We start from the raw sequence: 72,089 nt of genomic DNA on the forward strand, positions 1-72,089 counted from the left end.
TGCCCATGAGACACAGACAAAGAGAACAGACTTATGGACAGAGTAGAGGCGGGGAGGCAAGGAGCGTGGGACGGATGGAGAAAGTAACATGGACACTTACATTACCATATGTAAAATAGACAGCCGGTGGGAATTTGCTGTATGACTCAGGGAACTCACACCCAGGCTCTGTGACAACCTAGAGGCGGGGGATGGGAGGGAGGTGGGAGGGAGGTTTAAGAGGGAGGGGACATATATCTATGTGTCATGTGGCTGATGTGTGATTCTGTCTGATTCATGTTGATGTTTGACACAATATTAAAAAGCAATCATCCTTCAATTAAAAATAAGTTTTTTTTTTTTAAAAAAAGAAACTCTGACCATGAAAACCATGGAGAAGGCACAGGTTGCTGATGATCCTGTACCACCTTCCATGTGTGGGGCTCCACTAGTAAAGGAGATTTTGAGGGAAAACAGCTCTTAGAGCAACGCATGTGCAGCGACTTCAGGAGAAGGGAGCAGAGGACCAGGAGATGAGGTGACCTGGTTCCATCCAGGCCACACCTCTCCTCTCCTTTCAATGAATATTCCAACCACACCACACCTCTCCCCTCCTCTCAATGAATATTTCACCCCTAATCAAAAAAGCCCCACCCATTCAAAGGGCTAAAAATAAGATAAAAAAGATATGAAAAAACACTTGCTCACAAGGACCTCACCCTCACTTTTGCCTCAATAAACTGCTTCATTTTTCTCTTTGTGCTTCAGCCCCAGTGGGTTTTTTTTTTTTTTTCTTCTTTGCGTTCCTCATCCAAATTCTTCTTGGACAAGTTGAACAAGACCCTGGACTTCTGATAAAGCTTTTCCTCTATCACCCCTAGGAAGCTCATTCTGGGATGACTCTCACCAAGTGGGTGCAGAGTGGAACTGTTAGAACCATCTCACCTACTTGATTTCTTAATTTTCTTTCTTTTTGCTTTGTTTTGAGGGGTTTTGTTGTTGTTCTTTAAAACTGTAGAGGCCGCAGATGCTATCTTTTTTTTTAATATTTATTTATTTGGCTGCTCCAGGTCTTAGCTACAGCCTCTTTAGTTGTGGCCTGTGGGATTTGGTTCCCTGACGGAGGCCTGAACCTGTGCCCCCAGTATTGGGAGCTCTGAGTCTTAGCCACTGAACCACCAGGGAAGTCCCAGTTGGTTGGTTTTAAAAGGGGTGTTTCTGTGGTCTGTATATTTAGAGTCAGGCGTAAGTTGTGCATAAGTTGTAGCTATGTGCATGTCACAAGCTCATGAGGAAAACGCGCCTGGGGAAGTTTAAAGCAGGTTTTGCCGACGCTGGTCCCACGGACTCTTTGGCTCAGGTAATTCTTTGCTGCGTGGAGCTGCTCTGTGCATTGTAGCTACTTTAGGCAGCATCCTCAGCCTCTGCCCTCCCAACGCGGGAGGCATTCATCTCCTAGTTGTGACAATCAAAAACATCTCCAGACAATGTCAAATGTCCCTTGGGGGTGAGGTTCTGGTGGGGGCTGCCAAATGACACCATTTGAGAACCACCGCTCTAAACTTGAAGGTATTCACATGTGCAGTCAAGACTAGAACCCAGATGGTCTAGAAGCCCTTGTCCTTCCCATGATGCCCTGGGGGAAGGGCAAAGGCAGGGCTCAGCCTCCAGGCACTCTCCCCCCACCCCACTCCCCTGCCGTCATCATCCCAGCCTCCACCACCCTGATGCCACTCAGAGCCCATAACGCCACCCCCACCACAGAAAGTGGGTTTTCCTCTGAAGAAAGCTAGCCTTCCAACAAGCAGTGAAGGAATGAGACAAAGGCGTTGATAACCCATCTGCTGTCTTTAAAGCTGGGTCGCACAGTTTCACAGCAGCATGCCAGGATGACATGGCTTAGGTGGTAATGACTTCAGGATGCAATGTCATTCTACTGCTGCTGTGGATTCCTGCTCCCCATCCACAAGGTGGTGAAGGCACCTTTTGCCACACAGCCCAGTCATCAGGCCAGGAGGGGGAACTCATCAGAGTGGAGTCCATAGGACCCTCCTTGTGCTGCGTGGCCTGGGTCCCAGAGGGGCACCAGGAAGGTGGACCTGAGACTCACAGTACTCAGTCTAGAGCAGAGGGGAATTTCAGACTGATCTGTAAAAAAAAAATCCAAACCCTGGCCAAGACTTCAGCCCCAAATCTCTCACAAGGGTGTAGGAGCAGCACCCCCCCAACCCCACACCCTGACCAGCCAGGTGCCCAGGGTGGGCCAACTGCCCTGGTTCCCCCAGAGAACACTCTGCTCCCAGCCCAGAATGCCACTCATGGCTTTTCTCCCCATGCGGGGCTGTGAGATGGATTTTTATCTCAGTTATTCAGAGCATCCTCCTGGACTGTCTGCCAGGCTGAGCGCATGGCTTTGATCAGAAGGGTGAGCTCAGAACCAAATGTGCTGGTGGAGGGAGCAGCCCACTCAGGCCTCCCAGGGGGACACAGTTGGACAGAGACACTAAAAATAAAGACAAGGCAGCCAGCCACCTCCAGGCAGGGACATGAACAGGTACAAGGGCCCTGGGGCAGGACCGAGAGTGGTATGTTCAAAGTACAGAAGGACGATCCTATAGCTGGAATAGAGACAGTTGTCCATCACATGAGATCTTGCAGGGCATGGTCAAGGGGAGATGTTTTCTTTTAAATGAATCAAAAGTCACTGTAAGGGTTTGGGCAGGTAGGAAGGATGCTCTGTTGCCAAAAAGACCACCTAGGCCCCAATAAGCAAAGAGACTCTGAGTGGGAAAGAGTGGATGCAGGGTGACTGGTGCTTAGGAACCAGGGGAGGTGGACAGACATGGGCATGATAGGGATGAGCTTGGAGAGTAGGATGGCTGTATGGGGCAGGCAGTGAGGGCTTTGCAGAGGAGAGAAGAGTCAAGCATGGCACTGCAGTCTGCCACGGTGATGCTGTATGAAAACCCCCAAACTCAGGGGCTTCAGACAGTAAGCATTAAATTAGTTGACAAATCAGAACTGAGCAATTTAGGCTGAGCTTGGCGGGATGGTTCTTCTGGTCTTAACAATGCTCACTCTGACATCTGGAGGTTGGTTAGCTATTGGCTGGGCAAGCAGGCCAGCTGGCTCTCCTCCTCCGGCAGCCTAGCCCAGGCATGGCCTAATGAGGAAGGCCAAGGCAGAAGTGTGGACGAGTCCTGTCGAAAAACATCTTCCTGCCTCTGCTTCTATCTTATTTGTTAACACCCTTTGGTGGGAGCAGATAGAAACAGCAGCACCCTGAAGATAGACAGCAAAGGATGAGGACTAAGGCCACTTCTGCAGTTGATCTGCCAGGGTGGCCGTAGGCTGGCCTAACTGAGCAGCTGGAGCTACCTTTACTGCCTTGTGGCAGACTGAGAGAGGAATGCACTGGGAGTTTCAGGAATTCTGCTTGGGCTTAGGAGTTTGTATGGCAGCTGGTGGCTCAGATGATAAAGAATCTGCCTGCGGTGCAGGAGGCCCGGGTTCGATCCCTGGTCAGGAAGAGCCACCGGAAAAGGGAATGGCAACCCACTCTGGTATTCTTGCCTGGAGAATTCCATAGACAGAGGAGCTTGGCGGGCTACAGTTCATGAAGTCGCAAAGAGTCGGACACGACTGAGCAGCTAGACTAACACTAAGGGCCACTGTAAGTTCCCTAAAGCACTCTGTAAGGGCTCATGGGAGCTGCCCAATGCTGATGGGCGATTCTCTCATTTTTAAGCAAAAGCCACCAAGCTGGAATTCCAAAACTTCAAGACCACAAAACCTACTGATGAGCCGGCTTTGGAGACACAGGCATCCTCAGTCGACTATGTCCACCATTCTGTCTCCTCTGCGGAATGATGGAAAGTCTACCCTGAGAGACTCTGATTTTATGCTGATCGTTAACTAAGAATATTTCTCTCCAGAGATTTATTACATTAATGAGCTCTGAAATTACTCAGAGCAATTAAGTATATTGTTTTGAAACTCTTTAGAAATCATCAAAACACACTGGTTGTTTCTCAGGGAAACATAAATAAGGGATGCAGTTGGTACCCAGACAAACCCAGCCAGCTCGCCTCCCACTGGCTTTGGGAGTCCCTAGCTCCCGGCTCCCAAGGTAGACACATGCCTGCCCGGCTGAGAGAGACTCTGCTTCGCATACATAGTGGTACTTTCTTTCTGAAGAAAGGACTGGACTCTGAGTCCAACTGGCCAGACCTTGGATGGCTCTGCTCCCTGGGGCCAGTATGAGAGCCGGGGCTTGTCCTGCAAACTGCTCTGCACTCACACACAAGAAGCAGAAAGAGAGCTGAAAGCCACTCATGTGGCTTCAGAAGGCCTCTCGTTCCCAATAGCTGAGTGGTTTCTACATCCCTTGCTCAGCTAACACAGACCTATAGGAGCCACTGCCCCTCAACTGCCCGTGACACAAACGGGTGTTCAGATGGGGCCCCTGAATTGCACACACGGCTCACTCCTCCGTAACAAGTCACCATCATCACAATCACCTTCACAGCCGCTTCCCAGGCCAGATGGAGAAGGGCAGGAGCCAAGAGAAGCCCTCAGGTTTCGAGCTGCCTGACTCAAACACAGACCATGCCCCTCACTAGCTGTCTCACATAACAAGGACTCACATAGCAAGGACTCTATTAACGCAGCATATGTCACAGAACTTGGTCCTCCTAAACACCTCGTAACGGTAGTTCAGCAATTTGCCAACATTCTCTCATTTACTTTGTTGTTGCTGTTGGAGTATAATTGCTTTACAACAATTAGTTTCTGCTGTACCAGGAAGTGAATCAGCTACATGCGCTTCCTCTTGCACCTCCCTCTCACCTCCCCATCCCAGCCCTCTAGGTCATCACAGAGCACCAAGCTGAGCTCCCTGTGCCTTACAGCAGCTTCCCACTCGCTTTGCATTTTACACATGGTAGTGTATGTATGCCAATCCTAATCTCCCATTTCATCCCACCCTCCCCTTACCCCACCCCACTGCTTGTCTGAATGTCAGTTCTACACGTCTGCATCCCTATCCCCATCCTGAAAACTGGTTCATCTGTGGAATCTAGAAAAACGTTACAGATGAATCTCTCATTTACTTTTCACAACTATGAAATGGGAGCCACTATTTTTCCCTGTTTTACAAATAAGGAAGTTGAGACACATGGAAGGGAAGTGTTTTGCCCAAGTCAGCTGTAGGCTTGGAGTTTCTATAAATAACCTTGAGGGTCCTCTCCCCACACAGGGAGGCTGTCCTTATATGGACCATGTCATGGGCTTCTGGTCAAATTCAGCCAATGGAAGCCCCCAGAAGAGAGCAGGAGGGATAGGAAAAGTGGGACCACTCATTCTCCCAGCTCTGTCCTTACTGGTGACCTTCTCTCCGCTCCTCTCTGCAGGCTCCAGGATGCTCTGTCCCCCAACACTCAGGTCTGGACTTCCCCAGTCCCACACCCACAGACTCCTAAGTCCCACCCGCTCCTTTACAAATTGTCCTCTCATTAAACTCCTCTAATTTGCACCCTTTGAGTGTGCCATCTGTCTCCTGCTGGGGCCCAAACTCCCAAGTCTGTACTCTAGGGACTACTGGGTACTGCCTAGGTTCTGGGCCCTAGAAAACAAGAGTGTTGACAGGAGGAGGCTAAAATGAAGACCAGGAAGGTCCCAGCTCTCTCAGCCCTTTGGGCTTCCAGCTTCCTGTTGGATGATAGGGGCCAGAGGAGCCCTGTCACAACCACCAGCACAGACCCCGGGAGCCCACGGACACAGCCAGAGTCCTGGCTACTTAGATAACAGCCCAGGACAGTCCCAGCACCTCCTCTCAGCTCTGCTGTAAGCTCTGTGGTCCAGGAAGAAGGCCAATACTAAGTGCGGAGGATAAGGGGAGACCCAAAACCCCAGATCTGGGGAGCAAAGCTCCAGCAAGCTCTTCCTAGAAGCCTACCTGCCAGGAAACTAGCTGACCTTTCAGAACCTCCAAGTCCCAAGTTTAACTGAGTGTGGCCTGGTCATTCTGGGCCCAGGATGGCCAGAGGGCATTGCGTTTAGAAGGGAAGAGGCCTCTCTCTCTCTTACTCCCCTGCAGACAGAGCCCTCCCCACAACACAGAGGGGAAGGCTCTGTCCTGGAGCTTACAAAGATAGCAATGTCCTGAGAGACTGGGATCCCAGGACAGGGGCGGGAATGGGCTGTTTTCTTTGTGTCTTTGCTTCCCTCCCCATCACCCTCTGGTGCCAATCACATCCATCTTCAGGTAAACATAAAATACACGTCCATTAGATTCTAGCACCATGAAGGGCCCAGATCAAATCCCTTTGCCTGCACGGAGCTGGGCAAGGGAGTCCTCGCTGAGTCCATTCAGACTTGCTAAGATGCCTCGTGCCACCGTGTCCACCCCGTGGAAACTCCATGAAGAGAACAAAACCTTCATAGTCTCACACATATACCCACCTGCCTCCTAATGCCTGCAGGCCTGGACACAGCCCACTTTCCAGACATTCCAAATAACAGTCAAAACAAAGAAAATCGCCGGCTTCCCTGGTGGCTCAGTGGTCAAGAGTCCATCTGCCAATGCAGGAGACACGAGTTCGATCCCCGATCTGGGAAGATCCCATATACCACAGAGCAACTAAGCCCATGTGCCACAACTATTGAGCCTGTGTTCTAGAGCCCATGTGCTTCAACTCCTGAAGGCCAAGTGCCTAGAGCCCATGCTCCACAACAAGAGAAGTCACCACAATGAGAAGCCCTTGCACCGCCACTAGACTGTAGCCCCCACTCACACAACTAGAGAAAAGCACGAACAGCACACTCAAAAATAAAATAAAATAATAAAATTATATATATATATTTTTTAATTACAGACTAGTGGGACAATAACAGCCCTCAGAGACCATCTGCACCATTATACAGATGGTACATACTTTTCCCAATATTTTATTAAAATAGTATATTTAACCATGGTTAACCAAGAATATTAACTTCATCCCACCCACCCCACCCCCATATGCAGCATGACATAGTAGTGATTTCAAATATCCTTAATTGTGATAACCAACAAAAACATTTCAAAGTTTGCAACTAAAAACTAGACCTTGCAAACATTCTGCATTAGAAGAAACATCACAAAGCTCTCGAGCAGAATTCTTTTCTCTGCCTGAGAGTTAATGTGGTATGCCACCCACCTGACATTACTCCTGGTCTGCTCTTTCTCCTCTATGCACAGAAGAGCGTCTCATTTATAAGTACCCACTTCATAAATAAATCGGCATTTTCACATCATTTAATGTTTCTTTTCAGCTTCACAAAGAAACCAGTAAATAAAACTGCCGACGACAGTCACGACATAGGCTCTCACAGTAAGATAAAAAAACTTGAAAATGTGCAGAGATGCATCGGCACTCTTTTACATAAAAAGATTTTCAAAAGTGCAAGGCACAATCTGCAGTTTTTTTAGGGGAGATTTTAGGCACATCCATTTCTTAAAGCAAGCTTCAGTATGAATTCCAGTTTTGTCTTCATAACACCTGTTCTAGTTAGTCTTTCTTTAAAAAAAAAAAAAGAATTCCTGTCAAGTGTGAAATAGGGCATCTACGGTCCCGAAAGATGAGGTTTTCAGTTATGGCTTGCCTGTCCTGTTTTCATCCTTGCTGGCTTTGGTTTGGGGATGTACTGGTTATTTGCATGGGACTCGAGTTCTTTCCGGAAGTAGAAGATGGCTTTGTTTAACCCTTCCTCCCGCGGGACCACGGGCTCCAAACCCAGCATCAGCTTCGCTTTCTTGATGTCTGGTTTCCTTTTCCTTTTCGTCCTGGGCTTCAGAAAGAAACTGAATTTTACTCCCACTGCCAACAGGGTTTTGATGACCTGAGCAAATTCTAGGATGGTGTGTTCTTCCGAGTTCTCCAGGTTGACGGGGCTGCTGACGCTGCTGTTCGTGAGCGCCACGAGGCGGTTCACCAGGTCACTAACGTATCGGAAGGCCCTCGTCTGTGATCCGGATCTGTACACTGTGAGCGGTTCCCCCTGCAGCGCCTGCAGGATGAAGTTGCTGACCATCCGGCCATCATTCGTGTGCATTCGGGGCCCGAAGGTGTTGAAGATCCTGGCTAGTGCACCGCCACGCCCTCCTGCTTCATGCAAGCGTAGCACATCTCCGCGACTCGCTCCCTTTGTTGTAGTAGGCTCAGGGTTCTATCGGAGAAGGCGATGGCACCCCACTCCAGTACTTTTGCCTAGAAAATCCCATGGACGGAGGAGCCTGGTAGGCTGCAGTCCATGGGGTCGCGAAGAGTCGGACACGACTGAGCAACTTCACTTTCACTTTTCGCTTTCATGCATTGGAGAAGGAAATGGCAACCCACTCCAGTGTTCTTGCCTGGAGAATCCCAGGGACGGGGAAGCCTGGTGGGCTGCCGTCTATGGGGTCGCACAGAGTTGGACACGACTGAGGCAACTTAGCGGCAGCGGGGGCAGGGTCCTATGGGATTCACGCGGCCCCAGTAATCCTCGGTTTGTGGGTGGACTTCAGGGTCTCTGCACACCTCTGAGGTGGAGGCCAGGAATAGACGGGCCCCAACTCGCTTTGCCAGCCCCAGAATGTTCAGTGTCCGAACGGTGTTGGTCTTTAGTGTCTTGAAGGGGTTGTACATGTAATTGGGAGGGGAGGCAGGAGAGGCCAGGTGGTAGATCTGGTCCACTTCAACGTACAGCTGCTCCAACATGTCATGGTTGATCAGCTCAAAGTTCTCATGGCCGATCCAGTGCTCCATGTTCCTCTTCCTGCCCATGAAGAAGTTGTCCACCACGGTCACTTTGTGACCATCCATCATGAGCTTGTCCATGAGGTGGGAACCCACAAAGCCCATGCCCCCAGTTACCAAAATTCTTTTACAGTCCTTTTCTAATAAAAATTTTACTGGCGAGTATTTCTGGGTGAAGCTCTTTTCCAAATCTCTGATTTTCTCCCTCAGTGGTTCAATTATCTTGTCAAGCCTGCTCTCAATTCTGAGCTCCCCGTTTTCCTTAATGGGCCTCATGTTAACCAAGTTGTCCCAAACAGAGGCCACGAAGGTGAGCAGTGCGATGCACAGCAGCAGCTTCGTCCTCCTGCAGCTGACAGCGGACGCGAGGCAAAGCAGCGGCTGGCTCAGCATCCCAGGCCATGCGCTGTGGCCCCAGATGGTACAGATTTTACAGATGGAAAAAACTGACATAGCTGGGGGAAAGGGCTCAGACAAAAAGTCTGAATACAAAGACAAAAGGTCCAACCCCCAACCCAGGGCTCCCTGGGCTGTTACTACAGTCTGGCTATTTTCATTTCCATCTCTAAATTGCCCCAGAACCGTGCTTGGACCCAACCCAAGGAGGAACAATGCCATCTGGCCTCTGAGAGTTTGGGGAAAGCTCTCTTTAGCACTAGATGCCTAGTGGCACTGGGCTTTCTTTGAGTTGAGTAATAATCGATGTTTGCTGCCACGGTTGCCTCAAGGGTTATAAGCCAGGGCCAGCTGCAGGCCCAGGGCTGCACACCATTTGATGGCCTCGGAAGTGTGGTAAATGTAAACGGTGCTGTGCTGTGCTTAGTCACTCAGTCGTGTCTGACTCTTTGCAACTGTATGGACTGTAGCCCGCCAAGCGCCTCTGTCCATGGGATTCTCCAGGAAAGAATATTGGAGAGTGTTGTCATGCCCTTCTCCAGGGGATCTTCCTGACCCAGGGATCGAACCCGAGTCTCCTGCACTGCAGGCGGATTTTTTTACCATCTGAGCCACAAGGGAAGCCCAATGTAAATGGTGGTTCTCTTTAAAAAGTGTCTGGTAAAACTTAAAACAAGGACTTCCCTAGCAGTCCAGTGGTTAATAATTCACCTTGAAATGCAGGGGACACAGCTTTGATCCCTGGACGGGCAACTAAGATCCCACCTGCTGAGAGGCAACTAAACCAGTGCCCCAGAACTACTGAACCTGTGTGCCACAACTAGAGAGAAGCCCGGGCAACCCAACATAGAGCCTTCGAGCTGCAATGAAGACTCAGTGCAGCCAAAAATAAATATGTCTGTTCTTAAAAAAAAAAAAAAATGTTAAAACATCCTAAGAAGTTTAGAGCCTAATGTATAGATTTCGGCTTCTCCCACTTTCTACAAGCTCTGTACCAATTAATCGTAATGGTCTTAGTATCCCTACAGATTAACATAGAATAAAGCAATCCCTGTGAAGTCTCACTGAACCACCACAAAAGAAACCTACCAAAGGGAATGATCGCGGCTTGGCCAAGTGAATCCTGAGGGTAGGACCTCTGGTTATTAGAGACCGTTCCTGAGTCCCAGGCTCTGGAAGCACTATTTGGGAGGGAGTTGTTTTTCAGTTTTCAAAATGAGACTTTCATCTGTCAGGGGATTACAAAATACCAACTCCATTTAGAAGGTTTTCTAAATTCAGAGAGCTCCCATTGGAAGCACAGCACCAGTTATCACATCCCAAACTCAAGAGCTATGAACTTCATCTGTGAACAACAGCCAATGCAGCCAGGCCAGGAGGTGGCGCTACTGAGGAAAACAGGGTCTTGACCATCCTCCCACTCACTCCAGTCCTCTGTCCAGTTCCCTGGTGACCACAAAACCGAAGATTTTCAACAGCATCCATCCCCCTCCCCTATCACCTTCCCTCCCCTACCCCAGGCACACCTCCTGCTTCTAGAAGGTAAAACTTTATTGGGAAGGTCCTTTGATGGAGCCAAAGAGCTCAAACCAAACAGGGCCAAGGATCCAAGTGGGGGATGACTCAGACACACATGACCAGTATTGGCTCAAGTGATGTGTCCAGTGGAGCCTTTTACTAAAAGGAGCTCACTATGGCGCCACAGGCAGACCCTCAGCCGTGGCCAGGCTCATGGGCACCATGATATGACAGAAATAAAAGTAAATTATATCACTTGTCACCATTAAGAAAAATTTTCATCTCCGTTCTTCATTCGAAAAGCACTATATTTAATGAATGAGTACTGAGTCATGACATGTAAATGACTGAAATATTGGAATTATACTAAGGTCAACTAACGTATTTTTAAACCATGAAATTAAGGGATCTATTCATGCCTGTCGACAGTGCCACTCTCAGTGATTATGATCTCTGCAAGGCTGCCCCTGGACACTGGGGAATGGTGGACAGTTCTACAAGACGTGGACCAGCTTCTGTGGAAACTCTCCTGTGATCAAATTGAAGAAATCTCGCTGACCTGTTTGCCCAGGTTCTGCAAGCCTCAGAACACTATACATATCTAATGAAGGCATGGCTGGTCTTGTGCAAGGCAAGTCGCATTCCAAAGAGCATCTTGTAGATTTATCACTCGTGGGAGAGGGAACGCTGGCTCCTGCGGGTCTTCCAAAATGGTGGCCCCCACAAGCTGTGCATCAGGAAAGCAGCTCTTTGTCAGCTGCATTAATCTCCTCTAATTTTCTCTAAGAAAATTAAGATGCCAAACTCTGCAAAAATTTTGGTAAAAGATGGAAGAGAAAAGATAAAAGATGCTAAGGTCCACCAGGAAACCTGAGATGAGAAAAGTTATGGTGAGGAACTATCTTCCCAGGACCAGACACTTTCAGGCTAAAGTGGGCATGTTTTCATTTTTGCACCCTGCAGCCATTTTCAATTTTTTGGTAAAATAATACTCCAGACTTCTTTTGATGAAGGACTCCTTTCCATTCTCGGTCACGAAGCTTGGGTAGGATTTACCCTAGATAAAGCACCGAATTTGGACACTGAGTGTCCTAAGTCCATCAACATATGACTTTACCCTGACCACAGGAATTAATGACCTAGTTCTGGGTGTGTAGTTGATGATTATGCATAGATACAAAGCTTTTGATGTCAGAAACATTTGTATTCATCAAAGGAAGTGTTTAGAGCTATTGGGAAGGAGAGATATTATTGTACTGATGAGGAAGCCAATGCCAAGAGGCCCCTTGGTGCTATCCTATAACCTGCTGGATCAAACCTTACCTGAAGCAGAACTGACTTGGAATTTTTTGTTTACAAAAACCAAAACATTTTCCTTTTTGTTTAATCTAGCATAAAGTGGGTGGTTTTCTTGACAAGCCATATTCCCATAATGTGAAAGTTACTTTCTAGAATCCTGTGTCCTAGAGTGCAGAGACTTTCTGACCCCTCCCTTTAACACCTAAACATGACTGGACACCAAGCAAGCATTCCACAAGAGCTGATAACACCAAAGAAAGGCAGCTGTGTTAGTACCAAGGACAGGGAGCCCATGGTTTTCCCAAGAGCTGGTGGCAAGGATCAATAGCCATTCAGGACTAACCATTCACCCCTAACTGTTTGTGGTTGACCTCTATTCTTGTTCATCAAATCTCAGGCCATCCCAGGCTATAACATTTGGAAATGCTATTGCCTTGAACTGTCCAAATCCATTGCTGATTAAAGCCTCTACCAACCAAGTTTACTAGCTTCTCTGAAATTCTGCTGGAAGCATATGAGGAAGAAACATGTTTAAATGCCCCCACTCAAGTTTTTCATTAAGGGATTGCATAACTCTCTCTGAATGTGGTCACAGGCTATGAGGTCACTACAGTCCTGTGTGAAGCTAGACTTGCAAAAAGAGGGAGGAGAAAGATGTGTTCAAGGAGCCCATGTCTTCAGCTGAGACTGCAGCCTGGAGGCCGAAATGAGAGGCAGAGGCAGACTGCACTGCTGTTCTCTGATTCCAGCACTCAGATCAGGATACAAATATGGAATTTCAAGTTCTGCCTGCGTAGAAAGGAGCTTAAATGTCATTTACTCTGACCCCTAATTTAACGTTTCTTTCCTCCCCAAGCTTTCCTTCAAGTGGTCACATAGCCTGTGTTGAACCTCTGGTGATGAGAACTCACTTCCCAAGTCCTGTGGAAGCAATACCATTTGGGGTTGATGCACCCTGTCCTGGGTACATTGCCACCTGTCTAAAGTTCTCAGTCCTCTGAGCTGCTCAGCACTGGCGGCCTCCTCTTCCTCTGGAAGCTCTTCAAACACAGAAAGCCAGAAATGATGGTTCCCAGTGTGTGTATATTCTGAGCTGAATGGTTCCTATTCCCTCCTCACATAATCCTGGTCCTGTGTATCTAAACCTGTCCCAATCTTTGCTGCTGCTGCTGCTAAGTCGCTTCAGTCGTGTCCGACTCTGTGCGACCCCATAGACGGCAGCCCACCAGGCTCCCCCGTCCCTGGGATTCTCCAGGCAAGAACACTGGAGTGGGTTGCCATTATCTTCTCCAATGCATGAAAGTGAAAAGTGAATGTGAAGTCGCTCAGTCATGTCCGACTCTTCGCAACCCCATGGACTGCAGCTTACCAGGCTCCTCTGTCCATGGGATTTTCCAGGCAAGAGTACTGGAGTGGGGTGCCATTGCCTTCTCCGTGTCCCAGTCTTTACTGAACACAATAATTTTCAGTGTGATCTGATCAGCACAGTAGGACAGGGCTCCTTCTCATCACCTCCAGTGTTCTCTGTACTGTACTCCCGTTAATACAACTACAACTGCCATGTGCTTGGAAACACATACAGCAAGGTCAAGGTCAGACCAACAGAATTCCCTTCCTCATTTTTCAATGAAGGTAACATGTGTCCTGCTGCTATATTTCAAAGTGTTGCCAGTGACCATAAAAGCCCGTTCCTTGCTCTATTCTACTTTTATACCATCCACCGTCCCCAGCATCTTGGGCTGGTGAGGGAGTGCGTGGCAAGGTAAGGGCACGCCAGCATCCAGGCAGCGGGGGCAGGAGAGTCTTTTCTCAGCTTCTGAGATGAATGTGTAAGTAAAAGTGAAGGCTACCAAATTGGACCTGATCTATGTAGGCCACCCATTGTTAATTGTCACCCAGCTATTTTGCTGGCACTAGTCACATGGTGGGTGACAGCCACGGACATTGATGGATTCTGACCCGGACTAGAAATCTGGCTTCTAAAAAAGAGAGAGAGGATAGGCAGAGGAGACAACGAAGTTAGTGCCCAGCGTAAGGAGAAGGGAATGGGAACAGGGGGTGGCTCTGACAGCTCAAGCTGAGGAGGAAAATTAGAAAAGAAAGCCAGCTCCACCACCATATGTGGCAAAGCTGGCCGGGACAGCTGGAAGAAATATCGCCCGACCCGAGTCCCTGGCCAGGATTGTGATACATGCCTGCGTACGGCTATCAATAACCCTGCATGATTAATGCTAATGATTTATGTTAATTTTGCCATAAGCTTTTTTGTGTGCCAGTGTTGAACTTAAGGATGTCAAATCATTCCTTAGGAGGTTGTTAGAGATTTTTAAAAACAAAGTCTAAAATCCAGTGCCTGACATTCCATAGATCACGGCCCCAACCTCCTCAACGTACTCTGGGAGGCGAGGGTCATCATCCCCTGTGTAATTGCCTTTCGTTCAGCAATAAGTCCTTGGAAAAGGCTTCAGCATCCTAAGAAGGATGGCTCCTCAGGGCCTCCAGGTTGCCCCTTTTTTGAGGGGGAGTATGGGTTTCAGGGGCTTCCCAGGTGGCGCCATGGGTAAAGAACCCGCCTGCCAATGCAGGAGACGTAAGAGACACGGGTTTGATCCCTGGGTGGGGAAGGTCCCCATGGCAACGCACTCCAGTGTTCTTGCCTGGAGAATCCCACGGACAGAGGAGCCTGGAGGGCTACAGTCCATAGTGTAGCAGAGTTGGACGCCACTGAAGCAACTTAGTACATGCGCATGGATTTCAGAGCTAAGCAGGCAAAGTCCATCCCTGGCTCCCCAGCTGCTGTCCACACGCCACCGTTCACCTGGGAGGCCGAGCAGGCAGACAGGTTCAGGGGACCTCTTCGCAGGTGGCAGCCACTGAGCAGTCTGTCAGCGGGGCAGGGGGAGTGCCCAGCCCATGTTGCAGGAATGCTGGGAGTGCAAACACGGCAACACCATGGAAGCACTTTGCTCTCTGTGACCCCCCCCCCCCCGACCACAACACACCATGTCCTGCTGTCTCCAAGGATGCTCTGAGTTCCAGTTGCTTCCCTGGGACCCAGGAGTGGGGGCTGGAGGTGCGGGCAGATGTGGCCCTGCAGGTTTCACCTGCCCGCCTCCCTCTGTCTATCCATCAGTCATTGATCCACGTCCCTTTGGTACCTCCACTTGTCACTCCCAGACACTGGGAACACTCTAGGAGTGTGGCCGGCCCTGGACAAAATGAACAAGAAAGGTGGGGGCAACTCAAACCGCTCAGGCCTGGAAACTTAGCCCTTGAGACTGAACTGCAGAGCATAACACCCAGGAGTGAGAAAGCTGCAAAAGGAATTGACAAGAGAGTGCCCAGTACAGAGCCACTGGACATGACAACCGTCCAGCAGCACAGTTTCCTTGGTCCAGGAGCTCTGACATTACACAGTGCCCTGTCTGCCCGAACTCATCTGTGAAATCTTAGCCCCCTGCCCAGCCCCTGCCCCACCAAGACTGGCACCACTCACTCTCTGTAGCCCCACCTCCAGCCATCAGTGTTCCCCCAAGGGCCCATCCACAGCTCAGGGGACAGTAGCTTCTTCCACCTGGAAACCAGTTACTCCATCAGTGGCTGCCCTGCCTTCAAAATAAAACCCTTCATGTTCTCCCCTATTAGAGCCACAATCCAAGCCAGGACCCAGCTAAACCCCATGCTGTGGGGGAAATAATTCTTTGGTGGAGAGGGGAGTAAAGTCCAGATCCTTTCTGTCCCCTCTCCCACCCTCTCTTGCTAGAAATTCATTATCTATAGCTTAAAAGCAACAATTTCTACGTGGATTTGTACCAAAAAAGGGAATACTCTCTCTGCTTTCCTGGCTTCCCGTGAAGGGGCTCCACTAAACCAGCTTGGTCTGGGCTCTACGGCGAACACCTGTCAAAATGTATGGACCACGCCATTTATCAAATAATCTGCTCCAAGAACAGATAGGCACTATCAGCAATCTGGTATTGATCTGAACAGGCCCCTGCTATTGTTCATCCCTGCATCCCGAATGGCAGCAGGAATTAATGAAAGAAACAAAACAATGCATACCAATCACTCAGCCCCACAACTTTGTCTGCTGCGCTCATTAAGTTGGGCCAAGCTTCCCAAAAGCTTGCTTGGGGAACGGTGGTCCCAGGAGGCCAACCCTTTGATCTGCCCATGGACTCCCCAGCTGACTTCTCCCTCTTTCCATCAGCCATGGAGCCGTTGGGTGTTGATGCTCCCGACTCTTTGACATCTATGGAAGTGGTCATGCTAATGGCAGGAGAATCCCACGTGGGTGCAGAAGCAGCTCTCCAAGGTCTGGGAAGAGATGGCCTTTCTCTGCCTTTCCTGTGTGGTTGTGTTTAAGCTGCCCTTGTCCAACATGGAGAACGTTTGCCTTCCAGGAGCAAAGACTGAAACTGGGGACAACACCCACAGGGCACCAATGGCAGGCTGGACACCAAGGTGGGAAAAGAGGTCAAAATTCAGCCCCTCCCCTAAGGGAAGACCCTTAAGAGAGATGCCCATCAAGCCTCATCTCTGTCCCCTCAACACACAGAGGCTCTCCTACCTCACCATCACTGCATCCACACTGGAGCAGCCTTCAAGGCTCAGCTTAAATGGCACCTCCTGAAGCCTCTCCCAATCCCTCCAGTTAGACCTGATCTCTCCTTCTGCTCAGCATTCATCATGCTTTCCTTGAGCTGTAACAAACAGTAAACTTTGTGTCTCATCCATCCGACAAATTTAGAAGGAGTAGGGAGCCAGGCGAAACAAGCACGTCATTGTGAGTCCTGCCTTCTGAAGGCTGGGACACTGATGCGGGGTCATCTTTGCCTCCCTGTGTAGTGCCTAACATTATCAACAATTGGATGGAAAGATGGATGGATGGATGAATCGACTGATGGATGAAATGACTAATGGATGGATGAATGGGTGGACAGACTGATGGATGGTTAGGTTGATGGGTGGATGGATGGACGGACAGGTGGGTGGATGGATGAGTGATGGGTAGATGGATGGATGCATTTGAGCCAAGTATGATAAGAACTCCAGTGTACCAGTCCCTTGGCAAGAGCCCACAGTGATGGCATCCTGGTGATGACCAGCACTGTGAATTTCACTATTTTTCTCCAAGTAGCTGCTCACACTCTACCCATAGAGCCTGGGAGCTTTCTTGCCCTGATGGAGCAAAGAGACTGAAGCTCAGAGAGGATGAGTAATTTGCCTTGGATCACACAGAGTCAGGCTTCAGACAGCAAATCTCCTGAAAGGAAAGAAACTTGCTCACTGGTCAATAGCATACTCCTAATCCTCTCTGACTCCCCAATCAGGAAGTCTCCAAGGCCAAGGTGGGACCCAACCACCACCCCAGACAAGCTAAGCCAGCAACTGCTACACCTGAGAACACCACATTCCTGTTCCCCTCGAAGGGCTCCTACAGGGCTGGCTTGACTTCCAGGGTGGTGGGCTTTGGGGGGCTGCTTGTGTGTCCTTCAGGCAGCAGACACAGCGGCCTTCCCTCTTCAGAGGCCTCATACTTGGCTTAAAGAAGCCTCACCATAAAAACTACCAAGAAGCGAGGTTTCTGCTCAGCTCCAGGCTTATCAGGAACAGCAGTTCACCCCGGATTCAGAAGATGAAGCTGAAACACTACGTGCTGCTGACCAAGGCCTCGCTCAGCTGAACAGAGCCTCTGGGGGTGACAAGAGACAGTTTCAGTCTGGAAAACCTCCAACCAAGTGGTCCGGCCAGGCCAGCCAGGCATGCGACACGCAAGTCTCCGAGGACAGACAGCAAGTCTGTCCCAGGCAGGGCACGGGAAGGTCGATGCAGGTGTGGGGGCCCTTCCCCCTTCACCCCTGACCTGAGACTCCCTACGGCATCACCTGGACATGGGACCCTCCTCAAGGGCCACGTCACGTGTCTGCAGAGCAGGGAGGGAAGGGCAGCGACAGCTCCTCTTTCCAGCTAAGGAAGACAAGTGTGGATGATGAGGCTGGCTGGGCAGTTGGAGCGGAAGAGATCAGAAAGGGGAGGGAATCAGAGAGTGACAGGAAAACAAAGCAAGCCCTGGTTCCTGTCCTTAGGGACCCCAGAATAGAGCAAGGAAGGAGAGCCGTGAGATGGCACAGTCAAGCAAGCCAGAAGCCGAACCGCAGGTCCACGCTCAGAAGCATCTTTTCTTCTGGAATTCCAGGGATGTCACAATGCTAGGTAAGATTCCCCAAACCCCTCCTTCCTAAACTTCCAAATATCTCGTGAAGGATCAGAAGGCAGAGCAGGGGCCTCACAAGAGAGGATGCCACACACGGACAGAAACCGAGAAAAGTGTTTGGGGAAAAGATGATGACCGTTTCCAAGGAGTCCCACAACATTCCAAGGATGTATGAGTGGGAAGGGCCGTGGCGTGAGGTCCAGACTCTGGGGACATATCATCCCGTGTCTCGGGCATCAGGGCTCTCGCTGCCAGGACCCTCTCTGAGTCCACCTCTGATGCACTGGGAGGTGGCAAGGGGAAAGCCTGCACCCAGAAGTGCTGCTCAGTGTTCCGGAGAAAGACAGTGGGCCAGGCCCTGTGTGGTCATCAGCAGCTGAGCACTGCTACAATCAGCATATCCTGGCCACGCAGCCACTTATGTCAGCTGTGGAAGCAGAGGCCATGGAGATGGGACAGGCCTCCGTGCTCCGGGACTCCACCCGGACCCTGCAGGCTCAGCATCAGACTCTCCTATCCATCGGCCCAGTTGACAGCTCTGCCGCCCCCACTGCCCACACGTGCGGGGCCAGCCCCTCCGGTGTCCACATGGGCCCCTAGGACGGGAGTCGCTGTCCCTGGAGCCTGCCACCTGGACACGCTGGGCCTCGGTCCAGCCGCCCTCTCACTCCAGGTCAACTTCAAAAAAGTGGACAGAGCAGCAGAATCGGACTTGGCAGCACCCGAGAGGCGGCGCTGGTGGCTCCGAGGCTGGCTGGGTGAGCCTGGAGCCACTGTGCCCGCAGATTACAGCTCTCTCTCTCTTAACAGGATATTGCTTTTCAGATGGGTTCTGTTTGCTGCCTGCAGCCCGGTGAACCAAGCGGGATACTGCTTGGTGGGATCTTCTCAGGACCTTGAATGCCACCTGCCCTCCTCTCCACAGGCAGACATCACCTCTCACCTTGGAAATGAGCTGCCCCTTGTTCCATGCACCCACCCTGGAAGGGCCAATCTCTCTAACCCTCCCCTCTCTTTCCTCACTTTCTAAAGCCAGCAGCTCATCAGCACGTGCCTTCCCAAGAAAGTAGCTGCTTATACTGATGTAGAGCCTAAGGTGAGACACTGAACAAGAAAGAAAAATTTTCAAAGCTCTGGTTCCTGCCCTTAAGGATCTAGGATATAGTTGGGGGAGAGAGCCACAGGCTCACATGGTCAGACGAGGACAAGAAACCACACCACAGACCCAGTCCCAGCAGCATCCCATCAGAGATTCTAGGGATACACAGAATGTCAGGTGAGATGCCCCCAAATCTCCCCTCTCTGAATTTCAAAATATCTCTCACCCAGGGCTCACCCAGGCTCTGATTATTCCCCAAGCACTGACCCCCCACCCAACGCCCCATCCCCCACCACCAAGCCTGGGTCTGGGAAGCCACTGCTTGGCAGGATGTTGACACAGAACTAGACTCTGCAGCTGGAGGCCAGGGAGGTGCCCAGGTGGACCTGCTCATCCCTCCTCCTGGCACTGTTGTCATGGGAATACCCCCACCTTGGCAACTCAGACGCTTCCTGCTGCTCAACCCCAGACTGCTCCAAAGCTACAGGAACCCATTCAAGGCAGGTTAGGTGAGATGCTGTCCAGACAATATTATCCCCATACCCTGCCGTGAAGCCAAGACTGGGGTAGCACAGCAAGTACCAGATGTGGGAGACGTCAGAGAGTGGAAAGCCACAAGTCCATGGTCCAGTATGGTTTGACACCAATTATTTTTTTCACTTTACGCAACACTTAAAATTCAGAAGGTTGTAACTTTTGTAATACCTGGGCCACCACTTCTGTGTAAACTATGGAACACCTGAGGGTCCTGGGTCACATTCCCACCTGGCAACATGGACTGGAGTAACGCTGGCCCTTCCAGCCCACTCCCCGGGTGTCAGCCTCCCACCTGGCCCTGGCAAGTGTCTGGTTTGCAGTCCTGGGGCAGATGTTGGCCACAGATCTCAGCACAGTGAGGAGGACGAAGTTGGCCATAGTGACCCCCACTGTTGCATCACCCTAAAAGAATGTGACCTTGGAGAAACAGTTCTCTTTCCAATGAGGTCCTCCTGGGCCTAGCCAGATCATCCTGGACCCAAACTTTGCTGGTTGTGGGAAGTAAATTTTTTTCAGAGAGGCAAGGCCAGGACTTTATGAGTCCTTCTGAAATGAGGCAGGCATCTGGCTCCCTGGGTATTAACAGCAAGTGGGTCCTCAGCTGGTAGCTCTTTCTGGAGGCAGGCAGACCTGCTTTAAATGCAGGGAGAGCTTGTGATTGACTGTCGAGATCCAGTAAACAAAGAAGGTTAAAAAAATAAAGCCGGGCTTCCTGTCTGCCCTTTGCACACTAACAGCCACTGTTTGCCCAGGTTCCACGTGAGTAACACGGGTGCACTGATTTCTATTACACAGAACATTAATAAGAGAAGGCACTGACCCTCCATTTCCGAGAACCAGGTAAATGACGGGGAGGGAAAGGGGCAGAGAAATGGTAGGCATTTTACACTCCACGACTTGAAGGGGAATGCGTTGCCTATAAAGATGACGGGTGTTGTAGCACGGAGGAAAAAAACATAATTTTTCATTGATGTACGGCAGCAGGGCTGGAAGGAACACAAATAGTACAGTAGATCCATTAACTGGATGACAAGAAACAGTGTTCACATCCACTGACTAAACTGTTTTTGATTCTTTAGTACCAACATGCAGAATGATCCTTACATTATGTTGCCAGGGAAAAACCTTAAAATGCATTTATTTCATAATGTAACTTTCTTGTATTATCATAATAGAGCCATAACGGTTGTTGCAAACACTATGGGGTCTAAAAAAAAAAAAAAAAAACACCTAAGGAGAGTTATGAAATTGGAAATTTTTTTTAAAAGGGAGAAATTTGGAGCATCTCCAAGATTATAGCTGCCAGTGGTGATGGGGAGAATGGCCGTGATATCTCACCTCCGGCCTCTCCTTCTGGCTGTCCAAGCTCTGGACTCTGAGCTCCGCCTGTCACAGCCAAACAGGACAGGGAGATCATGGGAAGGACAAGTGGCAGACATGGAGCCGTCCACGTGCAGTTACTCGGTGAGAAGGGGGATTTGCAGGGAGGTGTGACAATCACTTTTTCAGCTCTTCCATCTCCACCTCCACACGCTTCCCTCCTACTCGTCCACTACCTCTGGCCCTGCAGCCTGCATATCCTATACGGACAATGGGTACAAAAGTGACTCTTCCGTAGCATATGCTAAGCACAGTGCCTGGACATGTGCTTGGTGATCAACGGATGGTTATTACCATCAGGACTATTCCTTGTCTTCCACACTCTGACCAGCACGATGGGAGCCCACACCCATGGAAATCAGTGGTAGTCAGGGTCTGAACGAGTCCATCCCAGATCAGAACCTTGGTTCTGCTACATCCTCAGGACCTCGAACATGGAAGTTATCCTTACGGCTATTATAGCCAATACACCTGTTCCAGGTACCGTGCTCAGGTGTGTGGCATGTCCAGCCCCACCTGCAGGGACCCCACCTGCAGTGGGTGCAGGCGATCAGGGAGCAGGAGCAGAAGCATAAACTAAGGGTCAGAGGTAAAGGAGGAAAATGAGGGAATCCTGTCTAAGAGGCAGCGTCATGAGACCTGGGATTAAACAGACACACGAGATGAAGACCTTCTAGCGAAATGAGCAGGTCGACGAAGACATCTTGTGCAGGTGGGGAGTGTGTTTGTCTGGAGCAGCCAGAGCCCAGCCTAGAAGCTGGGCAGAGAAAGGCTGGTTTAGCAGTGGGGAGAGACTGATTCTAAAGCCACGCTTCTCATCACTCCCATGGGTGCCATGATGGACTGGAAATGGCTGGTGGGACCAGAAGGAAGAGACAAGATGATTTATTTTCTTCCTTGGATGCCTGGGTGGTTGGTATAAACGTGGGGAAGAAGAGCCAGTTTGGGGGAGGTGATAAGGTCAGGAAGATAGGATATGAAATGGAGGATAATGGCCATGGAAGTCCCACAGTCGGTTTTTCAAGGGAATCAGTGAAAATACAGAGGGATCAGTAATAGCAGGAATCCACATTCACTGAGGATCTGGGTCCAGCCAGTACGGGGACACCCACCATGCATCCAACATCTCATCTTGGCCTCACCCCAGTCAGGCAGCACAGTGCCAACCCTGCTTCCTGACCGGGAGGCCTCGACTCAGAAAAGGTAGGTAAGTCATCCCACTGCACAGGGGGTTAGTTAAGGAGCTTGAATTCAAACCCAGATCTCACAGGCTCCAAAGCTCATTCTCTTAACTGGGACAGTTTCTTTGCCATCTCAGCTTCTCTGTGTGCAATGGGGAGAGAGGTGACCACCAGGGTGGGAGCCATGAACTTCACAGCAGGACAGACCCAACAATAGTATCACCATAGATGGGCTATTTGGAAAAAATAAAATGCATCTCTTACCATACTCAACACCATCATGAAAAAAAAAATCCTAGGCAGATTCAAATGTGGCAAGATAAAACCATAAAATTCCAGATGAAAATTAGATGATCATTTTTATAGTGAAAAGGTGGGCTTTACAAAATAGCGCCAGATAGAGCTAGACCTCCCACCCAGATTATCACCATTACCTGTTCTTGGCTGAAAGGAGCTTGGTCTTCAAGCCTCTTTTATTAAGAGGCAGATTTAGGCTTCCCTGATGGCTCAGAGGTGAAGACTCCACCTGCCAGTGCAGGAGATGTGGGTTCGACCCCTGATCTAGGAAGACCCCACATGCTGTGGAGTAACTAGGCTCCTGCACCACAGCTACTGAGCCTGCACTCCACAGCCAGCAACGGCAACTATGGAAGCCTGTGTACCCTAGAGCTCACGCTCTGCAACAGGAGAAGCCCACACACGGCAACTAGAGTCGCCCCGTCTCGTCTGCAGCTAGAGAAAGCCTGTGTGCAGCAACGACGACCCAACACAGCCAAAAATTAATTAATTAAATCATTTTTTAAAAAGTAAAAAAGATGCAGATTCTCCCTGAGAAGAGGGATCACCTTCTGCAGAAGTAGCTTATTGGCTTTCTTTCCAGCCCAACAGCACACAGGAGAAGGGACAGGCTCTGGGCAAATATGTCTTGATTGGGGTGGGGGACTGGAACCGGGGCAGAGCAGAGGTTATCCTTGGAGTCCTGAGGTGGGAGGGCAGCCCATGTGATTTCAGGGTTGCAGAGGGTGTTTCCCTACAGTGCCCGCCCAGATTCTACAAATCTTTGCTGAGGTCCTACTGTGTGTCATGCTCAGTGCTGTAGGTAATGAAGTGGTCGTTAACAACGTAGATATGCTATCTACACAGGGTTCAGTGCAGGCAAGACACTGATGGAAGGTCATCTGACCCAGTAAGCTATGGACTCAGTCATGTCCTGGCCACAGAACTCCATGCCTTTCCAGGGACGGGAGCCTCTGAGCTGCTCTGTGCTGTGCTGTGCTAAGATGCCTCAATCGTATCCAACTCTTTATGACCCCATGGACTGTATCCCACCAGGCTCCTCTATTCATCGGAGTCTCCAGGCAAGAAAACTGGAGTGGGTTGCCATGTCCTCTTCCAGGGGATCTTCCTGACCCAGTGATCGAGCCTGCATCTCTCATGTCTCCTACACTGCAGGCGAGTTCTTTACCACTAGTACCACCTGGGAAGCCTCTGAAGCTGCCCTGCCTGACAGCATCTCTCTTTCACCAGACTTCACAGAAGCTGCCAATTGCTTCTCCACATTTTAATGCAATCAGATCACCTAAATTGGTATAAAAGGGAATCACAACAGGCCCTGGGCTGTGTAGGTAAAATTATTCATAACCTGCATAACTGCTGTGGTTTGGCTCTGATGCTTCAGAAAGGTGGTAACTTCCACACCAGTTTTCAAGCCCCAAATTTCTATTGGCTGCCTGTAGAGACAGAGACTTCATTGCCAATCCACAGTCCAAAGAGCAGAAAATGCTTGTGCCCTGTTTTGGTTTTTCTTTTTCTTTTTTTTTTTTTAATTTTCCAATGAACATGGTTTGCACTATGTGATGTTTGAACTAAATATCTATATCTGTATCTATATCTATAGCTTTACACTGTTTCTTGGTGCCATATGAGTGGTAAACTCCTAAGAACATCATTGCAGGAAATCCAGCAAGCAGCCAGACCAAAGTTGGAGAGTCAGCCATGTGACTTCTTGTTATCTGTCCAGAAACCACTGTAAATTCACTACAAAAAGCAAGCTCCTGGCTCCCAGGAGGAGAAGTGTCGCTGGAAGAAAGTCAGGAGGATGCGGCTTTATTTAATTGAGAACTAAATGTCTTTGGGATTGCTCTCTCCTAAGGAAGGGCACTTTGCTGTACAAGCATGTCAATGCCTCCTTGGTGGTCTGTCCCCTGATTTAGCCCAGGTCCCCACTCTGAATTATAGGTTCCTCTTTCGTTTGCAGAGACACTACCTGCCAAGGCAGTATTTGGGTTTCCAACACCATTCCCCATACCCTCGAGCCCCTCACGCCCACTTCTCCCCCTCAGTCAGATACTCAGAGGCCCCCACTCAGAGTCACAGAGACTCGCAACGTATTAAGATGGCAATATCATCTTATTGGCTATTAACACAAATGTGCCAATAAACATAGTGCATAAAAATTATACATATTCCCTTGGAGTCCATAATCCTGAACTGCTATGGCTAATGCAGAACACGCTTCCCAAAAGTAGTGCTGGAAGTCACGATGTACAAATTGAATTTTAAATAAATTTCCTGAAACACCAGTGGCTCTAGCCACCCGAGCTATACGTATGTGCTAAAAATAGAACACAGAGTAGCCATGCCCATCCCAACCCCTAAGGGATGGGACTGGCGGACATGTATGTTGCTGCCTTGTCCATTGTTTGGGGGGGGTCTCACTACACATGCATTTGGGTGCAATTATTAAAACAACCCAATATATTCCCCTTAAGGGTTTCCCCTAATTATCAGGTATCATCAAGTTCCAAAAAAGTCAGCTTGTCTTCACCTCACTCTCCATCACAGAGGGAGATGCTAATTGCATTATCGCCTTGCCAACACCCTCAGAAATGCCGCAGTGATCGCTAGCCATCTACCACGGAGTCAGAGTTGGCCCAAATTCCGAACCAAACAGTGAAGTCATTCCCAATCCCACTGTCTGCAAACACGAAAAATACAAGACAGTCACCATAGAAAAGGGGGCTCTGGGATACTTAAAAACAGACCTGCCCCCATACAACTGGGGATGGGCAACACTCCATAATATGTCCAGCTGGTTGGGCTCTGGGATTCAACACTCACACACCCATACCCAGGCACACACATGGGCAAAACAGTGGAAAACTGGAAGTCCCCCAAGCCTTGTCATTTCACTCACCCACCCCCAGTCTCAAAACTCTCTGAGTCCTTGACCAAGACGGTAGTACAAAGAAGAAAATCAAGGCAAAGCTGAGCTGTCTTGTTGAAAGTTCGTCAGCATGCCTTCTTTCTTAGATAAGTAAGTGCTCATAGAGTTTTTTACATGTTATTTGCAGCAGAGACCAAAACCAAAAACAGTTTGCCCTTATTCACTCAACTTATTTCTTTAAACGCATGAAGTGAGATTGTGATTTTCCTAGGTGTATTTCCCTTAACTCATTCAACCAGGTATCCAACTATCAAAATCCTTCAATTCTTCAAGTCCCATCTCAAACCCCAACCTTTCTCAGCCCCATGAGAACAGAGAAGGTTAGCTGTTGAACTTTATACTATAAAGAGTCCCTTCCTTTGAAAGAGTTCTTGAGGAGAGCCCAGTGCTCAAGGGAAAAAAAGGGGGACTGGTGCAAATGACCACACCATTCTCAGTAGAAAAAATATACATATTCAGTAGACAGATGAAAATGCATTTTATCCCAATCATAAAAGAAATTCCAATTCTAAGTAGTTTCATCTATCAAACAGGCAGCTTTATAAAGATCATCTCCTGTTTGGAAAGCAAGCCTGCCACTCTTCCACGTGGTTCAGAGGACACATCTTCCCTGGAGATAAATTCTTCAAATGACAGGGGCCTCACCATAGAGGACTTCTTCACCATGAGGAATTAACCATAAGGTAAAAGCAGAGATGCACCCCATGATTTATGTTCAAGTATATTTGTCACAACTGCACTGGTAAGGGCAAAAAATTAGAAACAACTGTGTGTGTGCGTGTGTGTGTGTGTGTGTGCGCGCGCGCGCGCACATGCATACGCACGTCTGACTCTTTGTGACCCCCATGGACTGTAGCCCGCCAGACTCCTCTGTCCATGGAATTTTCCAGACCAAACTACTGGAGCAGGTTGCCATTTCCTTCTCCAGGGGATCTTCCAGACCCAGGAATGGAACCTGCATCTTTTGCATCTCCCGCATTGGCAGGCAGGTTCTTTACCAATTGAACCACCAGGGAATGTTTCCCAAAAGGGAAATGATTAAATAAAATGGTACAACCATAAAATGCAATTCTGTTAATTCTTTTTTTTTTTAATTGGAGTATAGTTGCTTTACTATATTGTGTTAGTTTCTGCTGTACAACTAAGTGAATCGATTAAAGTATACATATACCCCCTCTCTCTTGAGCCTGCCTCCCAGCCCCATCCCCATCCCACCCTTCTAGGTCATCGCAGAGCACCAGGCTGAGCTCCTTGAGCTATACAGCAGCTTCCCATTAGCCATTTTACACATGATCGTGTATATATTGTCAATTCCAATCTCCTAATTCATTCCTCTACCCTCTTCCCCTCCTGCGGCCACATGTCTGTTCCCTGCACCTGCCTCTCTATTCCTCCCCTACAAGTACGTTCATCTATACCATTTTTGTAAGGTTCCTAAAATTAAAAAAAAAGTTTGTGAACACCATTAAGTACATGGGAAATGTATACAATATGTTAAGGGGGAAAAGTGAGACATAAAAACTGTATAGTATAGTAGAAACCCAGTTTGGAAAAAAAAAAATACTAATACATCTAAATGCTCATGGGCCTGTGAATAAATCTATAAAAATTTTAACCATGCTCATCTCTGGGTAGTGGGGATTACAGGCAATTTTTATTTACCTCTGGAAACTTCCCTGTATTTTCATATGTTCAGAAATAAATGTACATTCCTGCTGTATTCAGAAAGCAATGATTTACTTTTGCTCTTAACATTCACTGAACCCCCTACGGCACTTGCTGTTGGAGAGACTGACAGTAAATGGCCCCTTGTGACCCCACTTCTGGGGGAAATCACGCTGACTTCTCCTCCAGACTGGGTCTCCCCCAAGAGGAATCAGACCTCCTCCTCCCTTGCTCTTGACCCAAGGTCTATGGGCTCAGTTCCTTATTGCTGTTGTTTGCCTCCAATCTGACCACTTAGCCTGTACCAAAAAACCCCAGACAAGCTGCCTTGCTTTCCTGGGGCAGGCACCCAACACCCACACACACTGTCCACAAGAAAAAGAAGTCAGCCTCAGCTGGGCTGTCCTGGCTCTCCTGTGTGGTGTCCCATGGACCACAGCGGTCTTGTCCACCCAGAGTCAAAGGAGGCAGCCATGGCTTTGACAGGTACCCTTCGGTTTGTCACACCCTCAATCACATTTAACCATGAGCCCACTGTTCAACCACATCTAACCATGAACCATGAATTCAAGGTTGGAACTCCCATCAGAAGGGCCCCCCAGGTGATCTACTCATGGAAGGAGTGGGAACTGGAAGGAAACAGGTAGAGACAGTGGACAGATGGAAGTAGGAGGTCCGAGAAACTCTCCTTGGTCCTGCTGGAAAATTGGCTGCTGTGCACTCAGGATGTGCACAGGCTTAATCCTGGGAGTTTCCCAATATGCACTTGTCAGAACACAGAGTGGAGATGCTGCTGCTACGTGCTGTCCCATCAGTGAGACGCTATCCTGGGTAGCCTGGAAATGGAGAGGAGAATCTGCTGGTCCCTCGGTCAGGGTCTCAAACCTTCTGAGGCCCTCGTGGCCTCATTGTGCCACCAAATGATTATGATTCTAGAGATGAGCAGCGATATAGCAATCTATCCCATCACTAGAGTCAAACAGGCTATGCCGGACTCAGGGTCATTCTCTAATGCAGTGCCTTCCCAGCAGGCTAGCAAGGAAATTGTAGCTTTTTTCTAATTTTACTTTGCATAGCACATTGACTTTCAACCCTACCTCCCGAGTGCCGTGAGGATGGGCCATATCGTTCTGTCCTAAAGTATCCACTTCCCCATCCTGCCTGGCCTCTGGAAAGACTCTCAGAGCCCTGGATACCATGCCCCTCCCTCAAACCCTCTCTCCCCCTCCCGTGGCCAGCAGTGGGACACCAGTTGTTCATGATGGCAGCATAGCCCTGCACCATGCATAGCAGGGTCCTGCCACCAGAGCCACAACTGGCCAGAGATGGGAGGGGCCACTAGAAGGGAGAGAAACGGATGACCTTTCCACCCTCTGATGAATGTGCTTGTTACATAATAAACACTCAGCAGCCAGAGGCTCCTCCCCAGACGCCTTTGAAAATGGCAATTTTAGCCCCGGGAGCTTCCAGAGGGGCACAGGTTCAGGCCAGGCTCTCTCTCTGGCTGGTTTGTTCAGGCAAATCTATCACCCATTCTGACCCACAAAATGTCAAGGAGACTGGTCCATGCAGGTGAGTTCCGGTTAATGGCCTCCTCCAGTCCTAAAGGAGCACGGATGGCACGTACAGGACAGTTCTGTTCTCCTCGAGGAGCCAAGTGTTAAGTGAAGTGTTAGTCACCCAGTCGTGTATGACTCTATGCAACCCTATGAATGCAGCCCAACAGGCTCCTCTGTCCATGAAATTCTCCAGGCAAGAACAATGCAGTGGGTTGCCATTTCCTTTTCCAGGGGATCTTCCCAACCCAGGGATCAAACCTGGGTCTTGTGCATTGCAGGCAGATTTTTGTACCATCTGAGCCACCAGGGAAGCCCAAGACTTCTGACCTAAGAACCAGGAGATAACTGGTCACTTCCAATAGGCTGTGTTCACTCATGGGAATGCCTGTCTCACCCGGCTTTCAGAGGAAGCTCACCCTGGGACAGGGTTATCAGCACCCAAGGTGAGACAGCAACAGGGTTTCACTCCATCCCAGCAATTTCTGACGAGATGCTACTGCCTTTCAACTTTCTTCACCAACAGGGTCAGCCCTGTCCCCTGGCCTCCACCGAAGTTAGCCTGACACTCTGGAAGCCTCGAAACAAATTAAATGAGGCAAGGAGGCCCTGCGGTGAACATTCCATTATGGCCCCTCTGCTCCCTTCCACGAGTGACTCACACAATCACTTTTAGGAGGTGAGGCATCTTATTGAATCAACACTTAATCTCCATGCCTTGTCTTGGAGGAGGGGGAAAGGAAGGTGGGTGCATTATCCCTGATCCTTCTATTTTCCGAGACCCTCACTGGAGACGGTCTGCTGGTGGTGGGGGTGGGGAGAATTGTGGGGAACCTTGACCCTGTTCCAGGTAAGCTTCTGATTTACAGTTCATTGTGCTTTCTAACAAATAATTTTTATATAATAATTCCACCAGTGAGCACCAAACCTTCTTCTTGGGAATGCAATTAAGGGAAAAATTAGCAATAAATTGTTTTCAGTACTTAACCCAGCTCCAAATTTATGGTTGCTGCAATTTATTGTTTCAGAGGCCTGAAAAATGGCAATGAATTTTGTCCCATTGGCTGTCATTCACCCTCGAAACGGAAATGTAAATAAAGAATCGTTCAGGGCCTTGGGTTTTCCGGCTCCTTACTAAATCTCAAAACCTTAAGCCCCTCCGGCCAGTTCCCACGACGGATCCCCCAGCCTTAGAAACAGAGCGAAATGCTCCCAGTCTGCAGGCAGGCGGCTCCTCTCCTTCTGCGGCCCTACGCGCCGCCCCAAGCAGGACGCGTGGCACGAAATGAGTGTAAATGAGAAAACACTAACTTCGCTCCTGACGGCGATGCAGGATGTATCCGTTTACCCTATAAATAAGCACTGATCACCTCCATTTTATTGAACTCATTTTCCAGGCAAGCAGAGACCACAAGATTCTTCAGCACATTTTCTCTTTACACCCTCTAGGACGGCTGCTAATGTCAACTCCGACAGATTTATAGCCCATTCATTCATGGGAACAAAAACCCTGCCACGGCTGGTCATGGGACACGCAATAGCAGTTAGTTCAGAAGATAACAGCGGCAATACCTCACCTCTCCATTCAGGACTACAGAGCCGGCACCACTTTGGAGGTAATAAATGCTGCTTCTTGGGCGACTGGAGTCGTAATCCAGAAATCGCTGTGGTGAGCCTCCCCCCACCCCCGGCTCCGCCTCCAGGGGAACCAGCTTATCCCCACCGTATCCCAGCCTTAACTCCAGCCCTGCGTCTGCCCCGCAAGGGACTGGCAAGGGGCTGACGGCAGCCCCTCGTGGAACCAAAAAGGACACCCAGCCTCTTGCTTCCAGTCCACTCAACATGGGCTGTGGCTATTCTGCAGGACTCAAGCAATACTGCAAAGCCGAGAAGGCTGACTCCTTGCTCATGGTGAGTGGCAATGCAGGCGTGCACATTTACTCCAGTCTGCCAGATGCCGTCTGTGGCCCCCAGCTTGGGCACACGTTACCTCCTTTTATCCTCTCTCAAGCAACAAATAAGAATGACCAAGGGCCCACATTTTCTTCACAGACCCAACAGCAGCCAAAGGTGCTCCCAGGTGGAGCCCATGAACCCAATGAAGAATCAAAGGCAGGTTGGGTCTGACCTTGGAAATGGGTCAGAAACATCAGAGCTGGGGCACAAGCCCAGTCGCCACAACAGGACGAAGCTGGTTTGACTAGTTCACGTCTGTCCCCAGAGCTTGAAACGAGCCAAGTACAAAGCAAACACAAAACAAGCATGTGTTGAATAAACCATTGTCTTTTTTTTTTTAAGCAAACAATCTGGAAAGGAATAAAGACAAATGGGGAATCTGAAGCTTAAGGACAAAGAAGCAACAACTATGGTTAAGCGTTCTGTCTCATTTTGAAGTCAGCTTCAACCACTTCCAAGCCTCAGTTTACTTATCTGTAAAAATGGGGATATTAACTAAACCTAACTCAGAGTACTGAGCGACTTCACTTTGACTTTTCACTTTCATGCACTGGAGAAGGAAATGGCCACCCACTCCAGTGTTCTTGCCTAGAGAATCCCAGGGATGGGGGAGCCTGGTGGGCTGCCGTCTATGGGGTCGCACAGGGTCGGACATGACTGAAGCCACTAAGCAGCAGCAGCAACTCAGAGTATTATTGTTAGAATTAAATGGTATATAAAAATATATTAAATGATACATAATGCATAAATATACAATAAATTATCATAAATGTTTATATACATAAATATGTATATAAAGGGCTTCCCAGGTGGTGCTAGTGGTAAAGAACCCACTTGCCAACACAGGAGACTTAAAGAGACATGGGCCCGATCCCTGGGTCAGGAAAACCCCCTGGAGGAGAGCATGGCAACCCACTCTACTATTGTTGCCTGGAGAATCCCATGGACAGAGGAGCATGACAGGTGGCAGGCCTGATAGGGTCACAAAGAGTTAAACATGACTGAAGTGACTTAGCACAGCAGATATGTTATCAAATAGGTTAAATTAGTGTAATTGGAGAAACAAAAGATTCACACAAGACAATTTAAGATCAATAGAAGACAGAAGATCATCGAGCACCAGATGATGCTTCAAGGCTCATGCCTTCAGTTTTTGAAACCTCGCACAGGACACAGATACCTGCTTCCACCCCTCAGTACTCTGTGGCCTGTTTTCTTTAGAGATGCGTTATTTGTTGCTGTTATTCTAGGGTTCTGACAGTTAAAGAAAGTAAGAAACTGTTAGTTGCTCAGTCGTGTCTTTTTGTGACCCTATAGACTGTAGCCCACCAGGCCCCTCTGTCCATGGTATTCTCTAGGCAAGAATACTGGGGTGGGTTGCCATTTCCTTCTCCAGGGGATCTGCCCAACCCAGTGATTGAACCCGGCTCTCCTGCATTGCAGACAATTAAACACCAAAGCAAGAACCTAATAGTCTTCCCTCAGGGATCCACCCACCTTCACCCATGGGTCACCCTCCTTGGAGTCCAGGTGAGAGAGGAGTGTGAAAAGCCAGCGGGTCCAGGGCAGGTCATTGAGATGGAAGTTGAGAGCCTCCAGGATGTAGAAAGTGCCAGACAGAGAAACCAAGGTTAAGCTCTGAAGGAAAACGCAAAATTCAGGGGGCAGGGGAGCTTATGAAAACGCATAGAAAATGACACTGGGCATCAGTTGCTGTAAGTACATTCTTTGCTAATCAATCAGCTTTTATTGTGATGCCTCCAGCTCAGCTCATAACGCAGGGAAGCAGCCTCGGCAGCAGTTTAAAATGTTTCCAGTTTAATAATCCCTGCTAATTGAAAGCAGCTCAGAAACCGGGGTAAGGTTGGGGGTTGGGGACACTCTAGCACAGTTGATGGTAACAGAGCTGTTCCTACGGGGAGCAAAATAACCTTTGATGCTGGAGGGAAAACCTGCTTCCCCAGCCCTAAACAACTAATTCCTACAACTGTCTGCTTTGGCGCCGGATCCTTCTTGTCTTTTAATTGTGTGATGTTATGGCCGCGAATTGTTGGGAAACCTGTTTTTATCTATGGAAAATTAACCACCCCCTGCTGCAAAAACTAAATTTTTTTTTCTTCAAAAGAGAATTACATTCATTTTGATAATTGTTCTTTCCTTTCAAATCACCTAATATGACAAATGCTGGGCAACGTTATAGTTCATCTGCTAAAGAGTGCCTTTATGAGTTGAGGCTTCGATGCTTTAATGGAGAAATTGCCTGATTTAAGTAAATCATGTCACCTTCACCCTTGCAATCATATTTGTTGCTGACGACTGCTGACCTAACCTGCAGAGCAAAAACAAAAACCCATTTACATTTCCCGGCTGAGATATTTGGTTCACATGATGTACAAATAGGTCATAATGAAGAGTGATTTTAGCACATGGCAAAGGTACGATTTAAGGATACTTTTGACAGTTTTTACACATACAAAATTATTCAGTGTTGTAATTTAAACGATAAAAGACAGACTTTTAGAACAACAAGCCTCTAATTCCTCAGCCCAGGTCTCTTTGACTTCCGTGGCAGAGCTACACTTGAGGATGCAGGTACAGCAGAGACATCATCTGTTTGATGTGCCAAGAGTCAGCTGGGTCCCTCCTTCTTCCCTTGGGTACACACAAATCTATCCTAGAACACGGATTCGGGTACCCAGATTTTGATACCTGGTCCTGCTCTCCATGACACCCATTCTCCCCTTTATTTGTTCAGTGAATGAACGAGTATCTAAAATTTGGAAAACAAACTTCAAAAACATCAACCAATATGCAAGTATAAATGCAAGTGTCCATTTCTCTAATGAAGGAGATTAACAAACATCACGGGAAGCAGATACTCTCATCACTCAGACCTTGTCCTCCTTGAAACTGATTCTCAGCCAATGTTTATTGAGCCAGTTTTGTGCACAGGGGTAGGGAGAGGGGTTCCCCTCATTTTCCCTCTGCTTCTTCTCAACCCAATTGAAGTCTCTGTGTATTAAAAATATAATCACATCCTTTGCTTTTCTTCAAAGCTTTTAAGTGCACTTCTTGAAATCTAGGAGAGGCTAGAGATCTTATCAGGCAGCAAAGTATAGTTCCTTTAGTAACAAAATTTAAAAAGTGAAATCCGCCCAGTCGTGTCCGACTTTTTGCAACCCCATGGATTGTATAGTCCATGGAATTCTCCAGGCCAGCATACTGGAGTGGGTAGCCTTTCCCTTCTCCAGGGGATCTTCCCAACCCAGGGATCAAACCCAGGTCTCCCTCATTGCGGGCAGATTCTTTACCAGCTGAGCCACAAGGGAAGCCCAAGAATACTGGAGTGGGTACCTTACCCCTTCTCCAGCCAATCTTCCCAACCCAGGAATCAAACCAGGGTCTCCTGCATTGCAGGTGGATTCTTTACCTACTGAGCCAAGAGGGAAGCCCAACAAAATTTAAAAGCTATATGTAAACCTAATTGGTTAAAATTTTTGTTTTGCTGAAATAAACTATATATTTAGCTGAGTTTTGCCATATATTAGCAGTCCATCTAAAAGACACCATAAAATTATGAGGCATTATATTTAGCTGAGTTTTGCCATATATTAGCAGTCCATCTAAAAGACACCATAAAATTATGAGGCATTACAAGTGTTATGTTGCTCTAAACAAGGAGACTTTGCGCTTATAATCAGTGCCTCTAAAATAGTAGTCATGCTTCATTCTCAAACTTCCATCTACCACCACCACTACCCAAGATGATTTGGGCGTGTTGGTGTATTTTTTTCCTTTTAATTTTTAATTTATTAATTAAAATTTTTTAATTTCTAAAGAAATTAGAAATAAAGAATTTTTAAATTTTTTCTTTTAATTCTTTTAACTTTAAAAACATTTGGGATATTTACATTTTATCCTAATCAAGGACTAGGCTTAGAGAAGTAAATTTCTTTTCTGAAATAACAGATTTATTTCTCCAGAAAATGGTACCGGCACCACATGATGTGTGAGCAGTTAGAGCTCTACTTACAATCATGGTAGGAGGTGGGCTGGCTGGACCAAAATCAGAGATACCCTAGGACTGGACACAGTTTGGTGTCCGTGGTATAGTCAGCAAAAGACTGAAAGACAGAAGCAGTGCCTGGTCCCAGCACCTCCCAGCCAGACCTCCCAGACCCAAGTCATCCCTGGGAAGCCCTCTGTTCCTTTCAGACTGGAAAGAAGATGCTCTGGGAAGTGGTCTGCCAATCACGGTGTCAGGCTCAAGAAGAAGAACATCCACTTCCATAATGACACCCTGGGATCCTGGTGGCCAGGAGTCCCTTCCCAGATCATCGCAGTCACTGGATGGCCACACTGCACGTGACACAGACACATCATGAGATTCATGCTTGTTTAATCTTCTGGTCTAGAGTTTTAAAGACTTACCTGCATTCACCCTGAAGATGCAAGGAAAGAGAAGCAAGACAATTTTTTTAACTTGGTATTTTGTATTGGGGTACAGCCAATTCACAAACAGTGCTGTGATAGTTTCAGGTGAACAGGGAAGGGGCTCAGCCACACATACACATGTATCCATTCTCCCCCAGACCCCTCCCACCCAGGCTGCCACAGAACACCGAGCAGAGTTCCACATGCTAGAGAGCAGGGCCTTTTTGGTTATCCACTTTAAACATAGCAGAGAGTGCGGGCAGCCATAGTTCAGATCAGTTCAGTCGCTCAGTCGTGTCCGACTCTGTGACCCCATGAATCGCAGCACGCCAGGCCTCCCTGTCCATCACCAACTCCCGGAGTTCACTCAGACTCACGTCCATCGAGTCAGTGATGCCATCCAGCCATCTCATCCTCTGTCGTCCCCTTCTCCTCCTGCCCCCAATCCCTCCCAGCATCAGAGTCTTTTCCAATGAGTCAACTCTTCGCATGAGGTGGCCAAAGTACTGGAGTTTCAGCTTTAGCATCATTCCTTCCAAAGAAATCCCAGGGCTGATCTCCTTCAGAATGGACTGGTTGGATCTCCTTGCAGTCCAAGGGACTCTCAAGAGTCTTCTCCAACACCACAGTTCAAAAGCATCAATTCTTAGGCACTCAGCTTTCTTCACAGTCCAACTCTCACATCCATACATGACCACTGGAAAAACCATAGCCTTGACTAGACGGTAAGTTCTTCTCTAAGTCTGTAAGTCTCTTTCTGTTTTGTAAGTAAGTTCATTTGTATCATTTCTTTTTAGGTTCCACATATACAGGCTGTCATACGATACTTTTCCTTCTCTGACTTACTTCATTCTATAACAATCTCTAGGTCCATCCATGTAGAAGCAGGACAAATAAAGCAAGAAAATAAATAATACAAACAATATAACCCTTAGAATAAAACATATATCCATAAATCCATGTTGATATCTGTAAATAATTGAATAAATAGACAAATGGGGGAAGGGGACAGCTCTTCCTCACTATAGAATTTTCATCCAAAAGTATAGACAGGATAATGGAAATAGAAAGTCACCATTAAACAAACAAGATGGAGAAGCTCTATACAGTCAGCAAAAACAAGACCAGAAACTGACTGGCTCAGATCATGAACTCTTTATTGCAAAATTCAGACTTAAATAGAAGAAAGTAAGGAAAACCACTAGGCCATTCAGGTATGGCCTAAATCAAATCCCTTACAATTATACAGTGGAAGTGATGAATAGATTCAACAGATTAGGTCTGATGGACAGAGTGCCAGAAAAACTATGGACAGAGGTTCGTAATATTGTACAGGAGGCAGTGATCAAAATTATCCCCAAGAAAAATAAATGCAAAAAAGTAAAATAGTTGTCTGAGAAGGCCTTACAAATACCTGAGAAAAGAAGAGAAGCAAAAGGCAAAGGAGAAAAGGAAACTATACCCATCTGAATGCAGAGTTCCAAAGAATAGTAAAGAGAGGAAAGAAAGCCTTCCTAAGCGAACAGTGCAAAGGAATAGAGGAAACAATAGAATGCAAAAGACTAGAGATCTCTTCAAGAAAATTAGAGATACCAAGGAAACATGTCATGCAAAGATGGGCACGATAAAGGACAGAAACAGCAAGTACCTAACAGAAGCATAAGAGATTAAGAGGAGGTGGCAAGAATACACAAAAGAACTATACAGAAAAAAGATCTTAATGACCCAGATAACCACGACGGTGTGATCACTCACTTAGAGCCAGACGTCTTGGAGTGCAAAGTAAAGTGGGCATTAGGAAGCACTACTATGAACAAAGCTAGTGGAGGGGTTGGAATTCCAGCTGAACTATTTCAAATCCTAAAAGATGATGCTGTTAGAGTGCTGCTCTCGATATGCCAACAAATTTGGAAAACCCAGTGGTGGCCACAGGGCTGGAAAAGGTCAGTTTTTATTCCAGTCCCAAAGAAGGGCAATGCCAAAGACTATTCAAACTACCTCACTCATTTCACATGCCTACAAAGTAATGCTCAAAATTCTCCGAGCTAAGCTTCAACAATATGTGAACCAAGAACTTCCAGATGCTTAAGATGGATTTAGAAAAGGCAGAGGAACGAGGGACCAAATTGCAAGCCTCCACAGGATCATAGAAAAAGCAAGGGAATTCCAAAAAGACATCTACTTCTGCTTCTGCTTCATTTGACTATGCTAAAGCCTTTGACTATGTGGATCACAACAAACTGGAAAATTCTTCAAGAGATGGAAATACCAGACCACCTTACCTGTCTCCTGAGAAATCTATATGCAGGTCAAGAAACAATAGTTAGAACTGGACATGAAACAACAGACTGTTTCCAAATTGAGAAAGGAGTACATCAAAGCTGAATATTGCCACCCTGCTTATTTAATTTATATGCAGAGTACATCATGCGAAATGCCAGTCTGGATGAAGCACGAGCTGGAATCAAGATTGCTGGGAGAAATATCAATAATGTCAGATATGCAGATGATATCACTTTTATGGCAGAAAGCGAAGAAGAACTACAGAGCCTCTTGATGAAGGTGAAAGAGGAGGGTGAAAAAGCTGGCTTAAAATTTAACATGCAAAAAACTAAGATCATGGCATCTGGTCCCATCACTTCATGGCAAATAGATGGGGAAATAGTGGAAACAGTGGCTGACTTTATTTTCGTAGGCTCCAAAATCACTGCAGATGGTGACTGTAGCCATGAAATTAAAAGATGCTTGCTCTTTGGAAGAAAAGCAATGACAAATCTAGACAGTGTATTAAAAAGCAGAGACATTGTTTTGTCAAGAAATGTCTGTTTAGTCAAAGTTATAGTTTTTTTCAGTAGTCATGTATGGATGTGAGAGATGGACCATAAAGAAGGCTGAGTGCCAAAGAATTGATGCTTTGGAAGTGTGGTGTTGGAGAAGACTCTTGAGAGTCCATTGGACTGCAGGGAGATCAAACCAATCAATCCTAAAGGAAATCAAACCTGAACATACATTGAAAGGACTGATGCTGAAGCTGAAACTCCAGTACTTTGGCCACCTGATGCAAAGAGCCGACTCATTAGAAAAGACCCTGATGCTGGGAAAGATTGAAGGCAGGAGGAGAAAGGGATGACAGAGGATAAATTGGTTGGATGGCGTCACCAACTCAATGGGCAAATATGAGCAAGCTCCAGGAGATGATGAAGGACAGGGAAGCCTGGCATGCTGCAGTCCATGGGGTCACAAAGAGTCAGACATGACTGAGGGATTGAACAACAACAAACTAAACAAATATCATGGTAATATTTTTATTTCTCCCCTTATATACACTGTCTTTTCATTTTATTACTTGATTTCTTGCTGTGAATAAGATTTGAGTTTAATGTAGTCCCATTTGTTGACTTTTGCTTTTATTGTTTATGCTTTTGGTATCATGTCCAAAAAAATCATTGCCAAGACCAATTTCAATGAGCTTCTTCCCAACATTTTCTTCTTGCAATTTTATACTATCAACTCTTACGTTTGAATCTTGCATTCATTTCAAGTAAACTGGGGGGCATGGTGTGACAAAAAGGTCCAATTTCACTGTTCTGTATATGAATATCTACCTTTCCCAGCAACATTTGTTGAAGAGACCATCCTTTCCTCATTGGGTATTCTTGTCTCCCTTGCCAAATATTTCAGTTCAGTTCAGTCAATGAGTTGTGTCCAACTCTTTGCAACCCCATGGACTGAAGCATGCCAGGCTTCCCTGCCCATCACCAATTCCCAAATCTTGCTCAAACTCTTGTCCATCCAGTCATCTCATCCTCTGTCATCCCCTTCTCTTTCTGCCTTCAATCTTTCCCAGCATCAGGGTCTTTTCCAATGAGCCAGTTCTTTGCATCAGGTGGCCAAAGTATTGGAGTTTCAGCTTCAGCATCAGTCCTTCCAGTGGATATTCAGGACTGATTTTCCTTTACAGTTGACTGGCTTAGTTGATTTCCTTTAGGATTGACTGGTTTGATTGCCAGGTATTCAGTCCAGTCCAGTTCAGTCGCTCAGTTGTGTCCAACTCTTTGTGACCCCATGGACAGCAGCAAGCCAGGTATTAGTTGACTCTATATGCCAAAATTTTATTCTGGGCTTTCTATTATGTTCCATTTGTTGATCAGTCTACTTTTGTGCCAGTCCCATACAGTTTTTATTGCCATGGCTTGTAGTATAGTTTGAAATTAGGAAGCATGATCCAAGAACTTTATTCTTTCTTCTCAAGATTGCTTTGGCTACTTGAGGTCTTCTGTGGTTTCACACAAATTTTAGGATTGTTTCTTCTATGTATATGTATAGTTAAGTAACTTTGCTGTATAGCTGAAACTAACACAACATTGTAAATCCACAACACTCCAGTATAAAATAAAAAAATTTTAAAAAGAAAACGTCCCATCAAATGGGACGTTTAAGCCTGTGCATATTTGCTTTTCAATGTGGTAGCAATTGATAAATCTCTGCTGTGCTTTATTGCAATGTCCAAAATACCCATGTATGTGCTCGGATTCTGTAGTAATTTACTAACGAAGTATGCTACTTGGGTATCAGCAGTTCCTCTTCTGGCACTTGGGTCTAAGAGTTAATATTTGTGCAGACGTCACAGTGACAAGCTCTAGGGATGGACAGGTACTCTGTTCTCCTACCACATGTCCCGTCACTGTGCCCAGGGGCTGCTGCTTCTGCTGCCACTCTCACCACCAGTGCCAATCTGAGTCCAAGTACCAGACCACGCTGCTACCCAGGGTCACTTCTCTGCTCAGGTACATTCTCCATCATTCCATCAGTCTTCATTTACAAAATACAGTTCCAAGAATAAATTATTAGGAATTTTTTAAAATTTGAAAATTATTAAGAATGCTTCAGCACAGCATTGGCATACCCAGAATTTGACCACAAGCCGGCTCTGCCTGTAGATCTCTATTTTGGAGGTTATTTATGGAAGACCATTCTTCTAAATGTGTCAGTCCACTACTTTGCATTCACTCACAAACGGATCCTGGAGCTCTGTCCATATTCGTGCATACAGAGCTGCCTCATCCTTTTAAGCTGCTGCGTGGTGTTCCACACTATTGCCATTGCCCTGTTGATGGACATTTCTTTGTTTTCAGTGTCTCATACTGTACCACACACTACTCTGCAATCAACATCCTTGTGCATTTTTATGTTATTGCTTCTCTGGGATATATACCAAGAAGTGGAAGTACTTAGAGGTTTGTTTTGTTTTGTTTTGTTTTAATTAAATATGTCTACCTTTTATTGAATTGTTGCTATGTGTCAGGCACTATGCTAGGTGTTTTACAAAAACAATCTCATTTACTACTCTTACCGTCTTATAAATGAGAAATCTAAGACTCAAAGAAGCCAAGTAAGTTGCACGGGATATATAGTCAGTGAAGAGAAAATCAGAATTTTTACACCAGGCAGCTGGACTCCAGTCCTTGTGATCCTGACTGCTTTGCTGCTCTGCCCATTGTGTGTATTTATGAATGAATTTGCATTTATGAGTCAAAAACCCAATATGTGCCATTCATTGTGCAGCAAGAAGCTTGATGATGTTATATCAGTGAATCATCTCAACCAATGAGGTTGAAATGCTTGTCTCCACATATCAGAGAGGAGACTGAAGCTCAGTAACTTTACTCCCTTGTATCAGAGAGAAAACAGAGAAATCATGAGTCATGTGGAAACATTTAGCCATTCAAGATACAGACATCATCTGAGCAATTAGAGGAAACGTCACATTACATGGCTAGTGGAAGAAACAGGAGAAAAAGGTAAAGATTCTCTAGGTGTTCTTCCAAGAGAAACTTTCAACTATGAAAAGTATGGGAGTATTAAGATGGAAAAATCTGAAAAGACTGCCTCTGGGGTGAGAAATATGATTGACTCATTTTCAAATGGAGAATTAAAAGACCAGCTCAGGAAATATTACCAGGACTCAAAAAAAAAAAAGTCAATGTATGAAAAATGAAGAAGAAAAAGAGGGCACTTAAACTAGATATAAAAGTAGTTTAAAGGGAAATAAGAATGGAGAAGTAAAACTTAAAAAGAAAATGTCTTCTTTAGGCTCCATGGATAGGGAAGGTCTTCAAGGTGAAAGGGCCACACTGATCCTCACCAAGAAAGAATTACATAGGAAATGCTTTAATTTCACATAAAGAGAAAAAAGCCCTGAAAGGAATTAAGCATAAAATGTAAATGAGTTAAATTTCTCTATTTAAAGACTTACTATGGGTCAAAACCAATATCCAGGTTTGTGCTATTATAAAGGAACACACCTATAATAAAATGTCCCAGAAAGTTTTAAAAATTCATTTAAACATTTATTCATTGAACAAATAAATATTGAGCTCTTCCTACATGCCAAATAAAGTGATGGGCAAAGACTTACCATGCAAACGCAAACAAAAATAAATCAGGGATGATAATATTAATATTTAACAAGGTAGAGACTGAAGCAAATGGTCAGTGTGAACATTTTTCTCTCTATCTTTGCCAGATATGCAAGAAAGTAGAGGATTTAACCGATATTATTAATAAACTTGAATATGTCATATAAAATAATATATCCAAAGATCCAATATGATATTTGGACAAAATGGATTTTAATAATATTAGTAAACTTGAATATGTGCATATACCTATATATATTTCTAATAAAATGTGCATATACCTATATATATTTCTAATAACACACATACACACACATCTGTCAAATCTTACACCCAGATTAGAAGTCTAATATGGTAGCCACAAAACACAAGCAGCTATTTAAACTAATTACAATTAAATAAAATGAAAAGTCAGTTCTTTAGTCTTACTAACCTCCTTTTGTGCATTTTGCTGTCCAGTTGCTAAGTCGTATCCAATTCTTTGTGACCCCATGCACTGCAGCGTGCCAGGCTTCCTTGTCCTTCACTATCTCCCTGAGCTTGCTCAAACTCATGTCCATTGAGTCGGTGATGCCATCCAACCATCTCATCATCTGTCATCCCCTTCTCCTCCTGCCTTCAATCTTTCCCAGCATCAGGGTCTTTTCTAATGAGTCTGCTCTTCACATCAGGTGGCCAAAGTACTGGAGTTTCAGCTTCAGCATCTGTCTTTCCAATGAATATTCAGGGTTGATTTCCTTTATGATTGACTGGTTTGATCTCCTCACTGACCATGGAACTCTCAAGAGTCTTCTCCAACATCACATTTCCAAAGCATCAATTATTTGGCGCTTAGCCTTCTTTATGGTCCAACTCTCACTTCTATACATGATTACTAGAAAACCCATAGCTTTGACTATATGGACCTTCGTAAACAAAGTGATGTCTCTGCTTTTTAATAAGCTAAGTTTGCCATAGTTTTTCTTCCAAGGAGCAAGCATTTTAATTCTGTAGCTGAAGTAACCATCCATAGTGATTTTGGAAGGCAAGAAAAGAAAATTTGCCACTGTTTCCACTTTTTCCCCATCTATTTGGCATGAAGTAATAGGACTAGATGCCATGATCTTAGTTTTTTGAATGTTGAGTTTTAAGCCAACTTTTTCACTCTCCTCTTTCACCTTCATCAAGAAACTCTTCAGATCCTCTTTGATTTCTGTCATTAAAGTGATATCATGTGCATATCTGAGGTTGTTAATATTTCTCCCAGCAATCTTGATTCCAGCTTGTGCTTCATCCAGCCTGGTATTTCGGATGATGTACTCTGCATATAAGTTAAATAATCAAGGTGACAATATACATCTTTGATGTACTCCTTTCCTAATTTGGGACAGTCCATTGTGCCATGTCGAGTTCTAACTGTTGCTTCTTGTCCTGCATACCAGGTTTCTCACGAGACAGGTAAGGTGGTCTGGTATTCCCACCTCTTGAAGAATTTTCAACAGTTTGTTGTGATCCACACAGTCAAAGGCTTTAGCTTAGTCAATGAAGCAGAAGTAGATGTCTTTTTTGAATTCCCTTGCTTTTTCTATGATCCAACAGACGTTGGCAATTTGACCTCTGGTTCCCCTGCCCTTTCTAAATCCAGCTTGTACATCTGGAAGCTCTCGGTTCGTGTACTGCTGAAGCCTAGTTTGAAGGATTTCGAATATACTATTGCTAGCATATGAAATGAGTGCAATTGTACAGTAGTTTGAATAGTCTTTGGCATTGCCATTCTTTGTGATTGGAATGAAAACTGACCTTTTGCAGCCCTGTGGCCACTGCTGGGTTTTCCAAATTTGCTGGCATGTTGAGTGCAGCACTTTAACATCATCATTTTTTTAGGATCTGGAATAGCTCAGATGGAACTCCATCACCTCCAGTAGCTTTGTTCATAATAGTGCTTCCTAAGGCCCACTTGACTTCACACTCTGGCTCTAGGTGGGTGATCACACCATTGTGGGTATCTGGATCATGAAGACCTGTTTTGTACAGTTTTTCTGTATATTCTTGTCACCTCTTCTCAATCTCTTATGCTTCTGTTAGGTACATATCCTTTCTGTCCTTTATTGTGCCCACCTTTGAATGAAATTTTCCCTTGGTATCTTCAATTTTCTTGAAGACATCTCTAGTCTTTCCCATTCTAATGCTTTCCTCTATTTCTTTGCACTGTTCACTTAAGAAGGCTTTCTTATCTCTCCTTGCTATTCTTTGGAACTCTGCATTCAGTTGGGTATATCTTTCCTTTTCTCTTTTGCCTTTTGCTTCTCTTCTTTTCTCAGGTATTTGTAAGGCCTCCTCAGACAACCATTTTGCCTTTTCACATTTGCTTTTCTTGGGGATGGTTTGGTTACCACCTTCTGTACAGTGTTACAAAATTCCCTCCATAGTTCTTCAGGGACTCTGTCTCCCAGATCTAATCCGTTGAATCTATTCATCACTTCCACTGTATAATTGTAAGGGATTTGATTTAGGTCATACCTGAATAACCTAGTGGTTTTCCCTACTTTCTTCAATTTGAGCCTGAATTTTGCAGTAAGGAGCTCATGATCTGAGCCACAGGTAGCTTCAGGTCTTGTTTTTGCTGACTATATAGACCTTCTCCATCTTCAGCTGCAAAAAATACAGTCAATCTGACTTCAGTATTGACAACCTGGTGATGTCCACGTGACTTGTGATGTTGGAAGAGGACGTTTGCTATGACCAGTGTGTTCTCTTGGCAAAACTCTGTTAGCCTCACTCTGCTTCATTTTGTACTCCAAGGCCAAACCTGCCAGTTATTCCAAGTATCTGTTGACTTCCTACTTTTCCATCCAATCCCCTATGATGAACAGGACATTTTTTTTTTTTTTTTTTTTGGTGTTAGGACTAGAAGGTCTTGTAGGTTTTCATAGAACCATTCAACTTCAGCTTCTTTGGCATTAGTGGTTGGGGCATAGACTTGGATTACTGTGATATTGAGTAGTTTACCTTGGAAACGAACAGAGATCATTCTGTCATTTTTGAGATTGCACCCAAGTACTGTATTTTGGACTCTTTTGTTGACTATGAGGGCTACTCCATTTCTTTTAAAGGATTCTTGCCCACAGTAGTAGATATAATGGTAATCTGAATAAAATTCACCCATTCCTGTCCATTTTAGTTCACTGATTCCTAAAATGTCAGTGTTCACTCTTGCCATCTCCTGCTTGACCATGTCCAGTTTACCTTGATTCATGGACCTAACATTTTGGGTTCCTATGCACTGTTGTTCTTTACAGCATCAGACTTTACTTTCACCACCAGACATATCCACAACATACCCACAATTTCTGCTTTAGCCCAGCCTCTTCATTCTTTCTAGAGCTGTTTCTCCCACACTTACCAACCTGAGGGGTTCATCTTCCAGTGTCATATCTTTTTGCCTTTTCATTGTATTCAAGGGGTTCTCAAAGCAAGAATACTGAAGTGGTTTGCCTTTCTCTTCTCCTGTGGCCTGTGTTTTGTCAGGCTGTGACGAGCATGGACATGCCTTTCAGTTACTCCACATAGCTGGACAACATGCCCAGCCCCTTGGATGTCCCACTCCTGGTCCTTGTTGAGCATGTAAACCTTCACTGGTCACTGAGTGTCAGTCAATGTGCCACCTGGGAGCTGGGGCAAAGGCCCTGCTGGAGTCGCTGGAAGGGGGTCTGAGGCAAAGGCCCTGCTGGAGTCGCTGGAAGGGGGTCGAGGCAAAGGCCCTTCTGGAGTCACTGGAAGGGGGTCTGAGGCAAAGGCCCTGCTGGAGTCACTGGAAGGGGGTCCGAGGCAAAGGCCCTGCTGGAGTCACTGGAAGGGGGTCCGAGGCAAAGGCCCTGCTGGAGTCACTGGAAGGGGGTCCGAGGCAAAGGCCCTGCTGGAGTCACTGGGAAGGGGTTTTGGGGAAGGCTGGAGCCTGAAGCTAGAGGACGCCCAGGAGCTGAAGGCTCCCCAGCCTCCCTGCTGCTGCTGGCCGTCCATTTGGTGGATCTGGTGGATCATATGCACATAGTGGTGCTGTGCTGTCCTTAGTCACTCAGCTGTGTCCATCTCTTTGTGACCCCATGGACTGTAGCCCTCCAGGCTCCTCTGTCCATGAGATTCTCCAGGCAAGAATACTGGAGTGGGTTGCCATGCCCTCCTCCAGGGGATCTTCCTAACCCAGGGATCAAACCCAGGTCTCCTGCATTGCAGGTGGATTCTTCACCATCTGAGCCACAAGGGAAGTCCAAGAATACTGGAGTGGATAGCCTATCCCTTCTCCAGGGAATCTTCCCAACCCAGGAGTCAAACTAGGGTCTCCTGCTTTGCAGGTGGATTCTTAACCAGCTGAGCTACCAGGGAAGCCCTTTATCTAGTGGATCTGATATTAAATAGTACAGATACATATCATTTCTTTCACTGCAAAAAGTCATACTGCATTACTTTAGTTGGATGTTCAGTTTTCTGAAACTTATATTTAGATATAGAAAAAATCTTTTCACAGAGGGGAAATAAAGTCCAATTGCAAACCCAAAGCATTGTTTACTATATTATATTTTTGGCCAGCTTCTAGGAAAATAAAAATGTATTGGCACTGATTTTTTTCAATCACATACTCTTCTTTAAAAATAATGTTATTAAAGGCAAGTCAACTGAAAAGAAAAGGTTCTACACTGGACAGTGCTGCTGTACAGAATGAAGTTTTAAAAATTCTACATAGTATTTACAAAATGCCCCTACAATATAACACGCACAAAAAAAGGATAAACTTTTAAAAAATTTAATTGGGATTAAAAATTAAAAATCAAGATCTTAGTACTAGATATGCTTATTGCTACTGGTGTGTCATTGCATGTAGCTCCTCTCAGCAGACAGAGCTGGGGTTGCATGCACACACACACACACACACACATTACCTAGGCATTACTATTTATTTCTGTATCCACAGATCTATAGATGGATAGATAGATATTAAAAATCATGAGTTCACCTTCTACCTTCCATCTCAATCCAGCACAGTAGGGTACATTTCTAATCTATTCCTTTTCATATCTCCCCAAGAATGAGAAACTTGGTACCCACTGTCCTCAGTATGTGTATTTATTTGCTCAACCCTAGAACTCATTGGAAAAGACCCTGATGCTGGGAGGGTTTGGTGGCAGGAGAAGCGATGACAGAAGACGAGATGGCTGGATGTCATCACCGACTCGATGCACATGAGTTTGGGTGAACTCCGGGAGTTGGTGATGGACAGGGAGGCCTGGCGTACTGCGATTCATGGGCTTGGAAAGAGTCAGACACGACTGAGTGACTGAACTGAACTGAATACTCACAGAAGGAAGGTTCAAAATTGTAACTCATTGCCATCACAGAAAGGAAACCAACTAGGAGCCTACCAACTAGTGATCAGTATTTGCTTACAGTTTGTTTGTTTGTTTTAGATAAGTCTCCTTGGAAAAATAACTGAGTTCAGAGCCAGGGCACAGAGAGCACAGGATACACCTGAAACATCTCTCTGTGTCAGAAAGTAAAGAAGTACTCAAAGAGTCATGAGGACAAGAATCAGATTGAAGGGACTCCCCACTGCTAAATCCGGGGCAATCTGAACATCAAAATATATTTTTATATAATGACAGCACTGGATTATAATGCACTGAATAAATTAAGTCCATGAGTCCATATGATATAAATAAATAAGTAAATTTTAAATTAAGAAGGTGGAGAGAGAAAAAAAAAAAAAACTCTTCCTCATAGTACAGCTGGAGAAGGAAATGACAACCCACTCCAGTGTTCTTGCCTGGGGAATCCCAGGGATGGAGGAGCCTGGTGGGCTGCCGTCTATGGGGTTGCACAGAGTCGGACACAACTGAAGCGACTTAGCAGCAGCAGCAGCAGCAGCAGCAGCATAGTCCAGCCCCGGTGGATCCAGGGAATTCGAAGGAAGACGGCTTCGGCGATCAGGATACGATAGAATTAAAGATATAAAGAGTGGTTAAGTAAGGATAGCTCAGCAGGAAAATTCAGTGGAGAAAAGAGGCTGAATAACTTGATTTATGTGGAAAGCTAATAAAATTCCAAGGCAAGGAATTTACGTCACCTACATAGGCTGCAGGCGTCCTCCCGAAGGAGAGGAGACACTAAGGCCTCCCCAGTCAGATCTTAGAAGCCCAGGCATAATTAGTAGGCTTGACGAGCCTCCTTGCTCCAGATGGGAATTCAGCCAGAAGGTGAGAGAAAGAACGACATGGGGAGACCAAGCTTTGGTGAGCAAGGCCTGCACTTTATTTTCCAAAGTAGTTTTTATACCTTAAGTTGTGCATAGAGGATAATGGGGGAAGGGGTAGAGTCAGCAGTAAGCCAAGGTTTCTTCCTGCAAACTTATCATATGCAAAAGTTTAGGTGAATTACATCATCTTCTGGCCAAGAGGCCTGTTAACATTTTATGATCCTTTCTTCAGAAAACTTATTTTTCTCTAAAGGTGATTATTCGAAAGTCAGGCGCCACCCTCCGAAAGCATTAGATCAAGTGGCATTCCTATAGGGCAAAGGTGTGGTGGGCTATAACAAGAAAAGAATTAACTCAAGGGTCCAAGGTTACAAACATTAAAGCTACTACTTACATTCCTATACACCAATTATATTAATCAATACACTCCCAGGGACACAGTAGGTAAGGGATATGGAAACTTAGCAGCAAACATTGGCCCAACAAGTGAAAAACCCTTCACCAATACAATTTCTAATCAATCTTTTAACTGCTCAAAGGAATCTGTATTTAGACAGTTTAGAACATCTCATGCCTCTCACGGTTGGGAGGCTCTGAACAATCACATGTGGCCGGAAGAACCTATTCAGGCAGGCTAGAGGACTTCCAAAGGAGTTTGTAGATTGAAACACTCTTGTCACACCCAGGAACTTTATTAACTGGAGCTGTAAGTTAACTCTTTTTCAGAGAGAGGTGGTGGGGGACAGCCCCCCGTAAAGTCAGAGGTGTAGGTGAGAGCACAAAGCAGTAAATTAGGCAGAGTCTGGTTTTGGGGGTAGATGCTCGAGAATTTCCAGGGGGACTCCTGAGGCTCGATCCCGCCTTTGCATATGCCTAGCCTCCTTTCTCATGACCTTTGCCACAGGTGGAGTTCCTCACTCTGGCTCCCGGCAGTTCAACACCATAATTCAGATGATATAGACTGAATAATGAAGTTAGAAAATCATCAATGTATACCAAAACAAGTCGGAGAAATTTGATGAGGAAGTAAATGTTTACAGAGTATAAAAATATCTCCCCACAAATGACTTATTAGTTGTCATTGCTGTTCAGTTAAGTCATGTCTGACTCTTTGCGACCCCATGGACTGCAGCATCCAGGCTTTCCCTGTCCTTCACCAGCTCCCAGAGTTTGCTCAAACTCATGTCCATTGAATCGGTGATGCTATCTAACCATCTCATCCTCTGTTGTCTCCTTCTCCTCCCGCCTTCAATCTTTCCCAGTATCAGGGTCTTTTCAAATGAATCAATTCTTCACATCAGGTGGCCAAAGTATTGGAGTTTCAGCTTCAGCATTAGTCCTTCCAATGAATATTCAGGGTTGATTTCCTTTAGGATTGACTGGTTTGATCTTTCTGTTCAAGGAACTTTCAAGAGTCTTCTCCAGCACCACAGTTCATAAGGTCAGTTCTTCAGTGCTCAGCCTTTTTATTGTCCAACTCGCATATCCATACATGACTACTGGAAAAACCATAGTTTTGACTATGCAGACCTTTGTCAGCAAAGTGATGGCTTGCTTTTTAATAGCTTTGCTTCCAAGGAGCAAGCATCTTTTAATTTCATTGCTGTAGTCACTGTCTGTAGTGATTCTGGAGTCTAAGAAAAGAAAATTTGCCACTGTTTCCACTGTTTCCCCATCTAGTTGCCATGAAGTGATGGGACCAGATGCCATGATCTTAGTTTTTTGAATGTTGAGTTTTAAGCCAGCTTTTTCACTCTCCTCTTTCACCATTATCAAGAGGCTCTTTAGCTCCTTTTTCCTTCCAGCTATTAGAGTAGTATCATCTTCATATCTGAAGTCATTGATATTTTTCTCTTGGCAATCTTGATTCCAGTTTGTGATTCATCGAGCCTGGCATTTCTCATGATGTACTCTGCATTTAAGTTAAAGAAGCAGTGTGACAATATAGAGCCTTGACATACTCCTTTCCCAGTTTTGAAACAGTCCATTGTTTCATGTCCAGTTCTAAGTGTTTCTGCGTGACCTGCATACCGCTTTCACAGGAGACAGATAAGGCGGTCTGTTACAAAGCGGGAAATGGCAACTTTACAAAGGAGAAACCAGACACATACCACCTAATCGAGTGATCAAAGTTAACATCACCAATACTGGAACAACCAACAGCATGTGCCCATTTTTTGTGAAAAAAGACACACTGAGAAGGGCACACCATCACTTGTGTAACACTCCTGCCAAAAGTGCACAACCCTCATCTATACGAGAGGAACCACAGGACAAACCCCAAAGACAGACATTCCGTGAAGTAACTGGCCTGTGCTCTTTTAAAATGTCAAGATCAAGAAACACAACAAAAGGCTGAGTTCCAGACTGAAGAAGATTAAAGACTTGACAACAAAAATATAATACTTGATCCTGATTCATCTCTATCCTGCAGAGGGGAAAAACAACAACCATAAAAGAACGTATGGGGACAACTGACAAAATCTGAGTATTTTTTTAAATTTATTTTAATTGGAGGCTAATTAAATTTGAGTGTTGATTGTGGGTTAGATAATAGTACTGTAACAGTGTTAAATTTCCTGATTTTTCCTGGGCTGTGGTTATATTTCTAAAAATCCCTCATTCTTAGGAATAATACTGAAGTATTTAGGGATAAAAAAGAATGATGTTTCCAATCTATTCTCAAATGATTTAGAAAAATATTATTAAAATATTCACATATACACTAAATTTTAGTGTATGCATACTAATTGATATGTATAAAAGCGAGAGAGAAAGTAAATGGGACAGACTTAAACAATTGATAATAATTATGTTAGAATCCCTCAAACTATGTCTGTAACTCTTTTTTTTTTTTTGTAACTCTTATGTAAGTTGGAAAGTAATAACAAAAGCTTAGCAAAAATTAAAAATATTGACAATGTAACTTTTTAAGTTAAACTACTAAATCAATTCAAGAATGAGTTCCTGAAAACAAAAAAAAAATCCCTGTCAAATTTGATGAAGAAAAACATTTTAAAAGAACAAACAAGTATTAAGAGTAGTTTTAGTTTTTTAGTTGCTCAGTCGTGTCTGACTCTTTGCGACCCCATGGACTGTAGCCTCCCAGGCTCCTCCGTCCATGGGATTTTCCAGGCAAGAGTACTGGAGTGGGTTGCCATTTCCTTCTCCAAAGGATCTTCCCAACCCAGGGATGGAACCCGGGTCTCCCACATTGTAGGCAGATGCTTTACCATCTGAGCCACCAGGGAAGTCTAAGAGTAGAAAAGGAAAGTAATCACTGCTCTAGGGGTGGTGCTATGACAACTGCATACCAATAATTTTTTAACAAAATCCAGACTTTACTTGGATTTCACCCATTTTTCCAGTCAAGTCCTTTCTCTGTACTAGAATCCCACTTAAGAGAGCACGGGGCAGTAGCCACCACATCTCTTTGGTCCCTCTGGCCTTTGACAATTCTGTCTTTCCTCCTTTGTCATGACCTTGAGGCATTCTAGGTAGGTATTTTGTAGAATGTCCCTCAAATTTAAGTACTTAAAATCTCAGTAAGATTTATAGATTTCTTGAAAATATATTACCAAAACTATCAATGAAAGAAGTATTGGAAATGTAAAAGAATAAGAATAAGGGAGAAGGGAAAAACTTAGAAGAGCTGGAAAAAAATTAACAAAGAACTGAGTGAAAAAAAGTCACTGGCTCAGTGGTAAGAAACCTGCCTACCAACCCAGGAGATGCAGGTTCAATCCCTGGGTCAGGAAAATCCCCTGGAGGAAGAAATGGCAACTCATTCCAGTGTTCTTGCCTGAGAAATCCCATGGGCAGAGGAGTCTGGCAGGCTACAGTCCATGGCATCACCAAGAGTTGGACACAACTGAGTGACTGAGCACACGAGCACGCAATGAATTACATTTTAAGGGCAACCTCAAACATGAAGGCAAAGACAGTTCCCATGTCATTTAAGTTGCTTCAGAGGAAAGAGAAACTTAGGAATTTTCCCAGTTCATAGTTCAAAGCCAGTATAATCTTGACACCAAAACTTGCCAAAGATGGAACAAAAAATAAAACTCTATGAACCAATGACTTCCCAGAAAGTCCAATGGTTAAGACTTCTTTGTTTTCTAATGCAGAGGGTGCAAGTTCAACCCCTGGTCAGGAAGATAAGATCCCACATGCCTAGGGGCCTAAAAAACAAAACATAAAACAGAAGCAATATTGTAACAAATTCAATAAAGCCTTTAAAAAAGGTCCACATCAAAAAGTCTTAAGTGAAATCTATGAACCAATCTCATTTATTGAATACAGATGCAAACCCCCTAACTAAAATACTGCAATTCAAATCCAACAAGATCAAGAAGGCTTTCTTGCCAAAATGCAAAAATGCCTCAACATTAGAATCATGTATTAACTATAATTCAACTCAACTTTTTCAACTTTTCACTGGAAAGTCAAAAAGGAAAAACCACGTAATCATCTTGACGGAACGTGAAAGACATGGTATGAATCCAAATATCTTCCTGAAAGCTCAATAAGTTTGGAAAAGAAGCATCTTAAAATGATACAAAAATATCTACTTCAAATCACAGACAGCATCACACAGGATAGTGAAAAACCAGCAGCCCTGCCACTCGGGTTAGTAGTAAGACAAGAATGCTCCTTATCACCATTAACAGTGTCTGCCTGTTCTAAGCAATTCAACAAGAAAAAGACAAGATACACGGTGCATGACTATTGGAAAGGGGAAGGCACTTTTTTGGTCTTTATTATGTTTGTTGACCTGGAAAACCCAGGAGAATCAATTGAAAATAAAAATTAGAACGACTAAGAGAGTTCAATCTGGTGGCCAGTTACAGGGTAAATACAGAATTTTAAAAATACACTTTTCTATTTATCTACATGATCAGTGAAAACTAACCATAATTAATGATACAAAACAACATCATCCACAATAGCAATATAAAATCTGAACACACAGAAATAAACTAAACAATAAGTATGGGGAGTTCCCTGCTGATCCAGTGGTTTGGACTCGGCAGGTTCACTGATGTGGCCCAGGTTCAATCCCTGGTTGGAGAAGTAAGATCTTGAAAGTGTCATGTCACAGTATGGCCTAAATAAAAAAATATGTATATTTATAAATTATAATGTACTTATAAATACAATGTGATTTCAATCAAAATCTTCATAAAAGTTGTGAAAAAATGAGAATTATATGGGTATATCCTATCATATAATAAAATATATTACAGAACTATGATTTTTAAAAGAGTGTGAAAGAAAGAAAGTGAAGTCGCTCAGTCATGTCTGACTCTTTGCGACCCCATGGACTGTAGCCTACCAGGCTCCTCTGTCCATGGGGTTTTCCAGGCAACAGCACTGGAGTGGGCTGCCATTTCCTTCTCCAGGGGATCTTCCCGACCCAAGGGTCGAATCCGTGTCTCCCGCATTGCAGGCAGATGCTTTACTGTCTGAGCCACCAGGGAAGCCCAAAAAGTGTGAAACTAACCCATAAAAAGATAGCTATGACCCAAAAAAGACAGATCTGAACAAGAAGTTTATCTAAAAAGAAATAAAAGTGATCAATGACTATATTTAAAGGATGTTTAGCCCATTCTTTGGGCTTCTCAGGTGATGCCGTGGTAAAGAATCTGCCTGCCAATGCAGGAGACACAAGAGACACAGGTTCAATCACTGGATCGGGAAGATTCCTTGGAGAAGGGAATGGCTACCAACTCCAGTATTCTTGCCCAGAGAGTTCCATGGACAGAGGAGCTTGGCGGGCTACAGTCCATGGGGTCACAAAGAGTCAGACATGATTGAGCAACTAACACTTTCAAGTGTGGAAATAAATGAAGACCACCCAAACCAGAACAAGAAAGGCTATTTATTCAGAGCTTGATCCAACAAGGGAGTCAAAGACTCAAAGGCAAACAGAGGAGAGGAAAAACTTGATAGTGGAAAAAGGAAGCCTTCAGGTCCATCCGTAGGCACAGGGAAACTGGAGGCAGCCTATGTAGAAAGAGGGCATTCTTGGTTATTGGCTGGGGGTGGGGCATATTTTGCTTTTTACAATTGGTCCTAGATTGAAAGCTGGGGCAAAAATCAACTACACTGTCAGTTATTAATCAAGTCTTAAGCATTTGGAGACACAGGTTACAAGGGTTATGGTTTGGCTTCCTGAACTGGTTACTAAGGACAGCAGTGTGACTTCCTTGACTGGGTACTATGGATAACGGGTTTGTTTCCTGGGATGGATGTTGCAGATGGTGGGTGAGAGTTCAATCTTCATCTCTGGCCTGACGTATCCACATATTCAGTTTCTCATGAGCACTGAGAAAACATGCAGGGTTTGAAAAGATATATGAAATAAATTGTCCTGAAGGAGATTATGGTCTGATGAAAAAGACATCGCACTATTCTGTAATTTCCTGGTTACTTGTTCTTGTTTTATGGTAAGGCTGTCTATCTGGTGCTATGAGAGTGCATTACACTTAAGATGAAAGCCACATTCCATCACCATGGCCTGCAAGGCCCCTCAGTACTTGGCTGCTCCCAGTCCCTTCAACTCCATTTCTCCCTACCCTCTCCTCACTCACTGCTCTCCAAGCCGCCATCCTGCCTGTGGAAAACCAGCCGCCCTCAGACGCAAGCAGAAACAGAGTGCTTTGTCTATGAGCATTTTTATCATCATGTGCCAGCAACTCTAAACATGTTGGTGATAAAAATACTTCTTACCCTAAAAATCTTTTGTTGGTCTAGGTTCTAAACAACTGCTGCCATTACTCTGAGTTTTACCATTACTTCAAATTAATACATATCTATCATTTTAACAGTTTAAATGCACATTGATTTCTATATGGAAATTAACTTAAATAACTCCCAGTTATATAGAGAACCCTAAGATACATGAACTAACTATATGCATTTAAGAGTATGTGACTAGCAGTTCAGAATTGTTTAAGTTCACTCTGGGCACAGGCCCTGTCTGTCTAATCCCTGTAGAATTACATACACATCCCTGCATTTAAACGATAGATTCAAAATAAATAGTGACACCCCTGTGATTGCAACAAAGAAACAAAACTTACATGACTTCAATGCTATCATCTTAAATGCTCATTTGCAAATTCATTTGTGTTTAAAGCTTAAAACAGAGTGTTAACTATTTGGTGTTACCTTGTTTCATGAATGCACATTTTGATTCATGCATCATTTATTGAAATTAAAGGGTGTCTTTAAGGTTGGCGCTCATGATTTTTTCATTGTTCATTGTTTTTTAAACTAAAAGAGAATCAATAAAATAAAATCTTACAGTTCAGTTCAGTTCAGTTCAGTCGCTCAGTCCTGTCCGATTCTTCGCGACCCCATGAATCGCAGCACACCAGGCCTCCCTGTCCATCACCAACTCCCAGAGTTCACCCAGACCCACGTCCATCGAGTCAGTGATGCCATCCAGCCATCTCATCCTCTGTCGTCCCCTTCTCCTCCTGCCCCCAATCCCTCCCAGCTTCAGAGTCTTTTCCAATGAGTCAACTCTTCGCATGAGGTGGCCAAAGTACTGGACTTTCAGCTTGAGCATCATTTGCTCCAAAGAAATCCCAGGGCTGATCTCCTTCAGAATGGACTGGTTGGATTTCCTTGTAGTCCAAGGGACTCTCAAGAGTCTTCTCCAACACCACAGTTCAAAAGCATCAATTCTTCGGCACTCAGCCTTCTTGACAGTCCAACTCTCACATCCATATATGACCACAGGAAAAACCATAGCCTTGACTAGATGGACCTTTGTTGGCAAAGTAGTGTCTCTGCTTTTGAATATGCTATCTAGGTTGGTCATAACTTTCCTTCCAAGGAGTAAGCGTCTTTTAATTTCATGGCTGCAGTCACCATCTCCAGTGATTTTGGAGCCCCCCAAAATAAAGTCTGACACTGTTTCCACTGTTTCCCCATCTATTTCCCATGAAGTGATGGGACCGGATGCCATGATCTTCGTTTTCTGAATGTTGAGCTTTAAGCCAACTTTTTCACTCTCCACTTTCACTTTCATCAAGAGGCTTTTGAGTTCCTCTTCACTTTCTGCCATAAGGGTGGTGTCATCTGCATATCTGAGGTTATTGATATTTCTCCCGGCAATCTTGATTCCAGCTTGTGTTTCTTCCAATCCAGCGTTTCTCATTATGTACTCTGCATATAAGTTAAATAAACAGGGTGGTAATATACAGCCTTGACGTACTCCTTGTCCTATTTAGAACCAGTCTGTTGTTCCATGTCCAGTTCTAACTGTTGCTTCCTGACCTGCATACAGATTTCTCAAGAGGCAGGTCAGGTGGTCTGGTATGCCCATCTCTTTCAGAATTTTCCACAATTTATTGTGATCCACACAGTCAAAGGCTTTGGCATAGTCAATAAAGCAGAAATAGATGTTTTTCTGGAACTCTCTTGCTTTTTCCATGATCCAGCAGATGTTGGCAATTTGATCTCTGGTTCCTCTGTCTTTTCTAAAACCAGCTTGAACATCAGGAAGTTCACGGTTCACATACTGCTAAAGCCTGGCTTGGAGACTTTTGAGCATTACTTTACTAGCATGCGAGATGAGTGCAATTGTGTGGTAGTTTGAGCATTCTTTGGCATTGCCTTTCTTTGGGATTGGAATGAAAACTGACCTTTTCCAGTCCTGTGGCCACTGCTGAGTTTTCCAAATGTGCTGGCATATTGAGTGCAGCACTTTCACAGCATCATCTTTCAGGATTTGAAATAGCTCCACTGGAATTCCATCACCTCCACTAGCTTTGTTCATAGTGATGCTTTCTAAGGCCCACTTGACTTCACATTCCAGGATGTCTGGCTCTAGGTCAGTGATCACACCATAGTGATTATCTGGGTCATGAAGATCTTTTTGGTACAGTTCTTCTGTGTATTCTTGCCACTTCTTCTTAATATCTTCTGCTTCTGTTAGGTCCATACCATTTCTGTCCTTTATTGAGCCCATCTTTTCATGAAATGTCCCCTTGGTAGCTCTAATTTTCTTGAAGAGATCTCTAGTCTTTCCCATTCTGTTGTTTTCCTCTATTTCTTTGCATTGATCGCTGAAGAAGGCTTTCTTATCTGTTCTTGCTATTCTTTGGAACTCTGCATTCAGATGCTTATATCTTTCCTTTTCTCCTTTGCTTCTCACTTCTCTTCTTTTCACAGCTATTTGTAAGGCCTCCCCAGACAGCCATTTTGCTTTTTTGCATTTCTTTTCCATGGGGATCATCTTGATCCCTGTCTCCTGTACAATGTCATGAACCTCCTTCCATAGTTCATTAGGCACTCTATCTATCAGATCTAGGCCCTTAAATCTATTTCTCACTTCCACTGTATAATCATAAGGGATTTGATTTAGGTCATACCTGAATGATCTAGTGGTTTTCCCTACTTTCTTCAATTTAAGTCTGAATTTGGGAATAAGGAGTTCATGATCTAAGCCACAGTCAACTCCCGGTCTTGTTTTTGTTGACTGTATAGACCTTCTCCATCTTTGGCTGCAAAGAATATAATCAATCCGATTTCGGTGTTGACCATCTGGTGATGTCCTTGTGTAGAGTCTTCTTTTGTGTTGTTGGAAGAGGGTGTTTGCTATGACCAGTGCATTTTCTTGGCAAAACTCTATTAGTCTTTGCCCTGCTTCATTCCATATTCCAAGGCCAAACTTGCCAGTTACTCCAGGTGTTTCTTGACTTCCTACTTTTGCATTCCAGTCCCCTATAATGAAAAGGACATCTTTTTGGGGTGTTCGTTCTAAAAGGTCTTGTAGGTCTTCATAGAACTGTTCAACTTCAGCTTCTTCAGCATTACTGGTTGGGGCATAGACTTGGATTACTGTGATACTGAATGGTTTGTCTTGGAAACAAACAGAGGTCATTCTGTCGTTTTTGAGATTGCATCCAGGTACTGCATTTCGGACTCTTTTGTTGACCATGATGGCTACTCCATTTCTTCTGAGGGATTCCTGCCCGCAGTAGTAGATATAATGGCCATCTGAGTTAAATTCAGCCATTCCAGTCCATTTTAGTTCGCTGATTCCTAGAATGTCGACATTCACTCTTGCCATCTCTTGTTTGACCACTTCCAATTTGCCTTGATTCATGGACCTGACATTCCAGGTTCCTATGCAATATTGCTCTTTATAGCATCAGACCTTGCTTCTATCACCAGTCACATCCACAGTTAGGTATTGTTTTTGCTTTGGCTCCATCCTTCAATCTTTCTGGAGTTATTTCTCCACTGATCTCCAGTAGCATATTGGGCACCTACTGACCTTGGGAGTTCCTCTTTCAGTATCCTATCATTTTGCCTTTTCATACTGTTCATGGGGTTCTCAAGGCAAGAATACTAAAGTGGTTTGCCATTCCCTTCTCCAGTGGACCACATTCTGTCAGATCTCTCCACTATGACCCACCCGTCTTGGGTTGTCCCACAGGCATGGCTTAGTGACATTGAGTTAGACAAGGCTGTGGTCCTAGTGTGATTAGATTGACTAGTTTTCTGTGAGTATGGTTTCAGTGTGTCTGCCCTCTGATGCCCTCTTGCAACACCTACCATCTTACTTGGGTTTCTCTTACCTTGGGCATGGGGTATCTCTTCACGACTGCTCCAGCAAAGAGCAGCCGCTGCTCCTTACCTTGGACGAGGGGTATCTCCTCACCGCCACCCTTCCTGACCTTCAATGTGGGATAGCGCCTCTTGGCCCTCCTGCGCCTGCGCAGCCACTGCTCCTTGGACGTGAAGTTATAGATGAGGTTGAAAGTGAAAGTGAAGTTGCTCAGTCATGCCCGACTCTGAGAACCCCATGGACACCAGGCTCTTCTGTCCATGGCATTTTCTAGGCAAGAGTACTGGAGTGGGTTGCCTTTTCCTTCTCCAGGGAACTTCCCGACCCAGGGATCGAACCCAGGTCTCCCACATTGTAGCAGACGCTTTACCATCTGAGCCACCAGGCAAGTCTAAGATGAGGTTAATGGGTCACAAAAATACCTGCCACCAGCCAAAACCTGCCTTTAAAAATGTTTACAGAAACATCAAACTTCAAAACTGTTCCTTGAAGCAGGAGGTGGGGGAGGGACAAATTAGGAGTTTGAAATTAACATATTCATACATATATAAAATACATAAACAACAGGCACCTACTATATAGCACAGAGAACTATATTCAGTATCTTGTAGTGACCTACAATGGAAAAGAATATATATGTATATGAATGAATGAAAAAGAATATATATGTATAATTGAATCACTTGCTGTACACCTGAAACTAATGTAGCATTGTTAATCAACTATACTTCAATTTAAAAAAACTGCTTCTTAAAGATCTATGCCCAGAGACTGTACTGCTGCTGCTGCTGCTAAGTCGCTTCAGTCGTGTCCGACTCTGTGCGACCCCATAGACGGCAGCCCCCCAGGCTCCCCCGTCCCTGGGATTCTCCAGGCAAGAACACTGGAGTGGGTTGCCATTTCCTTCTCCAATGCATGAAAGTGAAAAGTCAAAGTGAAGTAGCTCAGTTGTGTCCGACTCCTAGAGACCCCATGGGCTGCAGCCCACCAGGCCCCTCCGTCCATGGGATTTTCCAGGCAAGAGTACTGGGGTGGGTTGCCATTGCCTTCTCCGATGCCCAGAGACTGTACAGAAGCCATTAACCGCAGCAAACAAATGCAAGGAAATGTATAATTAAATACAAAAAGAATCAAATTTTAAAGAGTGCCAGGAAAAATAACAAAAGACACTGCTCTGAAAGTGCCAGAAAGTATTGAAGGAATAAAGTTTGAAAGCCTTGATCCTTGTACACCAAGAACTGGACACTCAGCTCTAAGGCAGTGGATCTAACAATGTCATGTCACTCATATTCAACCATCTTTCCAGTTTTGTAAAAGAAGAAAAACTTCGAAAGTTTCCACTGAATAAAACAGAAATTTGTGACAAATTTTCCAGTGATGACATTTTACTGATTTTTAACTAGGAAATTTCTATAAATCTATGCCAAGAGTATCCTCATGTTTAAGATTTTCATAACTATTTGTATATCTATTGCTTCATGTGAAAAAGAAAAAACTCTTTAAAATTAATAAGGAAGTCTTCTTCAACCAAGTATGGGTGAAGACAGACTGACAAGTCTGGCTGCAGTGAATCCTGAATATGAATATATGAAAAAGTTGGCAAAGCCATTGGCAAATTTGCAGGAGTCAGGGCTCAAAATGAGAAACCATAATGTTATTATTCACTGCTGCAACAGACCAATATGTAGGAATGTTTTTCCACATTAGTGTAATTTAATAGTATTAGTCTATTAAATATTTTTCTTTTTTGTACTGTAATTTTTTTCTGGCATGATTATATATACAAAGGTCAGTGAAAGAAAATGCCTTCACTGTCTACATTTATTTCCTGGTCATTGTTATTATTGTTTCAGTTCTGAATTATTGCCGAAAATCATTTTGGTATTCAGAACATACAGGGTGTTGAAAACAAGCCCCTCTGTGTCCAAAGCACCAGGCTCACTTCTGCTTCTGGATGCCTTCCAACACATCAAGGCTTTGACCGACACTGAGCCTCTGAACCTACCCTTTTCCCTGCCTAGAGCACAAGCCTTCGGTATCTTTCAGTTGAGGGGGGAGGTGAGGGGGTGCTGTCACTTCTCAGAAGGCCTCGCTTTCCCTTGTTTCCCCTACTCGTCTCCCAGTCTTTTTTTTTTTAATTTTTTATTATTTTTATTGAAGTTTAGTTCATTTACAATGTTGTATTAGTTTCAGGTATACAGAAAAGTGACTCAGATACATATAAGTGTGTGTGGTTATGTCGCTTCAGTCATGTCCAACTCTTTGCAACCCCATGGACTGTAGCCCGCCAGGCTCCTCTGTCCATGGGATTCTCCAGGCAAGAATACTGGAGTGAGTTGCCATGCCCTCCTCCAGGGGATCTTCCCAACCCAGGGATCAAACCAGTGCCTGTATTGGTAGGCAGGTTCTTTACCATTAGTGCCACCTGGAAAGCTCGTGAGTGTGTGTGTGTGTGTGTGTCTTTTGCAGATTTTTTTACCTTATGCTGCTGCTAAGTCATTTCAGTCGTGTCCGACTCTGTGCGATCCCATAGACGGCAGCCCACCAGGCTCCCCCGTCCCTGGGACTCTCCAGGCAAGAACACTGGAGTGGGTTGCCATTTCCTTCTCCAATGCATGAAAGTGAAAAGTGACAGTGAAGTCGCTCAGTCGTGTCTGACCCTCAGCGACCCCATGGACTGCAGCCTTCCCGGCTCCTCCATCCATGGGATTTTCCAGGCAAGAGTACTGGAGTGGGGTGTCATTGCCTTCCCCGTGCTAAACAATAGGTTATTGGTTATCCATATACACATATAAACTACTGCTATTGTAGCAGGGTATATATGTTACTCTCAAATTCCTGATTTATCCCTCCCCTGCACCTTTCCCCTTTGGTAACCATAAGTTCATGCTCTATGTCTAGGAATCTATTTGTCTTGTAAATAAGTTGTGTTTTGTTTTGTTTTTTAAGATTTCACACATAAGCGATATCCTGTGATACTTGTCTTTCCCACTTGTGCAGTCTCATTTATCAGTTGCTTGTTCATTACCTGTGTCCAGCCTCCAGCATGGGAACCCCAGAGTGAGGGTCTGTGCTGTCCAATTTCCCTCAACACAGCAGGTAAGAGGCCTGCAGGAGATGCCTGGGGTTGATCCCTGACCTCTGGGGAGCAGTACCTGACCCGGAGCGGCAGGGGGGAAGGGTGGAATCCAACACTGGTAGGACCCTGCAGCTTCAACTAGAAGGAAGAGGGACGAAGTCAGGGCTGGAGCGGGGAGGCAACTCCGCCAGGGACTTAGAAGTGGGCACGTGTTGGTCGGGCACAAAGGTGGTCCTGAGATGGTCAGGACCTGATTGACAAGGGACCTTCAGGTGTTTGCTTTAAGCTCAAGAAAGGAAGGAGCTGTTTTAAGCGAGGGAGTGACAGGATGTGATTTGCCCTCGGGATATATCACGGGGAGGGCAGAAAGGCAAAGTTGCAGAGGTCAGGAGGAAGAAAAGGGAAATGGTCTGGGCTGTCCTCTTTGGATCCTCCGGAAAAGCACAGGGGCTGAGGTGAGCCCACCGCCTCTAAATTACCTCCACCCTGTCCTGCAACAGCGGGTATTTGCACTGGTCCTGAAGTGTGTCCTACAGGGAGAAAAAATGGGATGGGTGAGCCGGGAAAGGAGGGGGAGGGGAGGGGCCTCAGCTGCAGCGGGGGCGGGGCAACCGGAGGGTCTGCGCAGAGGCTTCCGGAACGCGATGCTGGTACGGATAGGAGGCTAGCGGTTCCACCGAGGCAGCGTGCTTTTGCACTGTCCTCACCCCATGAGCAGCAGCACCCCATGAGAGCTTTGGGTGCGAAAGGGCACAGGAAGTTCCCGGGGTCGGGGTGGGGGGGCGCTGACACAAATACAGAATTTTCAAGAAGCAACCCCACTGAAAGATGAGGGGGCCACTGGTTCTCCTTGATCAAAATCCAGTTTGCCAAGGAAGCCTGTGCAAAGGCTGCCTTGCTCCCACCCTGCAGAACCGCCCCAGCTCCCAAGCATGAGGACAGACAGACAGGGCTGGGGAGCCGCCAGACACTCCGGGGGCGGGGGCAGGGTCCCCTCCCCCACACGGGTGACAGGCGCTTGCCCAGTCCCCTCCCGACTCCGCTGCAGAGGTAGGAACCCTCCTGGGACAGGGAGCAAGGGGCACGCTTTAAATCTTTACATGGCACAAGGAAGAAAATCAATTTCAATGCCCAAAGGAGGGAATTACTGCAGCAGAAGGTCACCAACCACTACAAGTCGCTGTATTGTTTGGGAGACTTGGACAGGAAAAAAATGCCTCAACATGAGTTAAGGATGCTCCGAGGTATGAAGCAAACCCCTCTCCCCAAGAATCATGTGAGAGAGTCCCGGGGGGCCAGACCACACAAAGGAAGAGCCTTCTTTGTGTATGCAATGCTGTGGTGAAACTCCAGAGTCTGGCTCCTGCCACATCAGTGTTGGTGCAGGGTTCTGACTCACAGTTCAGTCTTGAAAGAGCCAGCTGACGTTTGAACATGATCGCTACAGTAGCAGCAAAACCGGTGACCAAGACCACTTGGGTGGAAGGAACATGCTCCCTAGCCCGGGGCTCCAGCATGCTCTGGCTGGCCAGACTCCCTGAGCACTGGTGCATGAATGCCAGGCTTGGACTTTAGATGTGATTTCTAGGTTCACTCCAGCAAAACTGCGAAGACCCACTTATGGCCAAGTGCCATATCTTTTTTTTTTTTTTTTTGAGGGGGGTGCAGTACAACATCTGTTAGGCAGTTAGGCAGAGGTCCAATGAGAGAGCCTCTGAACTGTACACTTGAAGTCCCATTTCTGGGAGTAGAGACCATAAGCACCTGGAGCCCACTTCTCTGTCCGACGATGCAGAGCTAAGTGCAGGGTCAGGATCCTGGGATTTTGCAGATCTGTCTGGGGCACCACTCCCTGAGCCATTTGCACAAAGTCCCAAATCTGTCTGGAGCACCTCGAACTTGTTTCCTGTTCTCATAGTTAGAGAAACCCATGGGTGGATGTAGTGACGCCAGCTCAGACCAGGGCTATGAAAAGCCATGAATCTTCTGGAAAAGAGACACTGTAGAGGGACTTCCCTGGTGGTCCAGTGGTTAAGAATCCACCTGCCAATGTAGGGAACACAGGTTCAATCCCTGTTCCAGGAAGATCCCACAGGCCATGGGATGACTAAGCTCATGTGCCAAAACTACCAAAGCCCACGCACTTAGAGCCCGTGCTTCTCAATAAAGAGTAGCCCTCGCTCACCACAACTAGAGAAAGCCCTCATGCAGCAATGAAGATCCAGCGCAACCAAAAATAAATAAGTACAGCAATGTAGAAAGTAAAAGTCCAGGCGGGGGACCTGGCCCACCCCAGGAGCACAGAGAGATAGCCTCAGTGACTTCTCTCTAATGACACTTCTCACTGAGGTTTCTGGGGGATGGCATCTGTGGCGGGTCAGTGTTCCTCTCGCTAGAGGGGTTCTAGCTGGTGACTGCCACGGCCAAGAGGAAGCCAGAGAGGGACAGAGCAGGAAGTGGGGCAGGATCACATGCCCTGCACAGCCGCTGCCCGAAAGCCACACCCAGACACTGTCCATAGTCTGAGGAGAATTAAAAGAAAATTCAAAACTTCTGGGATGACTCCAAAAGCACAGCCCGTGAAAGAAAAGAATGATAAACTGGACTTCATCAAAATAAAAACTTCTGCTCTGCAGAAGACATTGTAAAGTGAATGAAAAGACAAGCCACAGATTGGGAGAAAATGTTTGTGAATCACATAGCCAACAAAGGACTTCAATCCAGAATATATTAAAAACTTGCAACAAGCAACCCAATAAAAAATGGGCAAAACTTTTAGCAAACATTTAACCAATGAAGATAAACAAATAGCAAATAAGCACACAGAAATTCTCAGCACCATTAGCCATCAGGAAAAGTGCAAATTAAAACCACAATGAGATCCATAGCCATTGAATTGTCTGGTTTTTTTTTTCCTTTTGGTTGATAATATCCAGAGATGCCTGCTTTATGTCTTAACTAGGTGATTGCATTTCAGGCTGATGACATCAAATAAAAGTTTGATTACCAACTAATTTTGTACCTCTGAACACCTAGTAGATTAGCTAAAATACTAACCAAAAAAAAAAAAGTGCTACTAGTTCATGCTAGTATATATGCTAAGTTGCTTCAGTTGTGTCCAACTTTGTGTGACCCCATGGACTGTAGCCGGCCAGACTCTTCTGTCCATAAGATTCTCCAGGCAAAAATACTGGAGTGTGTTGCCATTTCCTTCTCCAGGGGATCTTCCCCACCATCCAGGTATCGAACCTGAGTCTCTCACATCTCCTGCATTGGAAAGTGAGTTCTTTACCTCTAGCGCCACCTGAGAAGTGCTAAGGGACAAAGATGCAGAATAAATGGAATTCTCATACAGCATTGGTTCAGAATGGTTCAGCCACTTTAGAAAACAGTTTGGCAGTTTCTTATAAATTATAATCCTAAAGAAGTGAAAGATATTCCCACAAAAATCTGAATCCAGTGTTTATAGTGAATTTATTCACAATCTCCAAAAACTTGGAAACAACCCCCATGACCTAGCGAATGGATAAACAAACTGAACAAAGGAGCACTGCTCAGTAATAAAAAGGGACACATTCCTGAGATGCACAAGGCCACGGGAGGGTCCCAACTGTGTCCTGCCACATGAGAGTCAGACACAGAAGGCCCCAACATGAGCAATTCCACCGATAGGACGTTCGGGAAAGGCAGAACCCCCATCCAGTATCTCCTGGAAATGGTGTTTATATGATAACCACTTTCGACCAAATTCATTTAGCACACGAAAGTGAAAGTGAAGTCGCTCAGTCGTGTCCCATTCTTTGCCACCCCATGGACTGTAGCCCACCAGGCTCCTCCGTCGATGGGATTTTCCATAGGAATGTTTAAAAAGTGAATAAATTTGTTAGAAGGGCATTTAAAGAAACTGGTGGAGTGAAGCTTCTTCTCCATTCAGGGAACATTACAAAGACATCCTTTCCATCAGGTTTAAGGGACACAGGCCCAGCACCTGGGAGAAGCCCCCGCACGGCTGGGGGGTCTGGGAGGACTTAAGACTCTGTCACTTCTACCTTCGGGGAATAGCCTGGGAGCTAAGCAGGGTGAGAGAGCACAGAGCTGAGACCTGGGGGCTTTCACGGAGGAGGGGCCGCAGGCAGGAGTGAGTGCATTTGGACAAGAACAAATCCAAAGCAGGAGGGTAGGGGTGAGATGTCAGATGAGCTGGTGATCTCAGCCAGAGCCTGAACAGGGCCCTGTGGCGGCTTGTTTGAGAGCCAGGTAGACCATAAATAAATACCCCAACCGAGCCTGGTGAGATCAAATGGTGAAAGAGGGTGGCAAAAGGCTTTCTCACAAAACACTGTGAATAGCCCATCGGAAAGCAAAATATGCAGGAGAGGTCACGATGGCCACATGAGCTGATGTACGGGGAGCCTGCTATACCAGGGCTTCCCAGGTAGCGCGGTAGTGAAGAATCTGCTGCCAGTGCCGGAGACACAAGAGACAAGGGTTCAATCCCTAGGTCAGGAAGATCCCCCGGAGTAGAAAATAGCAATCTGTTCCAGTATTTTTGCCTGGAAAATTCCATGGATGGAGGAGCCTGACAGGCTACAGTCCATGGGGCCGCAAAGAGTCAGACACAACTGAGCAACTGAGCACAAAACAACACCACTCTATACCAGGCTCTGTTTCAAGTGCTGGACAGGTGTTGACTCATTTAATCAGCCCACAACTCTGTGAGACACTTCTGCTAAGCCCATTTTGCAGGTGAGAAAATCAAGCCACAGAGAGATGAAGTAATACGCACAGGGTCACATATAGCTGTACACAGAGGCACAGGGTAAGTGGCAGAGCTAGGGTTCCAATACAGGCATTTGGCTCCAAGCACACCCCCTTAACTATATGCTGAGTGACTGTTCTGGGTGATTCTACCTGGGCAGAATGTATGCTGAGATGTATTTTTCCATGCACTTGTCTTCCCTCATGTGCCACCCTCCCACACACCCAGCCTCCTAGGCTTTCTTAAGTTTGGGTTTACACCTGCATGGCATTGCTCAGCATGCAAGTACACAGACACACGCTCCAAGGTAGACCGAGCCCACCACCCCCACCCCAAGGAAACCAAGGGAATCAATAGAGTCAAATGCCGTGGAAGAATCATGAGACCCTGGTTCTTAAAAATAATAAGTCTTTTCCAAAAGAAGCCAGCACATACAAGCAGTAGCAGGAGCCAAATGACGTCTGAGCACTACAGCCAATAAATTAATTTCATGTGCAGAAAAAAAGAAAAAGATGGGTTGGCCCTGAGTTAATAAAGATCTCGCCGACATAAAGATCTCATTACGAAACAGACTTCCCTGGCAAGGGTCTCCTCTGCTGAAACTGTTTTGGATTCAAGCTTCTCCTGGATCCCCTAACAAAGATTCCACATCAAATGCAGAAAAGATGGAGCTGTCTAGACATCCCCTTGCATGTAGAAACCACACAGCCTTCTCCTCAGACACACAGAAATCTGCTGAATAGTGTTCACCCTCATCCCAGCCTCTGGAAACCAGCAAAACTGGGGAAGTGTCCCCCTTCCTGCACAAAGAAAGGCCTTGGCTATTCTGATTCAGACATAATGTTCAGGCTTCTTGTAGGAATTGGTTATTGAGCTTCTTTCTAGAATATTCTGAGACTCTTAATGAACATTAAAGGGGGGAGGTTTTGTTATAGAGTGAGCCATCCCCTGGGAGAAGTGGAGACGTATAACAACTCCTTGATGAAATGCAGACTGCTCCAAATCCAACTTTGCAGTAATTCAGCCAGGGCCGAGTCGAAAGGACGCAGGAAATGTAAACAAGGAAAGGGGGTGGAGTGCTAGTTAATCTCACTGATAACAATAATATTTACTCTGTGTTCATAAACATTTACCCGCACCTACTCTGGGGTAGGCACTCCCTAGTTGCTGGGTGCATAGCAGTGGAAAAAGTAGGTGAGCATCATATGTAAAGCCAGACAAATCCTCGGGAAAACACAGGACTGACTCCGGACCCCACGCTGGCCCCTTCCTGCCTCTCCATCCTCATCCACCTTCGCTGGGCCACAGCCACAGGGTTCAGCTGCCCTTGGAACACAGCCCAGTGCCTTTCTGCTTGCTGGGCCTCCCTCCTTCTGGAAGGCCCATTCTCCCATCCTCTGTTCAGTTTGTTGTTCGCACTTCAGCACTCAGCTCAGGTATCACCTCCTCTGGGGCCCACCGTAGAAACTTACCTTCTTTCCTCACTCCCTTCCATGATACGACACTGTTTACCCTGTTTATTTCCTTCACGTCACTTACTAAAGTTTTGTCCACTTATTTTTACTTGCTGTCTCTCAAGCTAGATTGCCAACAGGGTGAGGACAGGAATCAGTCTTGTAATCTTCTAAGGGTTTCCCTGATAGCTCAGATGGTAAAGAGTCTGCTTGCAGTGCAGGAGACTAGAGTTCGATCCCTGGGTCGGGAAGATCCCCTGGAGAAGGGCACGGTTACCCACTCCAATATTCTTGCCTGGAGAATCCCATGGATAGAGGAGCCTGGCAAGCTATGGTCCATGGGGTCTCAAAGAGTCAGACACGACTGAGCAACTAACACTTTCAAGCTGTTAAAAACCAGTGCACACAGAGTGCCTGTTATGTGGTCAGCATCCAGAGGATTTCTTAAAACTATGAAAGAAACTCTTAAGGTTTTGAGATAACCTATGAGATAGGGAGGCCTAATCTGAAGGGGTTGGTGGGGGCAGGGGGAGGAAGCTGCCTCTGAGATGGGGACAGGTAAGCCAAAACTGGAAGGACGATGGGGCTTGCCAGGCACATTTGAGGACCAAGCTCCCCAGGCAAAGGAGAAGACATTCCAAGTCTCTAAGATAAGAAAGCCTTATGCTGGAGGAACTGAAGGAAGGGCATCATGGTTAAGATACACACAATAGGGTGTGTGGCTGGAGAGGAAGTCGGACGTGTGTGAAGGAGGCAGCAGGAAGGCTCTAAACGATTTAAAGCAGATGTGGCTTCCCTGGGGATCCAGTGGTTAAGATGCCACACTTCCAATGCAGGGGATGCGAGTTCAAACCCTGGGCAGGGAACTAAGGTTCCAGATGCCACACAGCTTCCCCATCCCCCAAAAAATCTTTATTTATTTAAAAACTGATATTTGAGATCACTATAAATAGAAAACCAAGGTGACCTTGGAATGGCAATGATTTTTCAGATATACTGCCAAAGACATGATCCATGGAAGATAGACTTGTTAAGTTGGGCTGCATTAAAATTAAAATTTTCTATTCTGTGAGAGATGCTGTCAAGAGAATGAGAAGACAAGCTACAGACTAGGAGAAAATAGTTGCAAAAGATACATCTGATAAAGGACTGTTAAGCAAGATATATGAAGTATTCTTAAAACTCGACAATAAAAAGATAACCAGATTTTAAAATGGCCCAAAGGTCTTAAGTGAAGAAGAACTAAAGAGCCTCTTGATAAAAGTGAAAGAGGAGAGTGAAAAAGTTGGCTTAAAGCTCAACATTCAGAAAACTAAGATCATGGTATCCGGTCCCATCACTTCATGGCAAATAGATGGGGAAACTGTGGAAACAGTGGCTGACTTTATTTTGGGGGGCTCCAAAATCACTGCAGATGGTGACTTCAGCCATGAAATGAAAAGACACTTACTCCTTGGAAGAAAAGTTATGACCAACCTAGACAGCATATTAAAAAGCAAAGACATTACTTTGTCAATAAAGGTCCATCTTGTGAAGGCTGTGGTTTTCCCAGTAATCATGTATGGATATGAGAGTTGGACTATAAAGAAAACTGAGCACAGAAGAATTGATGCTTTTGAACTGTGGTGTTGGAGGAGAGACTCTTGAGAGTCCCTTGGACTGCAAGCAGATCCAACCAGCCTATCCTAAGGGAGATCAGTCCTGGGTGTTCATTGGAAGGACTGATGTTGAAGCTGAAACTCCAATACTTTGGCCACCTGATGCGAAGAACTGACTCATTTGAAAAGACCCTGGTGCTGGGAAAGATTGAGGGCAGGAGGAGAAGGGGACAACAGAGGATGAGATGGTTGGATGGCATCACCAACTCAATGGACATGAGTTTGGGTAAACTCCAGGAGTTGGTGATGGACAGGGAGGCCTGGCATGCTGCGGTTCATGGGGTCTCAAAGAGTCGGACATGACTGAGCAACTGAACTGAACTGAAAGGTCTTAACAGGCATCAACACCAAAGAAGAGATACAATGACAAATAAGCATATGAAAAGATGCTCCACATCCTATGTCATCAGACAAATGCAAGTCAAAACAAGCATGAGCTACCTCTATACATCTATTAGAATAGCCAAAATCTGGAACACTGACAACACCAAATGCTGGTAAGGATGTGGAGCAACAGGAACTCTCACTCACTGCTGGCATACAAAATGGTACAGCCATTTTGGAAAACAGTTTGGAGGTTTCTAATAAAAATGAAAATACTCTTACCATACAAACCAACAATATCACCCCTTTGGTATTCACCCAAAGGAGTTAAAAACATGTCCAACAAAACCTACCCACTAATGTTTATAGCGTCTTTCTTTGTAATTGCCGAAAGATGAGAATAAGGATGTCCTACAGCAGGCGAATGGGTAAATAAATGGTGTTACATTCAGACAATAGAATATTATTCACTTCTAGAAAGAAAGGAGTTATCAAGCCATGAAAAGACATGAAGGAACCTTAATGCATATTACTAAGTAAAAAAAAATCCAGTCTGAAATGGCTATATGCCATGTGATTCCAACAGAAAAGACAAAACTATAGAGCCAATAAAAACATCAGTGCTTGCGTATGTTGGGGGAAGAACAGGCAGAGAGCAGAGGATGTTTGGTGTCAATACTCAGTGTGATATTATGATGATGGACACATGATACTATAGTTATAGTGTTAGTCACTCAGTTGTGTCCAACTCTCTGTGAGCCCATGGATCGTAACCCCCCAGGCTTCTCTGTCCATGGAATTCTCCAGGCAAGAATACTGCAGCGTGTTGCCATTTCCTTCTCCAGGGGATCTTCCTTACCCAGCAATTGAACCCTGGTCTCCCACATTGCAGGCAGGCTCTTTAGTAACTCAGCCACCAGGGAAGCTGTATGTTTGTCCAAATCCACAGAATGTACAACACCAAGAGTGAACCCTAAGGTAAGCTGTGAACTTTGGGTGATTATGATGTATTAGTATAGGTTCATCCTTGGCTTAAAAAAAGTACCATTCTAGTGGGTGATGTTGATATTGGAGGCTATGCATGTGTGGAGACAGAAAGTACCTGGGAAACCTCTGTACCTCCCTCTCAATTTTGTTGTAAACCTAAAACATCTCTAAAAAATAAAGCCAAAAAGAAGACATTTTTCTAGCTATTGAATAGAGAATAGATTGTAAAGAGACAAGAGTAGAGGTGAAGACACGAATTAGAAACTATAACATTATTCCAGGGAGAAATAAAATGTCCTGGGGAATGCGGTAGAGTGACATGTGGGTAAAGATGGAAAGAAGTGGATGGATTAGGATACAGCCTAAAGGCAGACCCTGAAGGCTGGGCAGGTGCAAGTCTGAGAAAGTGCAGGCATTAAGAATTACAACCAGTGATTGCTTCAGTAATATGACTTGCAAATCATACATCTATAAGAACACTTACAACTCAACAATGAAAAGACAAACAACCAGATTAAAAAATAGGCAAAGGACTTGAGTAGACATTTCTCCAAAGAAAATATACAGATGACCAGGACTTCCCCTGTGGTCCAGTGGTCAAGAATCAGCCTTCCAATGCAGAGGACTCAGGTTCCATCTCTGGTCAGGGAACTAGGATCCCACAGGCGGGAGGGCAACTAAGCCCATGAATTGCAATGAAGATTCCACATGCGTCAACAAAGACCTCACACTGTAAAGCCATTATACTCTAATTTAAAAAAATAAATAAAAAGGAAGAAAATGTACAGATGATCAACAAGTACATGGATAGATGCTCAACATTACTTGCCAGTAGGGAAATGCAAATCAAAACCATAATATGGTAACAACTTCATACTCAGGAAGATGGCTACAATTTTTTTTAATGAATTGAAAAAATAATAACAGGTTTTGATAAGGATGTGAAGAAACTGAAATGCTTGTACTTCACTCCAAGGAATATAAAATGGTGCAGCCATTGTATAAAATATTTAAACACAGAATTATCTTATTTTCACTCCTAGGTATATACCCAAAATAATTGAAAAAAGTACTCAAATTAACATGTGGGACACACGTGGTCATGGCAGCACTAGTCACAGTAGCCAAAAGGTGAAAAATAGTCCAAATGTCAATCAATGACAGACAATGGATAAATAAATTGTGACATATACAACCAGAGGAATATTATTCAGCCCTAAAAAAGAGTGAAGGCTGAACCACACTATAAGGATGAACCTCAAAACATTACATGCAGTGAAAGAAGCCAGACATAAATCACATGTGGTGATTCCATTTATATCAAATATCCAGAATAGGTAAATCCATAAGAACAGAACTCTGGCAGTTTCTGGGAGTA

General features: G+C 45.4%; 1 long non-coding RNA gene and 1 pseudogene across 1 annotated transcript; one reads left to right on the top strand and one right to left on the bottom strand.

Moving 5' to 3' along the window:
• Positions 1–7,534: 7,534 nt before the first annotated feature.
• LOC102403663 lies at positions 7,535–9,146 on the bottom strand (annotated as a pseudogene).
• An 11,421-nt stretch (positions 9,147–20,567) lies between these two features.
• Positions 20,568–31,512, top strand: LOC123330455. The gene is made up of 4 exons (XR_006546418.1): positions 20,568–20,659; positions 26,140–26,289; positions 30,277–30,443; positions 31,126–31,512. It is a non-coding gene; the product is annotated as an uncharacterized LOC123330455 (long non-coding RNA).
• Positions 31,513–72,089: the final 40,577 nt, after the last annotated feature.

The sequence above is a fragment of the Bubalus bubalis genome, chromosome 18 (assembly GCF_019923935.1).
Source record: "Bubalus bubalis isolate 160015118507 breed Murrah chromosome 18, NDDB_SH_1, whole genome shotgun sequence".
Taxonomy (NCBI): Eukaryota; Metazoa; Chordata; class Mammalia; order Artiodactyla; family Bovidae; genus Bubalus; species Bubalus bubalis.